The sequence below is a fragment of the Amia ocellicauda genome, chromosome 14, assembly GCF_036373705.1.
Source record: "Amia ocellicauda isolate fAmiCal2 chromosome 14, fAmiCal2.hap1, whole genome shotgun sequence".
In the NCBI taxonomy this organism is placed as follows: Eukaryota; Metazoa; Chordata; class Actinopteri; order Amiiformes; family Amiidae; genus Amia; species Amia ocellicauda.
Window position 1 is genome coordinate 11,669,638 of NC_089863.1, and position 54,316 is coordinate 11,723,953.

General features: G+C 41.7%; 1 protein-coding gene and 2 long non-coding RNA genes across 3 annotated transcripts; 1 reads left to right on the top strand and 2 right to left on the bottom strand.

Annotated features, from left to right (window-relative positions):
- Positions 1-14,942: 14,942 nt before the first annotated feature.
- On the bottom strand, positions 14,943-18,019 carry LOC136768709 (butyrophilin subfamily 2 member A1-like). Its single transcript, XM_066723045.1, is given in 5 exon segments — positions 14,943-15,575; positions 15,664-15,945; positions 16,048-16,395; positions 16,716-16,781; positions 17,837-18,019. Coding segments are annotated over 4 exon segments (843 nt in total). The 5' UTR covers positions 16,780-16,781; positions 17,837-18,019; the 3' UTR covers positions 14,943-15,426.
- Positions 18,020-34,982: 16,963 nt separating this feature from the next.
- On the top strand, positions 34,983-44,053 carry LOC136768711 (uncharacterized). The gene is made up of 3 exons (XR_010822015.1): positions 34,983-35,060; positions 39,902-40,018; positions 41,635-44,053. It is a non-coding gene; the product is annotated as an uncharacterized LOC136768711 (long non-coding RNA).
- A 5,505-nt stretch (positions 44,054-49,558) lies between these two features.
- Positions 49,559-52,084, bottom strand: LOC136768713 (uncharacterized). Its single transcript, XR_010822017.1, has 4 exons — positions 51,845-52,084; positions 51,135-51,274; positions 50,807-50,827; positions 49,559-49,768 (listed from the first exon to the last, which is right to left on the bottom strand). It is a non-coding gene; the product is annotated as an uncharacterized LOC136768713 (long non-coding RNA).
- Positions 52,085-54,316: the final 2,232 nt, after the last annotated feature.

Genomic DNA, 54,316 nt, shown 5'->3' on the forward strand with positions numbered 1-54,316 from the left:
TCATTGTCGTTCAACAGAGGAGAGTCAACAAGTTCGATTCGATCACATGCGCTACAAATGCCATTGACCAGTGGAAAACAGAAGGAAGATGTGGATTGATGGAAAAGCTTATCTATCATCTGCTTGTCTAACCATGAAGAATGAAGTTTACAACAAAGCAAATAATTAGACAGAAAATATATGGCAAGCTATCGCAGAGGAGCCAGTACTGATATGGCTAGAATTCTCCTAGAAAGCGGGGAAGCACTGATAAACAACACAAATAAACAGTTAAATTCTGCTTTTGTTTCTTCATGGTGAGGTGTCATTTGTTAGTGATTCATTTTTTTTTAAATCATTGTACAAATTATGAAAAAGCTCATTTTGTCTTCAGCAGCCCCGTTGCAAACTCAAAACGATTGGTGACAGAGCCTCAGTAGCACTGCGCCACGGCTGTGGATAGCACTTGATACTAGTTTTAAGAAAGCTTTTAAGGATCTCTGTTAGTTCTTAAATCCTTTTGTTGTTTTTTTAATTGCTTTTTATCTTGCTTATTTCATTTTGTCTGTATGTTTAAATTGTGCTGTTGTATTTCTCATTGTGGTGTGAATGTTTGAGTTGCTACTGCATATTGCCTGTTTTATCTTTATGCTGTGTCTGTTTTGACTCTTGCTTGACTCGTAGCGCTCTGTGTATGATAAGAGCGTGTTATAAATAAAATGTATTATTATTATTATTGTTGTAGTTGAGGAGGTAAAGAAACAGTGGCGTAGATTGTGAAGCACACACTGGTGTAAGAAACAGGAAAGGCTGTGTGCTTGGCGCTGTTTAAATGTATCCAATGCAATGTTCTTGACGGACAACTTTTCAGGTGGCGGACTACAAATGGTGTCGGATGCAGTGAACAATGGCTAATGGCTAATCATATTTTGTTCACACAGCAGACACGCAAAATCCCAGGTACTATCCCATCAAATCTACATTGCCATTATACCACCCTGATTAGCCATGATTGGCTAAAAATGCATACCATAATAAAATATCTGCCAATTAATTGACAGCAATATTGCAAATCTGAATGTCAATTTGCACATTGCGTACAGTCTGAATTCCATAAGAGGAGGAGGTGATCACTGGCACTAGCAGAGCTAATGTTAAAATGCGTCTTAAATGTGCCTTTAAATCTGTGCATGCATTGTAGCAACATAAATTACGTACATTTTAGCAAATGTGTAGGAACAATTAACAGGTGAATGTATTTCAATTTAGCAACAATTTTAAAATCCCGTGTGAAAACCACTGGCCTAGGGAGTATAACGGTACGCGATTCAAGTCCCGAGGAGCTCCGTTCACATTCATTCATTCATTCATTCATTTATTTATTTATTAAGGCACTGGTGGTCCACAGGCGCCCCCTGTCTCACTTCTTCGCAAGTCGCAATTTAACACAATTTATTGTCTGCACATATTAGTCGTTCTCAACAAAGTGACCGCTTTGCCTCTCCCTCAAAACAACAACAACACTGCGCAAGTGCGTATCTTAGGAAACCGAACATACCGTAATTACACGTATAAATGGAGTATTAGAATACTGAACTTAGAACAAACCCTAATTACTTGTGTAAAATGAGTATTAAAATGCTGATCTTAACAGCACCAACTGCAGAATGAAGCTCTGGTATTGGCTCAAATTAGCGCCATAAGTATTGAATTCAAAATAAAAAATATTGTAAAAAAGAAAAGTGAAGTTGACATTTTTGAATATAAAAAAATGGATGTTGAGATCAAAAATATAACAATCAAAAGCAAAATGTATAGAATTGTAAACAAAAACAATGATTTCAAAATAAAAATAAATAAAAAATAAAGCAAATAATTTAAAAGCGAGAACAAAACTATAATTGGTTGAGTCCATTTCACTCATGCGCTCGGCTGGAGTTCCTACCTTTGGTGAATTTGTGATTTTATCATTTTGTGATTATAAAGGGATATGTATCTAACTTTCATTAAAACATGCTTTTTTATAATTCAATTCCGAAACCATGTAGCTGCACCCCACTCGTATGGCTACAGTCATTGGTAAAGTGAAAGATCTGGCACATAGTGGTGACGTGTAGGACCAGTTCGCCCTGCTCACTGATTGGGTTTGGAAGAACCATAGATATATATAGAACATCAATTAGCGCCACCATAGCCTTGTAGTTTTTATTAAAAACATTCTTATTAGAGCTGTGCACTTTTTGTAGTGCATGCACAGATAATCCTGCCGGATACAGAATTGTAATCATTTTAAACGTAATCAAAATATAAATAACAGACCACAATAATACATTATATATAACGTTATTAGTATTATTACTTAGAGGAGAAAACCCCTCATATTGTTTGTCTGTACATGCATCACAAAAACTCCTCTGCTCGGATAAGTGTGTTTTTAATTAAAAGTATGTTCTGTCAAGTTATGGTAATATGGTCGCTTTAATCAAAAAGTGTATAATAAACACAGTGATTGTTGTTTTACTATAGTTATGTTGTAAAAACTATTGAAATACGTTATTTAAACAAACTGTGTCGTATAAAGCCCAGGTATTAAATAATTAATTTTAGCTACTTCCTTGTTGGCTTTACAGTCAAAGCTGCCTGTCAATGAAGCTTATACGTGTCGTAAACACACTCGTACATAATGTGGGATTCACTGACCACAAAGGGGTGGCAGACATGTGGAGACAAAGAATAATTTATAGTAAAATATTTAGTTTCTGAAAAGTTTATGCTATTTTATTTTAGGATAGCCTATTATTTGTGACTTCTAGATCATGGTAAGCCTATACTTTGCCAGACCTAAATTGCCCATAATATGTGTGAAAACCTGGTAGCAGCTATAGCCTATAATTTAGAAATAAGTTTTGCCCTAACAATTAGAAGAGGTAGACTGGAGCACACTGGATACAGATTCAGTTGAAAATGGATGGTTATGTTTTAAGAATACACTACTTGAGGCTCACGAGAAATTTGTACCAAAACTTAGCAAATTGAGGACCAAAAAACAGATTGGTTTAGTAGAAGTATGCAAAAAAATATCAAGAGAAAGAAAATGTTATATAGCACAAACAAAGGGATGGAGACGAAACAAAATGCAAATAATATATTGAGCTGTAAGAAATCTTAAAGCGATCAAGAAAGCAAAGAGGGGAATAGAAAGAAACATAGCTCTTGGAGCTAAAACTAATGCTATGAGCTAGCAAGAGGTCAATAAAGGAGGAAGTGAAACAGATAAAGGGCAAAAATTTAAGTATCTTGGAAAACGAACAAGATGTGGCAAATGTTCTAAATGAGTATTTCACAGAGGTTTTTACAAAAGAAAAGACAGATGACATGCCACAGGTTAACAATCAGTCCAGTCAAACCCTAAGAGATATCAGGATAAATGAGGAGGAGGTACTAAAGGGATTAGCAGAATTAAAAACAAACAAATCACCTGGGCCAGATGGGATATTTCCAACAGTATTTAAAGAAATTAGGGAAATTATTTTTAGGCCGCTAACTCAAATATTCCAAATGACACTTAGAACAGGGGATGTGCCAACTGACTGGAAGACAGCAAATGTCAGACCAATCCACAAGAAAGGGGACAAAACTGAGCCAGGAAATTACAGACCAATCAGTCTCACCTGCATCACTTGTAAAATGTTGGAAAAAATTATTAGACAGAAAATAGAGGAGCATCTTAATGAAAACCATATTCTTGGAGATAGTCAACATGGGTTTAGACGAGGCAGATCATGTCTTACTAATTTATTAGAATGTTTTGAACATGCAACTGCAGCTGTAGATCAGGTGAAAGCATATGATATGATATACTTAGATTTCCAAAAAGCTTTTGATAAGGTTCCACACCAAAGACTGATCCTCAGATTGGAAGCTGTAGACATTCAGGGTAATATAAGTAGATGGATTATGAACTGGTTGATGTATAGGAAGCAGAGGGTGTCGATTAGAGGAGTCACTTCTAACTGGAGTGAGGTTGTTAGTGGAGTTCCACAGGGATCAGTACTAGGGCCTTTGCTTTTTCTAATCTACATTAATGATCTGGACTCTGGGATAGTTAGCAAACTTGTCAAATTTGCAGATGATACTAAAATAGGTGGCTCAGCAGATACAATCTCGGCAGCACAGGCTATTCAAAGGGACTTAGATAATATTCAGTTGTTGGCCGACACCTGGCAGATGAAATTCAATGTGGACAAGTGCAAGGTATTACATGCAGGTAACAAAAATGTCCACTATAATTACACTATGGGAGGTACAGATCTAGATGAAGTAACGCATGAAAAAGACCTAGGAGTCTATGTGGACTCTTCACTTTCTCCATCCAAACAATGTGGGGAAGCAATAAAAATGGCAAACAGGATGCTAGGGTATATTGTCAAAAGTGTAGAATTGAGAACAAAGGCAGTGATGTTCAGACTGTACAATGCACTAGTTAGAGCTCATCTGGATACTGTGTGCAGTTCTGGGCTCCACACTTCAAGAAAGATATCGCTGCTCTAGAGGCAGTTCAGAGGAGAGCAACCAGACTTATTCCTGTCTCCCCATCTCCCCCCACTCACAGGGCAGGCCGCCAGCTAGACCTCATCTTCTCTAGAGGCTGCTCCCCTTCAACACTCTCCGTGACAGCTATGGATATCTCGGACCACCACTTCATTTCCTTCTCCCTTTCTCTCCCCTCCCTCCCCCTCCACCCTGGCCTCCACTGCCCTCACTCTCTTACCTTCCATTGACTGTTTTTCCCATCTATCTGTGAAACTGTGCTATCTCCTCTTTGTTCTCCTCCCTCACCTCCTGCCTTGACTCTCTCTGTCCTTTCACATCTCGTCCTGCCTGTCCCTCCCCTCCTTAGCTTTGGCTCTCTGCTGTTCTCCGCTCAATCCAAACTGCGTGCCGCCGAACAGAAGTGGAAAAGGACCAAACTCCCAGCTGCCCTCGAACTCTACCGCTCTCTACTGTCTACATTCTCGTCCTCTCTCACCTCAGCCAAGAAGTCTTACTTCCAATCACTCTTTGAATCCACTGTCAACAACCCCTGCAAACTCTTCTCCACCTTCTCCTCCCTCCTTGCCCCCCCTCCCCCTCCTCCTCCCTCATCTCACTGCTGATGATTTCGCCTCCTTCTTCTCCTCCAAGATTGCAGACATCCGCAGACTCTTCAATACAAATAATCCTTTTCTTCATTCTCGCAGAAGTTTCTGCTCTCCTCCTACGTCACAAACCTACAATGTGTGCCCTGGAACCTCTCCCTTCTTGCCTCCTCCAAGCGACCGCTCCTGATCTTTTCCCCTTCATCTCCTCCCTCCTCAACTCCTCACTCCTCTCTGATTCCCCTCTGCATTTAAACAAGCTGCTATCATCCCACTGCTCAAGAAACCAACCCTTGATACAACCCTTGTAGTCCTCAGAACTACCGCCCTGTCTCCCTACTCCCCTTCCTCTCAATGACTCTCGAGCGGGCGGTCCACCGTCAGCTCTCTGTCTTTCTGTTCCAACACTCACTCCTTGATCCTCCGTAATCCGGCTTCCGCACAGCTCACTCCACTGAGATGGCTCTCCTGGCAGTCACTGACTCCCTCAGCTGTGCTCGGGCGCCTCCCTCTCCTCAGTCCTCATCCTCCTTGACCTCTCCGCAGCATTTGACACCGTTGTTCACTCCATCCTCCTCTCCTGCCTCGCTGACCTTGGAATCTCTGGGATTGCTCTCACCTGGTTCTCCTCCTACCTCAGTGACCGGTCCTACCAAGTGACATGGCGAGGTTCCCCTTCAACCCCTCAACCTCTCCTCACAGGCGTTCCCCAAGGCTCCCTGGGCCCCCTCCTGTTCTCTCTCTACACTCGCTCCCTGGGCCCCCTCATCGCATCCCATGGTTTCTCCTACCACTTCTACGCTGATGATGCCCAGATCTTCCTGTCTTTTCCCTCTTCCGACCCTCTCATCCCCTCACGCATCTCTTCCTGCTTGTCTGCTATTTCCGCCTGGATGCACTCCCACCACCTCAAGCTTAACCTTTCCAAATCGGATCTCCTGTTTTTCCGCCACTCTTCCTCACCTTCTGCTGACCTCCCCATCTCGATCCCCTTGGAATCCACCACACTCTCTCCTTCTTCTTCTGCTAAAAATCTCGGAGTCACCCTCGAACCTGCGCTCTCCTACACCCAGCACATCACCACGCTGACACGCACCTGCGCTGGAGCTGCTGTGGAGCGGAGCTCGGAGGGGCGTCGGTGGTGCGTGGCTCGAATCCCGGGCGGGGAGCTCCGACCCACATCGGCTACAAATGTTTCATATAGGCTGTGTTTTATTATTGTGAGTATGAATGTGAAATGTATCTAGCATTATTTTGTGTCAGCTAATAAACAAAAGACTGAGTTATCTTAGCATATTCGTATAGTTGTATTTTCGTTTCTGCTTTTCTACATGTGATCTCGCATTTTTGTTTTGTTTTTTACAGTGTATCTGTGCTGTGTGTACATGCTGAATGAGTTTGATTGTGATGTTAAATAGGGTTTAAAGACGCAGTCGCCTCGGTGCTGATTATTATTCCATGTGTTTCTCCACTTCTACTCCGTGCTTGGGAACGCCCACATCTAGTGACGTCAGCACCGGCACCATGTCGGTGGAAAAGCACTAAAAATGACCTCCAGCAGGCTACTGGTGTGCATGTTTCTGACCAGACTCCATGAGGGTGGCATGAGGGCCCGACGTCCTCTAGTGTGACCTGTGTTCACAGTCCAGCACCGTGCAGCTCGATTGGCATTTGCCAGAGAACACCAAAATTGGCAGGTCCGCCATTGGCGCCCCGTTCTCTTCACAGATGAGAGCAGGTTCACACTGAGCACATGTGACAGAAGTGAAAGAGTCTGGAGACGCTGTGGTGAACGCTATGCTGCCTGCAACATCATCCAGCATGACCGGTTTGGCGGTGGGTCAGTGATGGTCTGGGGAGGCATATCCTTGGAGGGTCGCACAGACCTCCACGTGCTAGCCAACGGTACCCTGACTGCTGTTAGGTACCGGGATGAAATCCTCAGACCCATCGTCAGACCTTACGCTGGTGCAGTGGGCCCTGGGTTCCTCCTGGTGCAGGACAATGCCCGGCCTCATGTGGCCAGAGTGTGTAGGCAGTTCCTGGATGACGAAGGCATTGATGCCATTGACTGGCCCTCACATTCCCCAGACCTGAATCCAATTGAGAACCTTTGGGACGTTATGTATTGGTGCATCCGACGCCGCCAAGTAGCACCACAGACTGTCCAGGAGCTCACTAATGCCCTGATCCAGGTCTGGGAGGAGATCCCCCAGGACACCATCCGCCGTCTCATCAGGAGCATGCCCAGACGGTATTGCATACAGGCACATAGGGACCATACACAGTACTGAGTCACATTATGAGTTGCCGTGATGAAATTCACGCAAGTTGGAACAGTCTGTGATTTCAATTGTTTACTTTGATTTTCGGTGAGTTTGAATCCAGCCCTCAATCGTTTGGTGATTTTGGTTTCCATTGACCGTTGTTACGTCATTTTGTTCTCAACTAATTACACAATGTACATTAAAGATTTTGATCTTTAATATATTTCGTTCATTGAGATCAGATGTGTGATTTAAGTGTTCCCTTAATATTTTTGAGCAGTGTATTAACCGTAAGAATAACATTTCATTGAATGTTTGAGGAGGAGTTATTTATTACATAAAGAGTAAAAAAAATGTTCTTAATATCATGGTTTAGATCAAAATGAATATGAAAATAACTGTCTACTAATAAGAATATTAAAACTAAAAACCTAAAACATTTAAGTATAGTAAGTAGGATTCAAAACTATTTGAAAATCATACCATAGAATACTTAAACTGTAATAATCCTTACACTTATATAGTGCTTTTCTATCTATGTTAGATACCCAAAGCACTTCACTTATTAGGGGGTCCCACCTCCACCATCACTAATGTATAGCACCCACATGGATGATACAACAGCACACACCAGCTACTCAGTGGGGAGGTGACAATACCAATTATATTGGAGAATAGATTACAGCCCTAGTTGGAAATTTGTCCAGGACACCAGCGTGATACCCCTACATGCCCTTGGATGTTTAGTTAATACAGAGAGGCAGGACTTTGGTTTATATCTCACCCGAAGGACAACATTTATTCACAGCACAGTGATCCACTCAGATCACAGGGTGAGCACCCCATACTGATCTCACAACACCTCTTCCAGCAGCAACCTTAGTTTTCAAAGGAGGTCTCCCATCCAATTACTGGCAAGGCTTAGACCTGCTTAGTTTTAGTGCAGTGCCAGTGTTGACCTGCAGGATGGTATGGCTACTGACAAAAGTAGGAAGATCTACAACAGTCAACTCCTTGAGTCATCACCTCCCAGGGAATTGCTACTTTAAATCATCAATCCATCAGAAAAACTTGTATTTATTTCATTACTCTGGAAATATTATAATTATATTAGTTGCTCTCAATTTTGTCTTAGAGAGAGGGAGTAGGAACAATACACACTGTGTATGTCATATGTTATACATGTTACCTTCTGATTCAATCACAGAACAGCAATACAAATGTTGGATAAGGGAGTATTGTGCTTAATAATACTTCAATGAAACATGAAGTATTCAATGAAATAAAGATACAAATAGTAATTATACCTGGGAGGTGCTCAAATGGCAATCATTGGAAATGGCATGGAATTTAAACAAAACTGGATTCCCAGGAAGTGTGCAGGGGAAACCAATTCCTGTTGCACAAAGCTACACCCCACTGGTGAAAGTGCACTCAGCTATAGCATCACTGATAGCATTGACAGTGAGTGAGCACTGAGGATCATCTAAACACAGAAAGTATGATCTAAACTGCAAGTTGAAGCACAACAAGTGTGTGAAAGGAAAACAATGAGACACTGAGAGCAGGACTTGTGCTGCTCTGATGCTGTTAAACACACAGTGCACATTTCTGTGTAATGGTGCAGACTAGCAATAACACCATGAATATGGAAGACAGATATACACTGCATACTTACTCGGATCTTCTAGTAGTTTCTCTGCAGAAAAATAAACAAATACATATAAATTATAGTAACATTTGTAATCAATCAATGAAAATAAAAATAAAAGGAAAAACAAAATGTTTTTGAATACTTACCCTACTCTTCATCTGTAAATTAAAAACAAGTACAATTTATCAATATAGATTCAAATCAAATAAATTAAAATAATTACAATTAAAGGAAACAGACATTTTTTTAATACCTACCCTTCTGTGTACCTATAAATGAAAACATTCAGTGAAGACTGAATCATCAATAACACACCAACAGCCACTCTCCTGCACTCAAATCCCCTCATCTGTTACAGGAATCTCAATCAGCCATGACTAGTGTGCAATAATATCCATAATACAGTGCAGGACAACACAGGACACTGACATTCAAGGCCATGGAGGCAACCTGAACAACAATTATGCAAGAATTTATAAAATAAACTGCTGTGTAACTCTTACTTTATGTATGTATTTCTAAATGAAACCAGTGTCTTTGGGCAAGACTGTGTCTTAGAAGACATCTGATACAATATTAAAATACTTTATTTATTATTAACAATTGCAATTAAAGTAACAGGATTATGTGGTGGAATGACCTTCCCAACTGATGTAAAGTTTCCTGATGTGTGAAGAACAGGGACAGAATCACCCAGGTAATTACAGAGCAATCATTCGTATTCATTATTTATTTACAATCAACAGTGACACAGGGCAACAGGACACAAGTGGGCATGAAGGAAATGTTTCGAGTTTGAAAACAGGAGGTGCTTCCTTACACGGGGCTGTGGGAACAAGTTACACCACTGGATCCTTCATGTAACAGCTGGATGAAATCCTGGGATCAATTAGTTATTAATGTTTTAGTTACACTACATGTCAGGACATCAATTAAAGCTCCAAAGGTGCTTTATAGGAAAATAATGAGATGCTGAAAGCAGGACTGCAGTACAGTACACAGAGCACAGCACAGTCCCGCAGAGGTCGGCATCCAGCGGTGTGTGCAGCCGCTCACACACACCAGCCCACACAGCAGCACAACACACCCGACTACTAATACAGCTGCTGAGAACAATCAGCCAGTGAACACACTTTTTAAATAAACATAATAATACTTACTTATCTCCTCAGCTGTCAATGAAAACAAAGAAGAAAAACAAATCAATCAGATATACAGTTTCCCTTCCCACACACACACACCCCTATATCCATATGATATTGAATAAGGCCACACATCTTGATCTGGATTGTGCCTTGAGTTCGACAAGACACATTTTATGCTGAAAATTCTGAACACAGACGGAATTAAAGAACAATCAAGTAAACCCTGAATACGTACTTGTCTTTTTTGCAATATTATCTGTCAGGAAAGGAAAAAAAGACAATCAGTCATTTTGGGAATGTATTTAACATTGACATTATACTAATACAATAATATCTGATAAAACCCAACTCTCATCCCTCCTTATTATTATTATTATTATTATTATTATTATTATTATTATTATTATTATTATTATTTACAACATAAGTGCAAAACAAAGTGCAACTGAACTGTATAGTAAAGGCATCAATCATTACAATTTAAATTTACATAAAACATAGCAATTCAAAATATAATACATTTGACAAATTCCAATTTACATTTACACAAGTACAGTAAGTGAGGTCCTACATCCTGGACGGTGAAAGCTAAGTGCTGTCAAGATGTAGGGTCACAGACAAGGGCTACGGGAAAGGGAGCAAGGAGGAAAACAATCAAAAGCACAAGAAGCATAATAAAACTGTGAAGAGGTCATTCTACCATTTAGGGTTCAGGGATGAGAAGGAGCGGCTCTGGAGGAAGGAGAGTGGAGAGGAGGCAGAGTTAGCCTTCTGGCACTGGAGGAGCGCAGTGGTCTGGTGGGGATGTATGGAGAGACGAGTGTCTGAAGGTATCTTGGTGCAGTGTGGTCGAGACAGCGGTAGGTGAGGGTCAAAGTCTTGAACTGAATGCATGCCGGTATCGGGAGCCAGTGGAGGGAGCGGAGCAGTGGAGTAGTGTGTGTGAATTGGGGCAGAGAGACACCAGACAAGCCGCAGAGTTCTGGATGAGCTGGAGCGGCGGGTAGTGGATGCAGCCAGGCCGGCCAGGAGGGAGTTGCAGTAGTCCAGGCGGGAGAGGACCAGGGACTGGACGAGCAGCTGAGTCGAGTAGTCGGTGAGGAAGGGTCGGATCTGGCGTATGTTGCTCAGGAAGAATCTGCAGGTGTGTGTCAGTGTGGTGATGTGCTGGGTGTAGGAGAGCGCAGGATCGAGGGTGACTCCGAGATTTTTAGCGGAAGAAGGACAGAGTGTGGTGGATTCCAAGGGGATCGAGATGGAGAGATCAGCAGAAGGTGAGGAAGAGTGGGGGAAAAACACGAGATCCGATTTGGAGAGGTTGAGCTGGAGGTGGTGGGATTGCATCCAGGCGGAAATAGCAGACAAGCAGGAAGAGATGCGAAAGGGGATGAGAGGGTCGGAAGAGGGAAAAGACAGGAAGATCTGGGCATCATCAGCGTAGAAGTGGTAGGAGAAACCATGGGATGTGATGAGGGGGCCCAGGGAGTGAGAGCAGAGAGAGAACAGGAGCGGGCCCAGGACAGAGCCTTGGGGAACACGTGTGAGGAGAGGTTGGGGGGTGGATGAGGAGCCTCGCCATGTCACTTGGTAGGACCGGTCACTGAGGTAGGAGGAGAACCAGGTGAGAGCAGTCCCAGAGATTCCAAGGTCAGCGAGGCAGGAGAGGAGGATGGAGTGATCAACGGTGTCAAATGCTGTGGAGAGGTCAAGGAGGACGAGGACTGAGGAGAGGGAGGTGCCCGAGCACAGCTGAGGGAGTCAGTGACTGCCAGGAGAGCCGTCTCAGTGGAGTGAGCTGTGAGGAAGCCGGATTGCAGAGGATCAAGGAGTGAGTGTTGGGACAGAAAGTCTGAGAGTTGACGATGGACCGCCCGCTCGAGAGTCTTGGAGAGGAAGGGAAGTAGGGAGACAGGGTGGTAATTCTGAGGAGAGGTGGCATCAAGGGTTGGTTTCTTGAGCAGTGGGATGACAGCAGCTTGTTTGAATGCCGAGGGGAAACAGCCAGAGAGGAGTGAGGAGTTGAGGAGGGAGGAGATGAAGGGGAGAAGATCAGGAGCGGTCTCTTGGAGGAGGCGAGAAAGGAGAGGGTCCAGGGCACATGTTGTAGGTTTGTGACATAGGAGGAGAGCGGAAACTTCAGCATCTGAGAGAGGTGAAAATGCTGAGTACGTTATACACAGTGACATAATGCCACTGGGGCACAGGGGGGCACGTCCCCCCCCAAATTATTTCCATTGTTAATTTTTTTGTCAAACCTATGTAGAAACATTTAAGTAAATATCTTAGATGATCCCTGGCCACTTTTAGTGACAGCCCATTATTCAGCGCATGCGTGTCATCGAGTCTGTCCCTGTCAATGTGTTTTTGCACGTTGTGCGCTCGGCAGCCAGTACAGCACATCACACAGTGATCAGCACTTCATTGCAACAAATTCATTACAATTCCCTTTGTTTACGCATTTTAATTTTTCTTGCTTATTCGGTGGCAGTTTGATGCATATCTATTGTGCCATCTTTGATCTGTTAAAATTATTATTTCTTTTTTTACCCAAAATTTCATATTCTTTTGGTAAGGTTCTGTTTTTAATCAGGATACAATCTGCTTAACACAATATTTAAGGAAATAAAAAAATATAGGCGTTGTTTTGTCTTTCATATATATAAACGTTTATAAACGTTTTTAATTGCTAAATTGATTGTGTAACTGAGGTATACAGCATATATTTCTGTGAATCATTGAGTAGTTTTTTTTTTATTAAGTGTTCAGGTGCTTTCCTGCGTTTTAATTCCTAAACTTAAGTCAACAGAGAAGAAACAAAGTTAGATCTATAGTAATACTACTAACTACACATACAGTTGTCTCCAGAAATATTCACATGTATTTGTTGCATAAATTAATGACAACTACTATTTAAAAACTTCAGTATTGGATTAGCAAAAATATATTTGTCCAACATTTGCATATTTGTTCAAAAACGAGGTTCAAAATTATTCATACCTTAGAAATTAAAATCCAATAAACTTTGGACTGAAATGTTTTTGTGATATCTAACACATCAGAGGTTCCCAAACTGTGGGCGCAGGGAAAGAGCTGACCGGGTAAAAAGTCAAGACGAGACACAAGAAATATGACAGCTGTTGATTGCCGCCCCGCTGGAATCGCACTGGATAAACTGATCTCTTTGCATCGACCTCTCTCTGTAAAACGACTTTTTCTCCACTTACACACATTAAAGACAAACTGTACTGTCGACTCACAGGAGTGGAAACTGGTCCCGTTATTGGATTCTTCCATCTCCAGTCCTGGCCAATCAGAACAGAGGACTGTCATGCGCAGTGTCTGTGAGCCGCTGATTGGCAGTTTCAGATCAAGATACACAGCAGTTTATATGAGGAGATAATTAGGGTAAAATAAATACATAAGAATAACTAGCAGCTGCAAAATGTCATCGAGTGGGAAACGAGCTGCCAGGACTCTCTGCTGCAATATTTTGGAAACGCATTAACACAAAATACATAAAATGCGAAATAATGCAATGTGACATTTTTTGAAATTGCAAGAAGTTCTGAACCTTATTTTAAAATACTTATCTAACACAACAACTTTATTAAATAAGTTCGGAAACAAACCTGTGTGTTCAAGTTCCAGTGAAAACAAAATATATAGCAATAGCTGGCTGTGTGTGTTTTAATAATAATAGTTTGTTTGTTGCTCCTCTTTCCTTTTCTGTCATTGCTAGTTTCACAGAAGGGTGTTTGGCTTTTAGGTGGGTTAACATACCAGCTGTAGATTTGTGGTATATTAATTGCACTGCACATATCATACACTTCATAGTGTTTTCTGTAACTGTGTTGATTCAGGCTCATCCGTACTAGATGGAGTAAGAATAGGTTCATGCATAGAGAGATTCCAATGGAAATGGCCAAATAAAATTGTGAAAAGTGAAATGCAAACAAGTTTTAAAGTATATTCATCCTTGGTAAACGTTAGGGCTTTTTTTTTTAAAAAAAAGCTAGTAAAAATACGAGCTGTGACCCAAATGTTTTGGGGCGCCTACCAGAAAGTTTGGGAACCATTGTAACACATCATCTTAGTGTTTTAAATTTGCATGTATTTATAAAATAATAAGAAGAAGAAGAAGAAGAAGAAGAAGAAGAAGAAGAAGAAGAAGAAAAAGAAACTCACTGTACAGTTTTCTTTGCTAAAACCAACTTTTTGATACTTGATAGAATCAGGTATCAATAAATCTGGAGGGCTCTGTACATTTACAATTAGTACAATGTGCTACTGAATAACATGTAGATGTGACTTAATAATGTTGTATATTTTAGACCCTTTTCTCTTCAAAAAATAAAATAAAAAATAGTATGTTGAGCAATGATGCAGAGCACCATATTCAAGTTTCTTTTTAAGCCCCTGTGACTGAAGTCTCCCTGAAGCTGCAGTATCAGTAGTAGCAGCACCAGTGAGGTTCAGACAGGCAGGACTATTGTTTAGGGCAGGGATGGGCAATTCTGGTCCTGGAGGGCCTGTGTCCCTCCTGGCTTTTGTTCTAACTTTGCCCTAAATTACTTAATTGGACCAATTATTACCAATTATTTAGGGTAAAGTTGGAACAAAAGCCAGGAGGGACACAGGCCCTCCAGGACTGGAATTGCCCACCTCTAGTTTAGGGTGACACAGTTAAAACAGAAATAGTACAATACCAAATAAATGCTTTAGTAATAAAGTAAAGTGTAACCTTGTAAAAAGCTTCAGTTAAAATTACATTGTTTTTATAGTTTGTACAGTACAGTATGTACACCATTTTAAAGGACTTAAAAAAAAAATCAGAGAGACAGGTTTAAGAGATCAACTGGCAAGAGATGAATATACAAGAATGGGTTCCACTCCACCAGTGTTAGATGCCAACCCTTACACTTTGTTTGGGACCAAGCAAAGATGTTTTAACAGAAACTGGTATCAGAAATACCAGTGGCTAGAATACAACAAAAACAGCAATACTATTGAATATGTATGTAGAATACATGTATGCAGTACATTAAAGTACACTTACATTTAAAATATATATGCAGTTAAAATAATTAAATACCAACCATTTGTAACAAATGTAATTTAGCTGTGTGACACCCCTGGTTATACAAAGTCTTCATTGGCCTGTTCATGACAACAGCAATTAAGTAAATGACTCTCAGTTGTTACATTCTCCATGTTAGGTGCAGCTCAGGTATCAATTAACAGTTTTAGTAATACAATAAGGTAAATAATGAAATACCTTTTTCTCTGCGCAGTTTAATGTAGAAAAATACGCCAACAATCAAAGCAATAAGAAAAAATGTGGAAGTAACAAAGAAGGCCGTCATCCAGGGAGAGACACGGGGGAACATTTTACCTGAAAAACACAAGGTCAGTTAATAACTGTGGATATTATTTGAGTGTGACAGTGTTTAATAAAATACATATGAACTAGTGTTACTTACTGGAAATGTACATTTCTGTGTCCTTCCCTTCATTGAGCTGCTGCTGTGTGACACTGCAGGTGTACCTGTTGATGTCTCTCTCCTGTATGATCACCTGTCCTCTCACAGTGAAGAGGTCCCGACTGTCTCTGACCGTCTCTGTACGTCCAGCAGTGAGACTCTGTCCTTCACTGTCCATCCAGACCAGCGCAGGCTCAGGGTACCAGCCTTTAGATTCACACACCAGGCCGATCCCCCCTTCCTGGTGTCCCTCTATAGAGATCACTGGCTGGGTGCCAGAGGCTACAGTGGACAGAAGAGGCAGATTCTTAATATTCAACTTGGAGTTTTGGTTACATATGCTGATTTTCCTAAAAGAGTATTATGTTTAAACACAAAACAAACCTCTGACAGTTAGTTGAATGACAGTGTCTTCATACCAAAACTTAGACTGAAGAAAACATGTATACTGTCCTTCATCAGACCCTCACACATCATTCAGTCTTAAGGAGATGTTTCCTTTTCTGAGCTCCTCTGTGAGAAATGTAGCCCTTCCTTTGTAGGACGATATCTGATTTTCAAGGTGAAGTCTGTGGTTCTTGTATAAATACATAAGTGCAGTAAAATCCTCTCTGTACCACCTGATCTCAAAGTCCTCCACACTGATGGAGGGTGAGATGTGACAGGGCAGGACCACGGCCTCACCAGCTGCAGCAACCACAGGCTCAACTGGACCAACGACATGAAACTTCTCTGGAAAGAGAAATAATGCACAGATTGATTCTTCTCATCATTAAGGTTACACACCATTCTACAGCACCACCTTTTTTCATGTTTGATTTGAAGAAAGCATAAATATGTCTTTGACTTTCTGCAAAAAGAAACCTGAAAGATCTGACGCTTAGATTTTAGATGACATCATGTTTAAACAATGGTTTCAGGTGCTAAAAATTTACTTACATTTATTTGTCATGTAAAACATTTTGACAACTGTAAATTTGACAACTGTGTTGTATGCTCTGCTTATATGTCAATTCACATTGTAAATCAGAGTGAATGTCTTAGTGCTGTACCTGTGGTAGAGACGGAGATCAGCTGGAGAAGCAGCAGCACCAAACTCATCCACACCTTCACCATGACTGTAAGACACAAGCATCCACACTGCTGAAGATAACAGACAGCTGTGACACAACAATTAAAATCTGTCTTTTCAAATAGTGTTTGAGCGCAAGTACTTTTTTCCTTATAATGAAAGTACAAAATCTATTGATGTTTTTTCCCTCTCTCTCATTATTATGATTATTCTTACATATCATTAAACATTTAAAAACATTAACAGTGGTCCCCCGATAACATTCCACTATCTTGCCGTCAAACAAGTTTCTGTCAGTTGTGATCTCAATGCTTCATTTGTTTGATTCTATTTCAAAGTTATCTTTGAAGATAATTTAACTACAAAACTTTAAACCAATCACTTCCCATGGCAATCTGGGGCTGAGGGTTGTATTGCATTGCTAATGTTCAACCCAGTCAGTTCCCTATTTCGTTTAAGAGCTCTAACCATATTTACAAGTGTGCTTCAGAAACATGAGTTCTGATTGCTGATGGGCTGAAATGACACTAAATTTACGGCTTTGCACTTTACATATGCCTTAATTTTAGTCAATAGTTAATCTGGGAGTATACGAGTATAGAGTTCTGGTTAACCAGGTTAGTCTTAAAAAGGGACTAAACATGAAACTCATGTATCCTCTTTTTATTTCTCTTGTTCTTCACTGGCTTATCAGAACAGTCTAAGACATTGTTTGCTTACCTCCTTTCACTTCAATAAAAAAGGAAACAAAATGTTGCTTATTAGTGTCATGTTTTTAATCCATATTTTAAAATCTAGTTATTGAGGAAGAAAGCACTAAAGCACATCAGGCTACAGTTTCCCCTCTGCAGGGCAATGGATGAAAGAGAAATGGACACGTCTTTTATTAATCAGTGTTGTAATACAGCTTTACCTCTTTAAATGAATCTCTTAAAGCACAACTATTGGTGTGACAGAGACTGTCATGGAATCTTGGAAGCTGCCATGCGTTAATTTAAATCACTTCCTTTTTTAATATCAATTTATCTAAAAAAATATAAAATACCTGTTTTGTAGTTTTCTGTACTGTTTTGCTACTATCTGTTCCTTAGGTCAGCTTACCCCCTTGCACATCCACATTAAGCTCTGTGCCATTTCTGCAGTCTCTTCTCTCACACAGATGGGCAATGACTTGTGATCAGTGCACTGGAGTCCAGACGCAACAGCCCCTCTGAATGGACAGCTCAGACCCACAAGATGAAGATTATTCCTCCATTTAAACCTCCAACTACACAATCATAGTCATAGTCAGTGCAATGTGCAGCAAGAGGCCGTTCTTGGTTTTATTTTTACCAGAATGAAACCCTGGACCCCATGCTCACATGAGTCTGGTTAAAGATTAAACCTGAATAACTGTAATCAATCAGCAGATGTTTAATTAATAGCTAATAAGCCTCAGCTTAGCAAAAGTAAAGACTTCAAACTAGAAAGCAAATATTTTGCAGCACAGGAGAAAAAAAAACGTACGTACAGTAGTCAAAGTATTTTAACTTACACAAAATTTATATTTTTTTAATAAACATTTCGAACACCAATGCTATACAAAAATATATACGTAAATATATTTGAAAAATAAGGACTGTAGTTGATGTTTGCTGGGAAACAGAACCCCTCAATTATTATATATAGTGCAATGAAAAAGTATTTGCCCCTTTCTGATTTCCTCAATTTTTGCATATTTGTCACACTGAATGGTTTCAGATCTCCATACAAAATGTAAGATAAGACTAAGAGAAACCAAGTAAACACAAAATTCAGTTTTTAAATGATAATTTTATTTATTTATGAAAAAAGTTATCCAACACCAACTGGCCCTGTGTGAAAAAGCAATTGCCCCCATGAACTTAATAAACCCATTAACCAAATTTAAATTATTATTGGATTAAATTAGAGCAGACACACCCAGACTTGATTACTGCCCACCCTGTTGAATCTAAACATGACTTATATAGGACCTTACCATCAATGTGAAGTCAGCTACAAGGTCTCAACAAGCAGCACACTATGCCACAATCAAAAGAAATGCAAAGGTGCAGCAACGACTCATCCATGAAGTAAAAAAACACCCAGGACAACATCTAAAGAACTGCAGGATTCTCTAGTCTCAGCTAAGGTCAGCATTAATGGTTTGACAATAAGAAAGAGACTGGGCAAAAATGAAATTCATGGGAGAATTGCAAGGCGCAAACCACTGCTGACTAAGAGAAACATTAGTGTCCGTCTCAGATTTGCAAAAAATCACATTGATGATCCCCAAGCCTTTTGGGATAATGTTCTGTGGACAGACGAGTCAAAAGTGGATCTTTTTGTAAGATACAGGTCCCGTTATGTCTGGCGTAATGTAAACGCAGCATTTCACAAGAAGAACATCATACCAACAGTCAAACATGGCGGTGGTAGTGTGATGGCGTGGGGATGCTTTGCTGCCTCAGGGCCTGGAAAACTTGCCATCATAGAAGGAACCATGAATTCTGCTCTCTACCAGAATATTCTGAAGGAGAATGTACGGTCATCAGTCAAGGATCTGAAGCTGAAGCATAATTAGGTTATGCAACAGGACAATGATCCAAAACACAAGAGTAAGTCCACCTCAGAATTAGGGTTTTGGAGTGGCCTAGTCAAAGTCCTGACTTGAACCCCATCGAGATGTTGTGGCAGGACCTTAAATGAGCAAAACCCTCCAATGTCACTGAATTACAGCAATTCAGCAAAGAGTGGGCCAAAATTCCTCCACAGCGATGTGAAAGACTGATCTCCAATTATAGGAAGTGTTTGGTTGCAATTGTTGGCGCAAGCATTTATTAAGTTCAGGGGGGCAATTATTTTTTCACACAGGGTCAGTTGGTGTTGGATAACTTTTTCCTTAAACAAATCAAATTATCATTTAAAAACAAGTTACTACTGGATTCTCCATCTTCCCCTCCAGTATCCCAGGTCTCTGTGCTACATCTTCCTCTCTGTCCACAGTGCTGATGCAGACAGACACTCAGTAGCTCTACAGGTCAGGGCTGCTCCTCACTCCACACACCAGAGAGCAGCCCTGGACCTGCACTTCCATTATACACGACTCACTGAGAGAGGGGCAGGGCAAGAGTGGGAGACACCAGGAGAGAAGAAGGACTGATTGAAGCACTAGCAAGAGGGTGTGCTGGAAGAAACAGACAACAGAGAGAGAGGCAGAGAATGTGAAGCTTCTATTGATGTTTGTTTGATAATAAACAGGTACATGTGTCATATACACTACTGGTAAAAAGTAAATGTGGGGGAGGTACAACAAAAAAAAATTCACATCAGAGAATGCTTCACATCGTTACAAAGCTGAGAGTCTCAGGGATACCAAACACTTGGCGCACAACACAACAGTGAAGAGTATACGTGGGATTAAAGAGAAGCACATGGATTTGGTGCCCTTTCAAGGGTACCAGAGGGGTTTGTCAACTTAAGGGGTTACATTTTAAAACAAAATGATTCCATGATTTCTTTTTTTATCTCCAATAGTTTTTGAATTCTATGCTTTAATTTCAGAGTACATTGAGACATTAAACTTCGTACATTTCAAGACAAACTTGAAAAATGGAGGTGTTCTAAAACTTTTGACTGGTAGTGTATATATAGCCACCATGAAGGGCACTGCACCCCTCCGAATCATTGGGGGGGGGAGCACCTGATCCACAGGATTTCCCTGATTGGCTGGCTCTAGCATGAAGGCAGGAGGGCTATTTAGCTCATGGAGCACTATATAATAAAATCATCTCCTTTCACCATACCCCTGCCTCTGTGTGCCTGTTCTAGACCCTGCCTATATATTGAGTCCCGGAATCATGTTCATTCCCACACAGTGCCACAAAAAAGAAATGAATACATAAATCAATAATATATATTGTTGTCTTTGTATTTTACAAACTGATTTGGAAATAACAAAGGTAAATATGATACATTTTCTTTAAGCATTTTAAATCCCTGAAGAGGCTAAATAATCAAGAGAGAGATGCACAGTCAATTAAAAGGAATTGAATACCAGCTGTTGCTAGACAGAGGTGTCCGAGAGGCGATCTCAAGAACAGTCTTACAGAAGTTACAAACTACAGGCACTTTTATGCAGACCAGACAGGAGAGAAAGATAACAGGCCCACATGTCTGTCCCGTGATGAGTGGAAGTTCGGTTTCTGCCTGACAGCTGCTCAGGATGACCCATATATAGCTAAACCAGGGAGAAATTAAGGCATACGTAATGTTTAATATTAGGGGGTGTACGATGTATCAAGCCCAAATCCCTGGTTCTTATTAGACTCTAGGTATCTATAGCACAGTACCATGAAACTAAGATTGTGAGACAGTAACCTTGTTGACAAAGACACACATTCCCTGAGGTCAGTACAGTGAAAGAAAACCGAATATTCCCCCCAGGGTTATGTATTGTCTATCTCTATCCCTTTAGTCATAGGGTGTATATCAGTGAGGCTATGTTTGCAGTTACCTGATATGTTCAGCAAAGTGTAAGCAGGTGCTTGATTGGTGCTGATTAAAGACTATAATATATAATAGAAATCAGTGGCTCTCAAAAGTATTCCATATTTCCACATTTCATTGTGTTACAACATGACATCAGAATGGATGTAATCAGGGTTTCTTGCCACTGATCACCACAGAAAATGTCTGCAATCTGTTCTATAATCTGCAAATTGTTCTAAATTAATTACAAATCCAAATATATATAAATATAAATATAATTGAATGCATAAGTAATCACCTCCTTCAGTCAATATTTGGTAGAGGCACCTTTGGCAGCATTTACAGCCATGAGTCTATGTGGATAAGTCTCTACCAGCTTTGCACATCTGGACACAGCAATTTTCAACTCTTTCTGGAGTGGCTTTGACTGGGCCACTCCAGGACATTGACCTTTATGTTTGTAAACCACTCCAGTGTGGCTCTGACTGTATATTTGTGGTCATTGTCCTGCTGGTCATGTCCCAGGTCTCTTACAGACTTCAGCAGGTTTTCTTCCAGGATTTCTCTGTACTTTGCTGCATTCATTTTGCCCTACATCTTTACAAGGTTTCCAGGCCCTGACACAGAGAAGCATCCCCATAGCATGATGCTGCCACCACCATGCTTCATGGTAGGGATGGTGTTCTCAGGATGATGTTTGGTGTTAGTCTTGTGCCAAACATAGCGGTTAGTGTTGAGGCCACAAAGCTCTATTTTGGTCTCATCAGACCATAGCATCTTCCTTCACTTGGTCTCAGAGTCTCCCACGTGCCTTCTGGCAAACTCTAGCCAAGATTTGGACAGTTTTTTTCTCTCCCATAAAGGCCACTTTTGCGAAGAACCCGGGCTATTGTTGCAGTCTGCACAGTGTCTCCCAGCTCAGCCATGGAAGACTAACTCCTTTAGAGTTGCCATAGGCCTCTTGGTAGCCTCCCTGACTAGTGACCTTCTCGCCGACACTCAGTTTATGAGGACGGTCTGATCTAGGCAGATTCACAGTTGTGCCATATTCTCTCCATTTCTTAATAATGGACTTTACTGTGCTCCGGGGATATTCAATGCCTTGGAAATGTTCTTATATCCTACCCCTGATTGGTGCTTTTGCAGAACCTTATTCTGGATTTGTATTGAATTATCCTTCGTCTTCATTATGTAATTTTTATTAGGAATTGTACTAACCAACTGAATTATTGGTGCAGAGAATATAAGACATTGGAAATATTAACATAGACATAGAGTGAAATCCACGTACAGAAACAATGACTGATACAGTTCATATCAGTGCATTAAACACTGTGATTCACAGACTAGTGACAATAAACTGAAGGATAATAATGTATTAAACTGTATGACAGCTGGCCGGTGTTCAGGCTGTGTGTGTGAATGTGTGCAGGACAATCCAGACACAGTCAGTGTGAAGGAACACGAGTCATTAACGTGTCCATTTACAATTAAATTAATGAATAAATACATACAGCAGATCTGGGTTTCCCTCTAAAACATTAAGGACTGGTTTAATAAATGCGTCCATAAACGCCATGACTGAGACGCGCACTTTAGTTCAATTAAAGCTGCTCTATTGTATCCGGATGATTAATGTGAAACGTGTGTATTGTGTTTCAAGTGTAACTTGCCCTGGTTAAGGATCTGATAAGTACATTATAAATAATACGGCAAATAGTATCGTTTGCAGTTACAGATCTGTAGTAAGAGTAATAAGTGAAGGGAGTCACTGTGCGTTTAAAATACATATATACCAGCACAAATGATGACGATAATAATATCAATACATATTCGCTATGTAGTATTATTGTTGCACATGAAACGTATTCTTATGGGAACATGCTTGTGTGAATATAATGTTGTCTCTACACGTCCAGCTCTTCTAGTATCTCTAACAGAAACGTGTATTTATTCGCTGTTTCCAGTCCTGTAAAGCACAAATAATAAAACAGACACACAGTCCTCTCTGGTCAGGTGAGTCGCTCGCAGTGTTTCTGTCTCAAACCCGCAGTCGCTGCTGCTCATCAGGACGGATCTCAGCGGCTGCTTTACAAACAGCTCTGGACTGCGGCGCTCAAACCAGCGGAGCCGAGACACTAGAAGAACAGAATCTGATATGAACCAGTTTTCACCAGGGATTTGGGCTTGATTTGAGCTCGGACATGTCACATCTACGGCCCACACTTGCTCAGTCTGCTACCAGAGATCAACATCCCCTGAGTTATAATTGCTTCAGCCTTCCTCAGCTCCATGTCCTATTATTCAATTATCATTGCACAACACCATGTGCACTTGTTTGTTCCCCATTTGTTCAGCATCTCCACCACTGGTATCCTGCTTCCCCCTCCTCTGCATATAAACCCCTCAGTGACTTCCATTCAATGCTCTGTCTTGTTTACTTCCCAGTTCTCTATCACTGTGCTCCTTGTTGCCTTTTGATTAGTGTTTCCCTACTGACCCTAGCTATCCTCTTATTGCCCTCTCAGAGTTGTTTCTCATACAACACCAACAACAAAGAAACACAAAATCATGAACACATTTATTTTATTTAAAGTACTTTAAATTTTAAACACTTGCATAAAAATGTAGCAGCACAACACAAAATACATAGGAAAAACGCAATCTGGAAGAATTCACTGTATTAAAATGTAAAGCTTTGTACAAAATAAATCCCATATTTAAACGTGAAGGTAATAGATAAACTCAATTTAGCTCATATAAATAAAGATTCTACAACTACTTTTTTCCTTCTAGTTTCTCTTTCATGGCAATTCAGAGGAAGGCAGCAGAAGAGGGAAATCAGTGGTTTTGGACGAGCAAACCTGAATAGAAAATCAGCCACCAGCTTGTGACGTTTAACACAGTTTACTGCATAGGAGCGCTCACATTAGTGTGCAATTATTGCAATGAAAATGGTTTATGTACTATAACTGAATATAACAAAATGGAATTTAACTAATGAATTAATACACACAATAAGGCAAAACATTGTTTAACCAGAGGGTTTAGATGTTTCATACAAATCTCTTATGTCTCCCATAATCGTTCACTGACTAGCTGTACTACTAATGATTTATTTATACCTCATGTGGTCTAGTGTCAGGTATGATTTAGAGTGAGGCTGCATTTCTAACATTTTGTATTCTCACTGGCACTAAAGCATGGACTGATTGTCTAGTGAAGGTGTAGTTGAATGAGTAGATCTGATGCCCCTCCTCCACATTGTAATAGGAAACCTGCCCCGCCTCATAATCCACATACACACCCACCTTCTGGGGATCCTGATTCCTGAAACATGCTGTAAAGCCATTTTTATTCTTTCTATCCCTTTTAACTGCAGCAAATATTGTTTCAGCAAATCCTAATCTCCATTCAGTCTTGTTTCCCTAAATCCACCTCCCAGTAATGTTCCCCAGTCTTAAAGCGATCTTTAATCCATAGAATCAGATGTCTGTGGAGGGTTAGACAGGTCCTCTGGTTTCCTTTCCAGGACAACAGGTTTCCCATCTGCAGATACACTACTGGTCAAAAGTTCTAGAACACCCCCATTTTTCCAGTTTTTATTGAAATGTAAGCAGTTCAAATCCAGTGAATAACCTGAAATGGTACAAAGGTAAGCGGTAAACTGCCAGAGGTTAAAAAAAGTTTAGATTATCAAAAACTGAAAAAGAATGTACATTTCAGAGTTATATACTGTGTTACTACACCCTCTTTGGCAGTGTTACGCGCAGCTCCTGTACATACACTGTATTGCTACAATGCACACATTCTCTTTTTACGAACTTCATTTTAGAGCACAATTTACCAATTGCTGTTGCAGATCACATAGGTCCACTTGTGAAAGTGGCTTTTCCTGATAGTAAAATTGCTTCCAAGTATGGCTGTGCGAGGAGCAAAACAACAGCAATCGTTGAAACTTAAGCATATCTTTCAGCTACTGAACAGGCCTCGGTTTTGAAAAGTATTTTTTTTGCCATTGCAACCAACGGCAGTAGTGACATCGAGACTCAGTTTTACCCAGTTGTAATACGTTAGAAATGTTATGAAGCTGTGTACAATAAGTCTGTACTGATGACGTGCAAGAGTGCCACTTATACTAAGTTACATATGTGAATAAGCCATAACATTGAGCAGCCATCACTGACACTGAATTGTGTACCTTAGTTTACATTTTTATATCCATAACATAATAATCTGTAGTGGTAAAAAGCTTTTTTTTTTTTGGCTGAAATGTAATGCCTTTTTTGCTTAGTTTCTAAGATATAGTATTAGGTACAGTTTTGTGATTATATATATATATATATATATATATATATATATATATATATATATATATATTCAGTAGTAAGAAATTAATTTATTGGTTCAGAGATGCTAATGCATATACTTCCTTGTACATAAACAATAAATACTTTGTACTGTGAAAAATGTATGCTGAATCTCCGTGTTTCCTGTTTTTTGAAAAGCTGTAATTCATGGTCAAGAAAGAGGTCTTACTGGGGCACAGAAATAAAACTATGATTAATAAAACCTGTATTTGTATGACATGAAGCAGGCGTGGTTAGGGTATGCTAGGGTTTGCTAGGGTTTTCTTGGTGCTTCGCTCACCAGGTGCTAGGATTTCCATTTTCAAATGTTGGCATCTCTGAGTAATATACAAAGCTGGGCAAGAAGAGCCAAGCTCTTGTGCCCTCGCTTAACACAGGAACAGTCATCTCATGCTCGACTAGCACAGCTAGGAGAGAGGTGATGGCAAGCTCTACTATGTGAAAAGAAGGAGCCAATACACAAGGTGGGGCAGCAAGAGACAGGATCTTGTGCCATCACCCACCACAGGAGCAGTCACCTCTTGCTAGCACAGCTAGAAGAGGAGTGACGGCAAGCTCTACTGTGACTGCAAGGCTAAATAAAGAAGCTCCTCGCTTACCACAGGAGCAGCTCCCTCCGGCCTGACCAGTGCAGCAAGGAGTGGGCAACAGCAAGCTCTACTGTGTTGTGGCCAAGAAACATACACAAGGGGAGATCAGCTCCATGCCCTCCGCTTAATACAGGGCTCAGTGAACTGTATACAACGGGGTAGTAGAGTAACACACACGCACACCCATGACAATATATGCAGTGGGCTACACAGGGCCAGCCTGGGTGGCCTCCGCTGAACAGCACTGACTATACAAAAGGACGGCCTAACAAAGCAAGCCCTGTATAGTCATGTAAATGTGCACTGTGCTGCGGAGGCGGGCCACTTGTGCTCCAGCCTTGTTAGGGTGCAGGCCGAGGAAGGAAGAGGAGGGGGCCCGGAGGCGCCGCTCCAATAGTGTCCTTCTTCGTTCTACTACCTGCACGGGAGTGCGCACAGCAAGAATGGCAGGCGCAGCTGGAGCAGCAGGCGCATCACGCGTGACTTCTTCCAAGGCTGCTGGCCTGGAGGAGGAGACAGGGGGACTCAGGGAGGGGTGGAACTCTGATCCACTGAGCCCCCACTGTCACTCGCCAACGTGGAGGGTCTTAAGACGCGGCGGTGATGGCGGTGGCGTTCTGTACGTGACTGGGACCCAAGGCGTGCCATAACAAGGACGGGGTCCAAATTTTAACTGCGTCCATGGTCGGCAAACAGACAGGGCAGACGACCTCTCCACTCCAGTGGGGGGGTGAAGTTTGACGGAGGCAAACAGCACAACGGTGGGGGCGAGTGGAGCGAGTCTCTCCATGCTCTGATGTGAGTGCCACACAGCGCGTTGGCAGGAGCGTGCTGTGGTGGTGCTGATCAGTGCAGGCACCAGAAGCCCACAGAAACTGGGAAGCTCTTGCTACAAGGTGGAGCGCCTAGTGGGACTGGTCGCTGTAAGTGTGTCTCCACCTGGCAATGCTACACTGGCCAACAACAGGGGCAACTGCACAACCACACCGAAACCGAACCTTGCTGTCGGACAGAACACTGTGAATCCAGACACCGGAGCATGGGATACAAGCGCCGAGTAGGCCTGTAGGCTTAACCACACTGTGTGTTGGTGGGGTTTCTGGGGACACCGGATGACAGGGGTCCGAGGTCCAAGGGGGCAAGAGTAGTAGGCCACCAGCCGAAGAACCGAGGCCTGCACACATGGACGGAGCACAGCAGAGCTCGATCCCAGCAAGCTGAGAGTGCAAGATCTCCTACAGCCACAGCCATGGACTGTAGTGCGGGCACAAGCCGGCGGAGGAGCCCCTTACACGGGTGAGATCTCTGACAACAGACCAAGACCAGACCAGGTTTCCTGCCGCTGCTGACGTTCTTGCTGTGGAGGAAAAGTCCTGTGGACAAAAAACAACACAGCGATTAGTCTGTAAATAATATATCACAATAATTATATTAAACCGACTAGATAAGCCCAGCGTAATGTATTTTAAAACCGATAAAATGGTTTAAGTTAATAACTAACTAAAAATACACACAGAGACAGACAAATGTGGCGAATCGATGGGTGAACAGCACTATTTGTGCAGCCAGCCGACCAAAAGCACAAGTTTGTAAACAGACACACAGAGAGCTCTCACGACTGGATGTTCCAAAGGCGAAATGGCAAAAGAGGAAGTTCCTGTGCAGACGTCACCTCTTATACAAACAAGAAGTAGGAAGGGACCTGTTTTGAGTGACATGCACAGGGGCCAGTGGCAGCTTTGATATAGAGATGTTTCAATTGGGTTCCAACGGAAGTACGATGAAACCCCTCCCCCTTGGGCAGTGCTATCAACTTGAAAGATAACTTTTATACATATTGATATGTTTTTTTTTTACAACTAATCAGAAAAGTAAATATTTTAATCCTGATTTTCGCTTTGAATATTATATTTATTTCACTGAATTATATTCTAGGCAGGGATGTCATGCTGCTAAATGGTTTGGGGGGCACAATCAGAAAACAACTTACGACTGTTACAAATGGCTGGTATGTAGTGCTTTTAAGTACATCTATAGGGTATCCTTAATCCTTTAAATGTAAGTATTTTAATGTACTCTTGCCACTGGTAACGCCTCGCGTTGAGTGGGACACCAGGTGTTCAGGCACCGGGGTCCGGGTGGACTCCTTGGCCATGGCAATGGTGCCCACAATCCAATGCGAGAGGCACTGCTTTGAAAGTGCATGGCCCTGTGTCCACCCTCCATAAGACACAAATAATTGGTATAAGCGCTGAATGTCCTTAGTGCGTTCCAAATAGCACCTGAGGGCCCTCACAGGGCAGAGCAGGTGAAGCTGACTCTCTTGCTCTGAAGTGAAGGGAGGAGCATGAAAAGCCATCAACTCAATAGGCCTGTTGACATGAAATGGAGACAGCACTTTCGGGAGGAACGCAGGGTTAGCCATAGTGTGACCCTGGAACCATCTCCTGCAAAACAGACACACGATGGGTGTACGGACAGGGCGTGTAATTCACTCATGTGTTTTGCAGAGATGATTACCAGGAAAAACAAGTCTTAAGTGACAGCAGCTTCAGCTCAGCTGAGTTCAGTGGCTCAAATGGGGCTTGGGAAAGTGCATCCAGCACTACATCAAGGTGCCATGCGGGCAGTGAAGGGGTGTGAGGCCGCAGCCTTCGAGCTCCTTTTAAAAACTGCACAGCCAGGAAATGAGACCCAGGGGCTTGCCATCAATCCGGACATGACATGTGGAGATGGCTGCCAGATACACTTTCAGCGTGGACGGGGACTTGTTGTCCATCCGAATCAGCACGTCTGTCCTGCAGGACTGGCAGGAAATGAGACAGTCCAATGAGTACTGCTTGTAACTCCAGGACGTTGATATGGAGAGCCCGTGCTGGGTCCGTCCACCTGCCTCGGACTCCACGTCCGTCGCAGACTGCTCCCCAACCCTGCTTGGAGGCGTCTGTCTTCTTAACTGCTCGTTGGTAGACTGGTCCCAGGGGCACACCGAGGGTCAAATTGTGATGGCTCCGCCACCAATGGAGTGCCTTCCAGCTTCGTCCTCTTAGGCGAAACGGAGGAACTTCCTGTGCACCTGCGCAATAAGGATGTGAAAGTAAGCAACTTTTAGATCCACTGAAATGAACCAGTCGCTGGGCCTGATGGCCTGGGACATGGTTTGAAGGTTGAGCATGCTGAAGCGCAACACCCTGAGGTGGCGGTTCAGACATCTCCAATGGAAACCGCCATTTTCCGTGGGAACTAGGAAGTGTGGGGATGAGAATCCCCCATCCTGCCCCAGTGGTGGCGTTTCGCGTTTCTTGACGCGAAGTGCCACACACTCTATGGGTCCCTCACTCACGGCCACACCACGCCTCAGAACGGGGATGGACGGGCCTGCAAACAAGCTGTAATAGTTTGGAGTAGCATCTCCTCCATGGAGGGGCCAAATATGGGTGCCTCTAGGAGGCGGGTCCTATTCTTGCGTGTGATAGATGCAAAGCGTCCAGTTGCCTTTGCGCCATGACGCATCACATTGACCAGCAGGTCGTCTGCCACCGCTATCTCTCTGATAGGGGGCGGGGCCTGTGAGGCAGTGACTGGGTCCGGGGCCTCAGCCAGCTGGGCCAGGTAAAGGGCCAGCAGGCTTTCGGTGTTACGCTGGCGAGCTGCTTGGGCTCCAGCCTTGTAGGCCCTCCGGAGCAGGGTCTCCGTCACGCGACATTCAAGTCAAGTGACTCTGCGGACAGCAGGATTAAGGAGACCAGCACAGCAAAGGTGGAGTTCATTCAGGGGAAGTCCACCAGGCCCGCTTCAGCAGCACCAGTGGTTCTGACATAGGCCTCCCCTGCCCCAGCCTGGGCCATTGCCGGACGGTCCCAGGTGGCTCTCAGGTCATCCAGGAGGTCTGGCAGCAGCGGGAGGGCACGTGTGGGCTTCTGCGGCCGGTGTTCCCTGTCGAACCTGGAGCGTGGGGGGGCGGGGTCAGAAGGCCAGGGGATCTGCAAGCAGTCCACGGCCCTCTGGATCACCGCCCAAAACTCCCGGTCCTGACTTACAGGAACAGGGGAAGTGTTGTTGCTCAATGGAGTGGGGGTGGACGAGGCCTTCATGAGCTCCGCCTCTGACTTCAAACCCGCGTGCGGTCCTCCTCCCAGATTACCTGTCTGCTGTCCTTGTCCATAGACAGGGCAGAGAGGCTCCCCTCAGAGTCCCGTGGTACATGGGCCGGTAGTGGAGACTGGAGATGTGGGGGGTCAGGGTCTGGGCTACTGTTTGTGCTGCCTGTGCAGACAGTAGGGCGCAGATGTGTTCCATCCTGCTATTCAGGCCAAGGATGGCCTCATCTCTGCCTCTGTCTGTGAAACCGGTTCTCCATTGCCGATGGCGTGGTGGAGAGGAGGCTAACGGTGACTCAGAAGAGGGGGAGGGAGCCCGCTCTTCCCTGTCGTTCACGGGCCGGGGCACACAACAACTGAAACGCCTCTGCAACAAGTGGAGAACCTAGCGGGCCCGCCGCTGTAAGTGCGTCTCCACCAGGCAATGTTTATATACACGGGGGCGCTGCGACACCAACCACACGCAACCTTGCTGTTACTGGACTGAACACTGTGTATACCAAGCACCAGGTGCTGGATACAAGCGTCGCGTAGGCCCATAGGCTTAACCACAGTGTGTGTACCGGGGACACCGGGTGACGCGGAGTCCGGGGTCCGCGGGGGCCAAGGGTAGTAGACCACCAGCCGTAGCGGGATCTAAAACCGAGGCACGCACGCACGGACCGGGAGGGCTAGCAGTACTCGTTCTCAGTGAACTGAGAGAGCGAGATCTCCTACAGCAGCAGCCACAAGCTGTAGTGCGGGTGCAAGCCGGTGGAGGAGCACCTCAAGCGGGCAAGATCTCTTACGACACAACGAGGCTCAGGCCGTGCAGCCAGGCCTTGGATTTTACCGCTGCATGCACTCCTGCTGTGGAGGAAAAGGTCCTGTGGACAAAAAACCAACACAGCAAGCTGTCGGAATATATAAGGCACTATATAAACACAACTATTATTTTTAAAAGGCTCTTCTTGTGAACGAAACTGAAACTGAAAGCGAAGCCAGACCTCCGGTGCACAAACGGGACAGAATCAGGATTATCTATCAATAATAACTAAACACACACAAGACAGAGATGACGTGTAGCGAAAACAGTGGTGAGCAACACTATGAAGTGAGCCAGCCAGCCGAAATACGCAGTTTGAATGTTTATTACAAACACAGACACAGAGCTTATGTTCTCAAGTCCAGCGAAACGGCAAAAGAGGACAAACCTGCGCTGACGTCATGTTTTATAGAGCAGGAAGTGGAAGGGACCTGTTCTGAGAGATGAGCGCAGGTGCCAATGGCAGCATTGATAGAGTGATGTTTCAATCGGGTTCCTATGGAAGTGCGCAGAAACCCCTCCCCCTTGGGCAGTGCTTCCGACTTGAAAGATAACTGCTTATAGCTATATTTTACTGTCTTGCAAGAAGTGAATCCTGTGATATTAACAATTACTCAGTATATTGTTTATCAATTTTAGATCTCTTTTTTTCATGCATTTCTTTTAAACATTTTATTTTATTAACAGTAGTCACAGTCTGAGTGTTGCTTGCCAGCAATATTAATATTTGAAATGTTGTATTAACTGTAATAAACTCTGTAATCTGTACTAAAATGACTGTGAGGGGTCTATAGGTCACAGGAATTATTATCCATACATTATCCAGTTTGTGGGTAGAATGCATTATATAATGATAACTATATAAATTATTATGGTAATTTATTGCAATAGACATACTAATTTATTGCATTACTCATATTAAATGAAAGTGTTGATTGCTACTGTTGTGGATTATGTGCCTGAACTACATTCAAACTATTAATTATAGCCTGCAATGTGGGTTCTGTACATGAAAGTCTCTCATAATTTTTACATATAGAGACTAATTAAATTAGTATTTTGTGAAGTACTTTGTTTAGTATTGAACAAATGAGAAATGTACCACTTATGCTAGGGTCACATTACACAATTTCTACTATCCAACCCGATTTTGAAAACAGTGGTAACACTTAACAACCGTCTTTCACCGAATTGATGTATTTTGCGTCGTGAAGGAGTGCACACAACACGATCACTTCAGTACAGGTGGATACTAGGACACCAAAGCCAACAGGATGTGGGTGAAGACGTGGCGGGGGAGGCGAGGTGCAATAGTCTGTATTCTCTGCTGTGAGAGCTGGAGGTGAGCAACACTGACAGGCTATATCCACACCACAGTATGATCATCGCATTGCAGGTGTCTGCTATGTTTAGAGTTTCACATGTTCTGTGAATGCTGAGGTTACGACAGTGGTGACTGTCAGAAAGTGTGTCAGCTGAGTTGTTCCGGGTTATGTGTGTGTGGAGACAATGTGTAACCTGCGTTTGTTTATGCTATAAATACTGAGCATGTATGCAACATACAGTAATCTTGCGTCCTTACAACTAAGATACTAATTGGTATTTGCAAATAGTAAGAGTATTAGAGTATTAGAGTATTTTTAAATAACCTGCCCTAAAACAACCATTGTTATTTGAAGTATTTGAATATTGTTTTTTGAAAATCCAAGTCTACTCTGTCATGTTTATTCTTCCTGTTTTCTGTTGTTTGTATTTTCCTACTGTCACTGGCTGCTACCTGTCTCAGTGTGACCTTGATCACGTCACCCTACACGATCGGTGCCAATCGAGTTGTAAATATTAAACAAGTTTAACACAATTGTAGGGGCTTCACGATTGCATAGGAGGGCAAGCAATTGCACTACACATTCATCTGTAGTGCCCCGCTTTCATCATGATCAGTGCAGATTTATCAAGAAGGCCAAATCGGGCACAAATCGGGGTAAAAATTGTGTAGTGTGACCTTAGCTTAATAAACTTGAATGAAATAGTTTAAGACAAGAAGTGTGCTTTATTTAATATAAGCATACACTTCCCTTTCCCCAAACAGGAACTCCAGGGCCATTTCTAGCCTTTTGGGGGCCCTAAGCAGGATCTGAAATGGGGGCCCCTTATCACCGGTTTTCCTGATCCCGTTACAATGACGTATGTTTAGTGGTTTACAATGTTTTGCCCCAGACTCAGTCATAGTCAGCAGCACCCTATGATGTGTAGTTTGAAGTCTGTCAAGCAAAGGTCCTGACTGAAATGTATTACACATGTTGCAGTTTTATATAACTCTGTGTAGACCAGGGGATCTCAAACTTTTTCAAAATGAGCCTCCCTCCATTCCAGGAGAACCTGCAGGAAGCTTCTGTGACCTACATGAGAGAGAAAAAGAGTATTTTAGTATTTAGGATTTTATGACCATTCAACCGTTTTTATTAAAGACATAAAGGCATACATTAGGTTTTATTATAATAACTCTTTTTACTCTAGTCTTTATTTGTATTTGTTTGTTTTGGAAGCTACAGACTTCATGCCCTGCTTTGCCTTTTGCCTGTATTGTCTTTTCCTGTATTGTGTGGATAATAACACTGTTTTGCAAACGTACCTGCTGTTCTATTGGTGTGCTCAGATCCAAACGTCCCTTTTAGTAAACAATTAGTAATATATATTGTCTGAGTTTTTGTCTGTTGTTTGTTTTTTAATTTGGTAGCCTACATCGTTGTCATGTTTTGCCACCAATCAGTCTCTCATATTTGCATGTTTAACTGCAGTTCGCTTTCAGTTGGAGGGGGGGTGAATTTTACTGCTGCCAGCTTGTACTCATGTTAGAAGCAAAGCAGTGTGCAGTGTTTCTCTATACAACATTGTAATCTTCTTACTATTTGCTATTTATCTTTATACTTTGCAAAGGAATAATAGCTTATGCTAAATTAAGTGGTAATTATAAAGACCAGTCATGGAAAATGTCTGAATCCAAGTCTTTTGTCTTTGTGACTCGAGTCATTCATTCATAATTACCAAACGGACCCCATGTGTGGCTCATGGGAGACCAAAAGATACCATTCCAGCAGCCTGATTTTTCTTGATTTTGGTCCCATTCAATACACTGATGACAGTCAGCTCAGGTGCACCGTTGCAAGTGGCGGGCGCAGCTTTTCACAACTAAAGTTGATTAAGAACTCCCTTCACTCAACGATGACTGGTCTGGTGAATGTTTTGGGGGAGTTAGAGTTGTACGAATTAAAATTATGTCTATATTTTGTCTATGCAGATATAGATAGAATTCAGTAAAATTTTCACAGCCAAAGATGGTCAATGGCTGTACTGCTATGTTTTTTGTATGTTTGTGCTTTCAAAGGAAATGTGACCAGGGCCAGGCCCCCGCTCCTCAAACTGTCAGCACCCCAAAGTAAAGATTACATTGTCTAAATCAGGGGTTCCCAAAGTGCGGCCCGGGTGCCAAATGCGGCCCTCAAGGATGTTTGGTGTGGCCCCACAAAGCCAACCTTCAACCCCCCTTTTCTGAATCTTTATTATATTGTTACACTTTCTGATAATGTTCTGTTGGAAATTGGCCATCCATCACCAGACATTGGGAACCCCTGGTCTAAATGGACCTTCCCTAAATAATGTTGGGAACCATTGCCCTAAGCTGTCAGCTGAGCTTCAGTGTATTGTAGTGACAGTTTCTCTTTGCGCTTTCACTTTAATTTGAAGTCGCTATTCAGTAAATGTCTCCATTTACGGGAAAGACTGTTTGTTAACCGATCTTTATCGCCTCAAGCAGCATAATGCAAGTCTGTGCTATCTGTTTACATCTCAGGATGTGGGGTAGGAACAGGGGATGGTATATAAAGCAGATCTCTTCACCAGAGCAGCACAGAGCGGTTGCAAAGAAACTCAGCATCCTGATCAACCTACCACAAACAAGTTTTCATTCAGGTATCTATTTTTTTTTCTTCTGTAATTTTGAAATCGCAAAATATGAAATACTGCAATATTACCCCAGCAGGCAAAATACATTAGAAAATACATATTTCAACGTTGAATATACATTGAAAATGTATTGGATTTGCAAATGGAATCAATGTCGAATTGTCAACATTCCTTAAACATCAATTTAATCAGCAAATACAAACAACCACAGAAAGAGAGAGAGTGAGTGGTGACAGAGTCAATCTGAGGGAGAAGAAAGAAAACAACTAAAATATACTTTCTTGGTGTTAACTATACAAAATCAGGAAAAAACACTGTGCAGCTTCAGGATGAACCTAGAATGAAAACATCAAACTGGAATGGAATTATTTGGCTGGAATTACTTTATTTTCATGTGTTCAAGAAACATGAAAGAAAAGACAATACTTTCAAGAAAGACAGTACCCTGCACATATTGTGTAGAAAATAACACAAAATGTGTCACAGTACTATTAACACATTTTTTGTGTAGAATTTCTACACATTACTTCTAAGAGTGTATATTAAACCACCTGAAAAACAGATTTTAAAAATGCTATCAATCTTTTTAAAACTAGTTCCATGCAAGTTATGGTTAGAGAGCACTTTTATACACACCCACAGTTTTTACAATATGTTTTATACAGGTCTCCAGTTCAATTAAAGATAAATAAAAAAAACCTGATGCATTCTGACATTTTTCAAATTTCAAAAATCGTCAACGGTCACTGATAAAATATTTTAATTGTAGTTACTATTTTGATAATACAATTGATTAATGCACACATAATACAATTGTGTTATTCTGCACTAAAATATTTTGCTAGTAAAATATTTGAGTTAAACTAGCCATGAATTACTCATTTAAATGAATGAACTCTCACAAATATTTTTCCTTTAGAGGAATGTGCTTATATTCTAATTATATACCGTCGTCAATTTCTACAGTATATAGCAGTTAAACATTCAAGCAGCAAAGACGCTTTCAATAGCCTACACTATATATATATATATATATATATATATATATATATATATATATATATATATATATATATATCTTACTTGAGAAATCCTTGCTCCATGTTCAAGTTGTGTTCAAGTTTAGAGGCTTTCCCGCTTTCATCTAATTGGCTGATTACTGGATAAACCTTTCGTTTAACGCTTATGTGTTTCAAATGTTACCAGCACTTTCTCTTCTCTGGTTGCTGCAACGTCCTGTTAACGAGTTTGTTTTGCTTTTGCACTCCTCGGCTTCCGTAGAAATCGGGTAACCGCAGAAAACATCCCAGCAGACACGCGACATGATTTCTGTGAATGAGGACTCGGAAGTAAACAAGACAGAGCATTGAATGGAAGTCACTGAGGGGTTTATATGCAGAGGAGGGGGAAGCAGGATACCAGTGGTGGAGATGCTGAACAAATGGGGAACAAACAAGTGCACATGGTGTTGTGCAATGATAATTGAATAATAGGACATGGAGCTGAGGAAGGCTGAAGCAATTATAACTCAGGGGATGTTGATCTCTGGTAGCAGACTGAGCAAGTGTGGGCCGTAGATGTGACATGTCCGAGCTCAAATCAAGCCCAAATCCCTGGTGAAAACTGGTTCATATCAGATTCTGTTCTTCTAGTGTCTCGGCTCCGCTGGTTTGAGCGCCGCAGTCCAGAGCTGTTTGTAAAGCAGCCGCTGAGATCCGTCCTGATGAGCAGCAGCGACTGCGGGTTTGAGACAGAAACACTGCGAGCGACTCACCTGACCAGAGAGGACTGTGTGTCTGTTTTATTATTTGTGCTTTACAGGACTGGAAACAGCGAATAAATACACGTTTCTGTTAGAGATACTAGAAGAGCTGGACGTGTAGAGACAACATTATATTCACACAAGCATGTTCCCATAAGAATACGTTTCATGTGCAACAATAATACTACATAGCGAATATGTATTGATATTATTATCGTCATCATTTGTGCTGGTATATATGTATTTTAAACGCACAGTGACTCCCTTCACTTATTACTCTTACTACAGATCTGTAACTGCAAACGATACTATTTGCCGTATTATTTATAATGTACTTATCAGATCCTTAACCAGGGCAAGTTACACTTGAAACACAATACACACGTTTCACATTAATCATCCGGATACAATAGAGCAGCTTTAATTGAACTAAAGTGCGCGTCTCAGTCATGGCGTTTATGGACGCATTTATTAAACCAGTCCTTATGTTTTAGAGGAAACCCAGATCTGCTGTATTCATTTATTCATTAATTTAATTGTAAATGGACACGTTAATGACTCGTGTTCTTCACACTGACTGTGTCTGGATTGTCCTGCACACATTCACACACACAGCCTGAACACCGGCCAGCTGTCATACAGTTTAATACATTATTATCCTTCAGTTTATTGTCACTAGTCTGTGAATCACAGTGTTTAATGCACTGATATGAACTGTATCAGTCATTGTCTCTGTACTGGATTTCACTCCATGCTGCTAATACAACTGTAATTTCTTCGTGATCGCTCGGCTCTTGAGATTATATTTCCGACACACTGTGTCTGCTGTCCTCCTGTGTCTCAGTCAGACTCACTCCTCTGATAGAGACTCGTGTCCTCAGTGGACGGACGTCACGGCGCGTCCAGCAGCGGCCAGTTAACCGGCTCTGAACCGGCGCGTCCGGACGCTCAGCCAGTGGAAACGGGGCAAAAGTTTCAGGGTGGAAATCTACTTGCGAGGTGGATCAACAAGAATGCAACTACTATTCAATGTGTTTCTGGCAACGATTTATTTACAGTGAAATGTGCATTGCTTTCAGGTAGAACAGACATCGACAAAATTGTAGATAACCAACAATATCATCTCAAACAATGTCATTTATTTCCCTAATCCATAATCCATAATTATGCGTGTATTTTCAGTGACATGTTCAGGAAATGAACTTACCCTTAGTTAAATCAAGGTGTGTATATATATACACTCACCTAAAGGATTATTAGGAACACCATACTAATACTGTGTTTGATCCCCTTTCGCCTTCAGAACTGCCTTAATTCTACGTGGCATTGATTCAACAAGGTGCTGAAAGCATTCTTTAGAAATGTTGGCCCATATTGATAGGATAGGATTTTGCAGTTGATGGAGATTTGTGGGATGCACATCCAGGGCACGAAGCTCCCGTTCCACCACATCCCAAAGATGCTCTATTGGGTTGAGATCTGGTGACTCTGGGGGCCAGTTTAGTACAGTGAACTCATTGTCATGTTCAAGAAACCAATTTGAAATGATTTGACCTTTGTGACATGGTGCATTATCCTGCTGGAAGTAGCCATCAGAGGATGGGTACATGGTGGTCATAAAGGGATGGACATGGTCAGAAACAATGCTCAGGTAGGCCGTGGCATTTCAACGATGCCCAATTGGCACTAAGGGGCCTAAAGTGTGCCAAGAAAACATCCCCCACACCATTACACCACCACCACCAGCCTGCACAGTGGTAACAAGGCATGATGGATCCATGTTCTCATTCTGTTTACGCCAAATTCTGACTCTACCATCTGAATGTCTCAACAGAAATCGAGACTCATCAGACCAGGCAACATTTTTCCAGTCTTCAACTGTCCAATTTTGGTGAGCTTGTGCAAATTGTAGCCTCTTTTTCCTATTTGTAGTGGAGATGAGTGGTACCCGGTGGGGTCTTCTGCTGTTGTAGCCCATCCGCCTCAAGGTTGTACGTGTTGTGGCTTCACAAATGCTTTGCTGCATACCTCGGTTGTAACGAGTGGTTATTTCAGTCAAAGTTGCTCTTCTATCAGCTTGAATCAGTCGGCCCATTCTCCTCTGACCTCTAGCATCAACAAGGCATTTTCGCCCACAGGACTGCCGCATACTGGATGTTTTTCCCTTTTCACACCATTCTTTGTAAACCCTAGAAATGGTTGTGCGTGAAAATCCCAGTAACTGAGCAGATTGTGAAATACTCAGACCGGCCCGTCTGGCACCAACAACCATGCCACACTCAAAATTGCTTAAATCACCTTTCTTTCCCATTCAGACATTCAGTTTGGAGTTCAGGAGATTGTCTTGACCAGGACCACACCCCTAAATGCATTGAAGCAACTGCCATGTGATTGGTTGGTTAGATAATTGCATTAATGAGAAATTGAACAGGTGTTCCTAATAATCCTTTAGGTGAGTGTATATATATATATATATATATATATATATATATATATATATACACACACTATACTATATATACACACACACACACACACAAACAGTATTAAATTAAATGTATATATTTACAAATATTTTAAACCCAAGACAATTGTGTACGAAAATGTATGTATGACAACAAATAAATAGCTATGGCTAAATTGCATTTCACATTGTACTTTTTCCCCAAACGAGACCCAAACCTTTTATCTAAACTAAACATTTCATACGACGTGGGTTTGAATGATTTTACAGAGCATAATGAATGTAATGCACAGGCGGAAGTTTGGACCCCGCACCTCCCACACCGCAGCCCAGCACCGCCTCACTGTCCAAGAGCTGCGGTCCCGTTCACAGCGTATTATATTATATTGCATTACAATTCTATTTCCATTTCCATTTCCTTGTAATTGACCCAGAATGATTAATGAAATTTAATGAAATATATTGCACTAATGTAATGGGTTGATGGTTAAAGATGTCTCAATAAACAGTTACTGAGAAGGCTATTGGCCTCTCACAGCATGACAACTGAAATACAGTTTAGAAAATCAATAAATGCAAAATCTAGGGCTCTATATATGACGTGCGTATTCTGATCAACAGGTGCTGGTGTTTACAGATAGTGTGAATTGAGTGGAGAAGTCTACAGCTTGGTGTTGTTATGGCGAGTCATACCTCAATTAATACCTCCAAACAAAAGGGATCTAAGTGTGATACAAGGTAAGATTCCTGTTACAACCTGCATTTATACCTGCATGTTTATTTGCTATGTATTTGCTTAAAATCATTTGTTAAAACATTGGTTGCATGAACTTAATTATAAACGCCACACAGTTACCCTTTTCAGCTTATACAAACATTTTACCATGAAACCATTTTCATAAACCACCTTAATAAAATGTTTCTTTACAATAGAACATTAAGATGTAATGCATGATAATTAGAAATGTGCCTGACAAATGCTGAACTATTTTTTGTTCAATGAACGAAGCTTTACATTCTAGGGTTTCATTTATGATTAAAAAAAAAAAAAAAAAAAAAAAAAAAATCCTGCTGCTGTGATGAGGACAATGAGCATGTTCCCTTTTAATTGACTTCCCCTACTTAATGTGTAAATATTATTGTAGCAGATACAGATGGGTGACAAATTAAAGGAAAAACCAGCATAAAGTGTCTCAGTATGGTGTTGTGCACCAGGAGCCCCAGAACACCTTTAGTACACCTTGGTACAGATTCTACAAGTTTCTGAACTCTACTGGAGGGATGAACACCATTCTTCTAAAAGATATTCCCTCATTTGGGGTTTTGATGATGTGGCGGAGAGCGCTGTCTAACACATCGGTCCAGAATCTACCCTAGGTGTTCAATTGGGTTGAGATCTGGTGACTGCGAAGGCCATAGAATATGATTCACATCATTCTCATACTCATCAAACCATTCAGTGAGCCCTTGTGCCCTGTGGATGGGGGCATTATCATCCTGGAAGAGACCACTCCCATCAGGACAGAAATGTTTCACTATAGGATAAAGGTGATTACTCAGAATAACTGTGTAATGGTTTGCAGTGACCCTTCCCTCTAAGGGGACAAGTGGACCCAAACCATGCCAGGAAAATGCCCCCCACAGCATAACAGAACCTTCGGACCCCCTCACTGTAGGGGTCAAGCAGTCAGGCCTGTACCGCTCTCTTGCTGTCCCACACATGCACTCGCTCACTTGTTGAGAATATGGTGAAGAATGATTCATCCGACCATGTTACTTTTTTCCACATCTCTGTAGACCTGTGCCTATGGGAACTCTCCTCTTGCCATCTTGATCCAAAATCAAGGTCATCTGGGCCTGCTCAGCATATTTATACATGCCACAGAGCATGATAGGATGTTAGTTGCTTAATTGTATTATGCTGTACACCTCTTTGGAGACATCTGCATTCGTTATGTTCCTCCACTCATTTATTCAGGTTTTTCCTTTAATTTGTCACCCGTCTGTATATGTATATGTATATGTGTGTGTGTGTATAATTTATATATATGACTTAAAACCATCCATGTACAGCATCGTCTTCATTCCCATGAGGTGCTGGCCCACGTAAGGCAAAAATATATAACGAAAAATGTATCTCTCACTAACACTAATTACATTTGGATTGGTATCGTGGGAACTTCACAGTTATAACTTTTCTAACCTGCAACTGTATGACTTCATCGCAATTTACACGGACTGCATAAAATCACTAAATCAACATGGCAGTGAGTCTTGGAGATTGTACTTATTATTTAAAGTAACTTTAAAATTAATTATTGTAAATAATTAAACAAACTGTGCTTATTTTACAGGATGACCGAGAGTTCCACTGATCCTAGAAAATCAGGAATTACAAAAATAATTAAAGATAGTAGACGGATTCGAGAGGGGTGTCCTGAGGTTTACATTCTGAACACAGTCAATACGAATCTGAACCCGAATGGTCTGATCAGAAGGTGTAGCTTTGGAACAAAGAATCCAAGTATCAGAAACAGGACAATAATGATGCTGGGAGCAACTGGTTCAGGGAAATCGACCCTTATCAACGCAATGATTACATACATCTTGGGGGTAGAGTGGAATGATGAGTACAGGTTTGAAATTATAAATGAAGACATCAAAAAAATATCTCAGACATCAAGTCAAACCACTGCAATCACGGCTTATGAAATCTACCATGAGCAATGGTTTAAAGTCCCATACTCCATTACTATTATTGACACTCCAGGGTATGGAGACACTAGAGGAATAGAGCAAGATAGACTCATTTGTGAAAATATTTGTGAGTTGTTTAAGTCACCACAGGGTATTCACTACATCGATGCAGTCTGCTTTGTAGTCCAGGCGCCACTTGTTCGACTCACTCCAACTCAGCGATATATTTTTGACTCCATCCTGTCCATCTTTGGGAAAGACATAGAAAAGAACATACTGACTCTCGTTACATTTGCAGATGGAAAGCCACCGGCTGTCCTGAAAGCCATTAGTGAGTCAGGGGTTCCCCATACAAAAGATAAGAAAGATAATCCAGTTCACTTCAAGTTCAACAACTCAGCTCTGTATGCAACACCTTCTTCTGATCCCCAAGCTTCTGATGACAGTGATAGTGATGACTTTGACCAGATGTACTGGAACATGGGACAGAAAGGCATGTGCAGGTTTTTTCAGTCACTTGACAAGTTGGAAACCAAGAACTTGAAATTAACTCAGCAAGTCCTGGATGAGCGCAAGCAACTGCAGATTTGCGTAGAAGGACTGGAGCCCCAGATCACGGCTGCCCTAAACAAACAAGAGGAGCTCAGACAGACTCAAAAAGTGCTGGAAGAACACAAAGGAAAGATGGAAGAAAACAAGGACTTTGAGTATGAGGTTAATGTTGTTGTCAAGGAAAAAAAAGACACAGAAAAATATGCAAACAATTGTAAAATCTGTGAAATGACTTGTCACTACCCATGTGAGAGTGCCCCTGAATGGATTCTATACTGGTGTGATTCCATTACAAAATTCAATTGCACAGTCTGTCCAAAGAAATGCAGCTGGAGAAATCACTATAAACACAAATATAAATATGAAAATTGTACCAGAAAAGAGAAGAGGACATATTATGAGACAAAAGCAAAATATGAGATTGCATGCTCTGAGACAGGGACAGCCAAAAATGTGTTAACAAAGCTACAGGATGAGTTGGCTGAAACTGGAACTGTGTTACGTAATCTTATTGATGAGTCACACAGATGTGCTGCCAGACTGGAAGAGATTGCCTTAAAGCCCAATCCAATGTCTGTTATTGAGTACATTGACCTCTTAATTGACCGAGAGAAACAGGAACATAAGGAAGGATTCCTGGAAAGAGTTCAAAAACTTGAGAAGAGCAAGAGAGAAGCAGAGATGACAAAGAAAATTGCCAAAAAGGAAGAAATTGCACCAGAAGAAAAAGAAAAAGAACTGTTGTCCAAGTTTTTCAGTAAGTAGTTAGGTTTACTTGATATCTACAGTTAGTAAAGTATAATATCAAGCAAAGCAATCGTGATTTTCCACACAGGAAAATCTTAATGGATAACAAGGAACCAGAAGATTAAATGTACAACAAATTTGACCTTCTTAAATTGACCCCAAATTACATCCCCTGTTATAATTCTAATGATCAACAACTTTCTGATGACAGTGATGATGAAGACTCTTAAACTCACCCCAGGCAAAGTCCCCAGCCACTGTTTTTGAACTCATTTGATGTGTCCTCATTGAACTATACTAAGGAGGAAAATATTTAACATGTATTTGTTGCTTTACATAAAGACCATTTTACTTTCAAATACATTCAATATTACATTTAATATGTATATACTTAATACAGTATGCTAAAACTGCTTATAGCTATATTTTACTGTCTTGCAATTTGTCCTATATATATCCTATGTAATTTACAATTACAATTACAATTTATCAATTTTAGATCTATTTTTTTATGCATTTTTTAAACATTTTATTTTTTATTAACAGTAGTCACAGTCTGAGTGTTGCTTGCCAGCAATATTAATATTTGAAACGTTGTATTAACTGTAATAAACTCTGTAATCTGTACTAAAATTACTGTGAGGGGTCTATAGGTCACAGGAATTCTTATCCACACATTATCCAGTAAGTGGGTAGAATGCATTATATAATGATAACTATATAATTTATTACGGTAAATGAATGCAATAGACGTACTAATTTATTTTATTACTCATATTAAATGAAAATGTTGATTGCTACTGTTGTGTCCTGTGGATTATGTGCCTGCACTACATTCAAAATGTTAAGTATAGTCTGCAATGTGGGTTCTGTACATAATTTCTACATATAGAGACTAATTAAATTAGTATTTTGTGAAAGACATTGTTTAGTATTGAACAAATGAGAAATGTACCACTTATGCTAGGGTCACATTACACAATTTCTACTATCCAACCCGATTTTGAAAACAGTGGGCAGTTCACACTTAACAACCGTCTTTCACCGAATTGATGTATTTTGCATCGTGAAGGAGTGCACACAACACGATCACTTCAGTACAGGTGGATACTAGGACACCCAAGCCCCCCACCCCTCCTCCTGGACCGCCAGCAGTGAAGGTTTCACTATTTGTAACATGCTCATATACCCCATTACACACATACAAGATGCACCAATTTGTATGTGTGTGTGTGTGTAGTTTCTGTAACATGTCATTAACTGCAGGTGTTGTTTTACATCCATGCAACACAATACCCACACCATCTCGGGGATGTGGGTGAAGACATGGCGGGGGGGCGAGGTGCAAAAGTCTGTATTATCTGCTGTGAGAGCTGGAGGTGAGCAACACTGACAGGCTATATCCACACCACAGTATGATCATCGCATTGCAGGTGTCTGCTATGTTTAGAGTTTCACATGTTCTGTGAATGCTGAGCAGGGCCGGCCCTGACCAATTTGGTGCCCTAGGCAAGATTTTAACCGGTGCCCCGGACTGACTGAAACCTCCGCTGTGGACGCGGTGCTTTTACTCCACGATGCTCTGTAACAGACTGTACTTCTGGCTCCATGTTAAGACTAGGAGGCTGTCTTGTTTTCCGTTTGATTGGACTTTATTTTCATTTAACTTTTGGAAACTATTGGACATAAGAACGGCCATGTTCTGTGGTGGCGCTTTGATTTTTGAGGTAAGATAACCTGCGTGTTTTATTTGATGTGTTTAGATCGTACAGCCTCCCTCGTGTAATAACCCGAGATCCAAGATGCAGGAGTATAACTTTAATCACCGTGTCTTTATTAGAACTTGCACATTAGTGTTTTCTACCCAAGCAGGACTTCTCTTCCCACTTACACGGGAGAGGGGTAAGTATAAAGCGCTACTGACCTCTAGTGGCTGATCTTGAACTGCATTCTATACATAAGCATTCACATTACTACAGTAGACAAGTCCAGTGTTGATCTGAGAGGCTACATTGATCAAACGTTATCAACTCACTGTCGGCCTGCTGGTCCTGCGTCGCTTACGAGCATTAAGACACATCTCTCCAGACTCTGACCTCATGTCCCTCCTTTCTCCCCCTCCACTGTGTTTGAGGAGGCTGTCCCACAGCACCTGTTCCAAGAGCCGTACTTAAGTGTCAATCATCGTACCTGTCACACCACTGAGCCACTTTTTCTCCCCGAAGCTGTGTCTGAATAAAGGGATCTTTAAAACTTGTGGTCCGCCTCTCGCCTGCTCTTTCTTGGCCCTCGGCTCCCAGGGGTCCTGCCCTGACTGAGGCCTCAGCGCTGCGGAGAGACTGGCTGTATGGAACTATAGCAGAGAGAAGAAAAGAGTAGAGAGAGGAGAGGGAGGAGGAGGGAGGCACTGTTTGGTCGGTGAGATGGTACAGTACTGCACAGGAGACTGACTAATGTTTCGCATTGCAGAGAGACTGACTATTGAACTATCAAGCACAGAAAGGATGACTGTACTGTACCGCAGATGGGGAGAGAGAGAGGGGCTGACCTGTGTTGTAGGATAGACTGCGCTGCACTGCACTGCACACAACACTGACTAATGGAGCACATTGCTGGGAGACTGACTGTATTGAACTGTAGCAGAGAAAAAGACTTGGCTGCACCTGTATCAGAGAGAGAGAGAGATACTGTAGCACAGACTGTGCCATAGTGTAGCGTATGGCAGATTGACAGAGAGAGAGGGAGGCAGTGATACAATACAGGAAGAGGCCGCACAACCACATTGCTGCGGTGAAGTGAGCCAGGGGGGCAGTCTCCGTGGGAGTGGAGGAGAGCGTCTCAGTGGGGTCCACGTTTTCGCCGGAAAGCCTGTGCACTCCGGTGCGGGGGCTGGGGCCGCCGAGTCGCTATTAAACACTAGAGCGGCAGCGTTTACACAGCGCTGCGAAACAAACTAACACAATTGCATACGAGAGAGAGATGGGGAGAGGGGGAGAGTTGGAGAGTGGGGGGGAGGAGAGAGAGAGACGGGGAGAGAGAGAGAGACAGGGGGAGAGGGGTGAGAGAGATGGGGAGAGAGAGGGTGGTGATACTGGTCTGTACAGGAACACTTTGCACACATCACCCCTGCAGAGAGAAATGATTGAAGAGAAGGGACCAGGAGTGAGGGAGAGAGAGAGGGAGAGGAGATGTAGGAGGGGAGCGATGAAATAGAGAAAAATAGAGAAAGGGGAAAGCAGAAAAGAGGGAGAGTGTGTTTGTGTGTGTGAGAGAGAGTGGGGTTTAGAAAGGGAGAGAGAAATAGATTTAGAGAAGACAGAGAGCATGAGGGCTCCAGTGACAGGAATCACTCCTTCCCGTTTCATTTTCACCGCCGTGCGCAGGGTCCCCTTTGTTACATCAGAGGTCTGTGTGAGAGGAGATCGCACTCCACATGTGTTTAATTACATCTGACTCCACACCAGGTGTGAGAACTGCCCCCCCAGGCCCGATCCTAAGACAGAAAACAACACAGAATGGAACAGAAAACAAGGACAGAAAAATGAATCTGGATGCATGTCAAGGAAAACAGTGAGTGAGTGAGTGAGTGAGTGAGTCTGTCTGTCTGTCTGTCTGTCTGTCTGTCTGTCTGTCTGTCTGTCTGTCTCTCTCTTATCTCTATGCACTGTTGATGTCAAGGGGCTCTGTGTGGATCTAAAGAAATGTTTACGATACAGTGATTGTGCTCTACACATAATGCCTGCCATATACAGCACATACACACACACACACACACACACACACACACACACACACACTCTCTCTCACACACACACACACACACACACACACACACACACACACACACACACACACACACACACACACTCTCTCTCTCTCTGTCACACACACACACACACACACACACACATTTCTCCTAACCCTGTCTGGCCAGGTGGGATAAAGGCGTGTGCTTTATAATATATGTTGATCTGACTGTATGTGCCTCTGACCCTCCGAGACGTCAGAGCTGACTGATGGTGCAGCAGTTACCCCCGCAGCCAGGAGGGAGCCGTGTGGCAGAGCGTCATAAAGTTGTCCCTGGGGGTGTTCAGTGTGTGTTTCAGTGTTCAGTGTGTCTCAGTGCTCAGTGTCGTGTGTCTCAGTGTTCAGTGTCCAGGGCTCCTGGCTCCTCTGGCTGATGGCTTCTGTTGTGCCAGCGCTGCCAGTGTGTGAGGAGCCTCTTGGGCAGCAGCGCAGTTGCGGGGGGGCTGTTGTGCAGAACTGCACCTGTGTTTCTCACGCTTGGCAGAGCACTGCCACACAGGACTGTCATACCCCCCCCACCTCCCAGGACCCCTGGAGTGATGCACAGAGGTGTGTGGGGTTTGGCAGAGGAGTAAGATTATTATATGTACCCCCCCTTGCCCTCAAATAACCCCCATCTGGAGGCCTCTCTCTCTCTCTCTCTCTCTCTCTCAGCGCTGTGGGAGACAAGCACAGAACAGCTGCTCTGCTGTTGTTGTTGTTTTAATAATCGTTGATTCAGGCACTTGTACCGTCCTCATTGTCACCAGTACTAAAGTATGCATAGAGTTTGTTGTTACTGGTGTCGGTAGGGCAAGTGCAGATGTGAGACCTGCCCCCCCCAAAATCCAAATACACTCCCACCATCCGGGGCTCCAGACTCAGGGTGAGGTCGCTAGAGGGGGAGTTTACTGTGAGGCCATTTTTATTCTTCTTGATCCCATTACAGATTTTTTTGGCGACTCCTAAAGTCCATTCAGTCTTTCCCCCCACATCCCCCTCCCAGTAATGCCTCCCTTTGCTAAAGCTGTCTTCACTCAGGACAGAGTACACAGAATCAGATCTCAGTGGATGGTTAGAGATGTCCTTTGTTCTGTCTCTCAGGCTCACTTGTTTCTTATTTTTAGATACACACAGCCAAGGGTGCGCTGTCTGAGGATTCAGAGTCAAATTAACTGAGGAGGAGACAGGACATTAGTTTGATGAATAAAGTCATATCAGTGGTAAAGAACACAGGAAAGATCGGTGAAAATGTATACGTTAGAATTAATAATTCCTGGCAGAATATAAACCAAAATCCCATAAATGTAACTGCATGTAATTTGTATTTTGCTCCATTCCAGTTTAAAAGAAAACAGTGAAACCAGTATTGTTGTGTTGTCTGATTGAGTAATGTAGCCCTGAGCCAGGTATGGAGCTAATTAGTGACTGGCAGTAGACTTGTTGATAAATATTGGGGGTTGAATCCAAATTGTGTTTAATACGGACACATTTTAGTTGCAGAAGCCATTAAATCACTCAGTGAATATTAACAGAAATTGCTGGTTAATACCGGTTTTTCCAATTACATATTTCACATACAAACAATTTTTTGCTTTTTGATTTTGCATGAATGTATTTACACAGTTAATTAAAATTCACAAATGTATTGAAATGATGAAGGACACTGTCCTGTTCAGTGATTCCAGATCAATCAGTCTCTGCTCTGTGTGCTGTTCATCAATGGAAAAATCACAGTTACCCATTTTGTGTTAGGAACACCTTAACTGAAAATAAATAAATTCACTCAGTTATGCAGTTGAGACAGAAGTAAGAGTGTCATATAAACACCACTGACCAGATTCATTCACCCATGTATAATCTGACTCACACACAGCTAGTGTGTACAGCAACCACTGTTTATACATATTGATAAAAAAACTATTAACCCATGCATTACAGCTAATTAGAAAACACAATATTTGTCTTTATTTTCTCTTTGAATATTATATTTCACTGAATGATATTTAATTCATCCAACTGCACTACCAGTATTCAATTTAAAATGTCCAGGTGTCCGTAATCACCATCAGTGGACAGTGAAGGGCAAATAATCTGCAGGATAGTTATTTTATTATTTTTGACTGTGTCAGTTTAATTAAAATAATATGTGGGGTTTCGGGAAATGGTCAACACCTTTAACTATAACAAATCATTTTGCAGCAAATGATCTAATCAAATGTGAAATAGATACATGTGGTACAGCACATCATCAAGTACACCATGCCATGCACAGGTTTGTCCTGTAGAGGGCAGCACATCCAGTCTGGTCACACTATCAGACAGTAGTACAGCAGTAGTTAGAGCAGAAGACACTGTATACAGAGGACTTACTCACTTCACTGTAATAGTGATCTGCAGGGGAAAGAAAATAGAGTTTCCGAAAAATAATGAAAACATAATATCTCACTTTCTTGCAAACAGTATTAAACAATTTATTGAAAACAGCTCCAGAAACATTTTTTTTCCGCCATTAAAATTCCAATAACAATATTAACTAAAGTTACAAAAGAAAAGTAATGTCAGAAGACAGATTTGAACACCTCTGTCCTGTAGAGGGCAGCACCCAGCTGTGTGAGAGGACTGTCAGACACATCACTGCACACAGCAGCAGTTTTGGATCAGATAAACACACTGGAAACTTACCCAGGCATACAGAGAGCTGAGCTGCAGGAGAAAGAGAAGAGAAGGCAGCTGTAATTCCCATTCTCTCAGTGATATATATAACAGCACATGGTGTATGAGGTCATTACAGTGATGTCATCCCTGTGAACCTTGTTGTGCTCAAACCCCCTGTGTCAGAGGACTGGTCTCTTGATGCAGCGGGTTTGTCACTCTGCTTGTGATGCTGATCAGGTGATTGAGCCTGGTCTGACATACATTTTATTAAAATTACAATTACATTTCAATGTTAAATCAGATTAGTAAAAATAATAATAATACAAAAATGCCTGGAGCTCAGATTTCTAAATCTCTTACATGAGATAAATTATTAATAAAACAACTTTGAAATGTCACCACACACAGCAGCACTGTAGGAGCAAACAAACACAAATTGGTTATTTACAAAGCTGTACAGAAAGCTGACCAGCAGGTCAAAGAGAAGAGAAGACAGTTTTCACATTAGCTCAGTAGCAATTCAGGGAATTGCAATAGCATGTACACATGTTTATATGTAAAGGTTTAATGGTTTATATGTAATTAGCAATAAATGGATGACCGCAAAACATTACATCACCTCTTCATAATGCAAATTCCGGGGATAACAGAACTATTATTATAACGTTAGTGTATTGTGAATGAATTCAAAGCAAAATAATCTAAACGTCAAATGTTTAAATATAAAAAAGTTATTCAAACAATGACAACCTGAGGAAAACAAGAACTGTAGCACACTTACTTTTCTCCTCACTAAGTGTTTTTGTCATAGGAGAAGAGAAATCAGTCACACCAGTGATGCAAACACTACAGCAGCAATAGCAGAGATCTACACTGAGAAACCAGACCCCATCATCCACCTCCTAACATTAGAAATGACTCCCTGTGATGGGGAATCTGACCCCCATGACCACTACACTGGGGCTGACAATCATGAAAAAAAAAGATAATCTTGACATCAAAGTTAAAGCACAAGATGTGATTTAGAGGAAAACAAGTTGATGACTATAAGAAACACAAGAAGCACAAACACTGGCTGCTACTCACCCACTAGCTTACAAAGCTCAGCTGTAGAGGAAAAGAGAGAAGTCAGACAGTGTTTTGAGTGCAGCTTCTTATGAATAAGGATGAGCATAATTAATTTACATTGCATAGGAAGTACATAACAAACATTTTTAAGATTAAGCCATTCTGGTAAACAAATAAAAAGTTCACAATGCAAACATAAATAAAGTATGAAATGTTTTATGTACATTTTAAGGAACAAAACTAAATTTAAACAGAGATAAACCTAAACTAAATAACACCTAACATACAGAAATGCAGAGACAAAGACAAAAACACTAGGGAAACTATAAGAATATTTAAAACTTACGGTTGTCTTTAGAGAGGTTTTCTGTTAAAGGGAAAACAACACAAATCAGTGCCACCAGTGACGTCCAGAGCCCGCACTGCAATAACCAGCCTCCCTCAGAAATGCCGCCCTCTAGTGGGGAATCTGCTGCTCTCTCATCACTAGGGCCAGTGATTTCCGGCAAAGAAAATAAAGACTTTTTGGATTCCCAAATCTTTCAATTTCGGAAATACATTTCATTTTAATAATAGTTATAGTGTTATGATGCAATTGTATAGGTGAACTCGAAAGCACGTTTATTTTCAAATGAACATGGTCTCTGACTGATGTAATGTATAGACAAATATTAAAGCACTGTTTCTCAGCAAACACAAAATCAACAAGATGGATTATACTCTCACGTTTCAATAACGAATACACGGTAGCCTACATAACAATGTTTAGAAACACTTTTTAAACAGCGTTTTCGAAAATAAATATGTCACGCAATATGACAAAAACCTATAGCTGTTCAATCTTGGATTATCAACTTAAACAATGTCAAACATAAAAATAAACTGACCAAAAATTCCATCATTACCAAAAATGCAGGACAAATACAGGTCTGACCACTTAACATTGATTTCTGAACCTGGAGTGGTCGCTTAATTTTTTTTCCATAACTGTATGTATATCAATATTTGAATATCAATGGCAATGCTCACGACACATTAAAAGTAATTTGGGCGTACATCTTCATGCTTTCCATTGACAGTGGGATTAGGACCGCATGGACTGAATTGCACGGTATCACCAAAACAACTCCAGCAATCTGGCTTAATTTTGGCAAACGCTTCTCCGTGGTGGTCCCAAAAGTGCATACGGACATGTCATTGGGAAGTTGCTTTACAATGTCCAAGTAAACGGCCCGCTCATCCTCTGTCGCAATGCGGTCTTTGTGTTGAAGTGTTGCCAGTAGATCAGATGGGCTTTCTAATGTGGGCTTTAACACCATGGTCAATCAGCGAGTCTCTGAGCGGGGCTTGCAGAACAACGTTTTAATTAGCTCACACAGACGGTTCACTTCTCTATTCAATCTGCGTCAGCACTCCCCTAGCACTCCTATCTAATTATACTAATAATGCAATTTCTCTCCCAATCAGGATCATTGCTCAGCTCTTCGGAGGGGGGATGTTGAGCTGATCATGTCAGTCAGCAACCGGATTCATTTTAGCAAAGGTGTCGGGATAATTAACACATTTATTAATTTCAATTTAGCAGCCAATTTTAAATCCCGTTCTGCCTCACAATGTCCCGGGACAGTGGCTCAGGCGGCAGCCCTACAGAGGCGCGCATCACGGGTCCTTGATCATGTCTGCTCACCTCCTGGGTTAATCATGTTAATCATGAACTAATCATGGGGTTAGTTCCCCCTGCTGGAGCCCGAGTCCAAGATCTTTTAAAGATTTTACGGATGACTGTTTTAAAAAGATTTAAAAAAAAAAAAAAAAACGAATCTTAATTGTTTTTAAAGATTTAGTTGTTTTTAAATCACATTGTTTTGGGCTTTTTGGTATAGTTTTGTTATATTTTGTTGTCAAATACATTGACCGTTTTGGGTTTAATTTAAAATGCATTAGACCTTTTTTGTTTGTTTTTTATTTTTTCCTTTTTAATTGTTTCTTTATTTTGTCTAATGCATTTTCAGTTATTTTCAATGTATTTGACTCTTTTGTTGGTGTGCAGTTTTTGCTTTTATCACGTTTTGTTTTGTTGATTTGAGCACGTTTATTTTAAAGTTAATTGTTTTAGTTTTGTTAAAAATCACAAAGATTTTAAAAATTTTAAGTGATTTTAAGAATTGATATTTTAAATGATTTTAATCATAAGTATTAAATATTGAATTGTTTTTATTTTCGAAATGTAAAATACTTTAACCAAATAAACAGTATTAATCATGTTTTGCTGTCGCCAACTGGACTTAAATAAAAAGAAAGTTTTTGTCTTTGATCTCGGGCGTCACCGGGCAGGTTTTAGGGGGACCTCTCCCCTAGTGATGCTGTAATATGCGCCCAGCAGCTCACATCCCACTTAAACGGTCTTTGAACGACTTTCGCATGTACTTTGCATTGTCCGTCACATATGCCACTACGTTTGACAAGTCGATGTCATGCTGTACGAGAGTCTTCATCACAGCCTGTGAGACGGTACAGTTAACGCCTCTGACAACTGCATGAGCTGCGACACAATACTGGCCACGTAGCGCTTCAGATGGTCTTTTCTCTGTGTTTCTGATTTTCATTTTGACGTGCAAGCACTCCTGTGATTGTGCACTGTCACTTTGCTGCCGCAACATCCCCTCTCTCTGTCCTTTGCTTTCTTCAAGGTCTTCGTCAAAGACCTCTAATGTGATGTAGTCTAAAACTTTGCTACAAATTGAACAGAATAACGTCCCTCCGTCAACATGGAGCTCATCTTTTCCGAAGTCTTTTACTCGGTCTCCGGGCGTAACCATTTTTAAATAGGTGCCGGTGTAAAGTCATCAGATCAGGGCTTTGAAGTGCTGTTAGGGCAATTAGAAGTAATCCGATGATTTCGGAAATGAGACGTCATTTCGGAAAAAAAAGTCGGCAATTTCGGCAATTTCCGGAAATCACTGGCCCTGCTCATGACTATTACCTCAGGAACTGTGCTCAGCTGAAAGGTCGTTTCTCTCATTTATACTTTTGATTTCCTAGTTGATCAACTAAGACAAATTATATATTTATAATAGTAATGTGGATGAAAGTCACATACTGTGAGAGATGCTTAACAATGTGGGAAACACTCAGATCAGTGGAGAACACCTAGGACAATTATTAATTCCTACAATTCTCATCTCCATGACTATCAGTGTGAGGATGTGAATGAGAATCATTTAGAAGATTATTAATGACAACGAGCTGAAACACAACAGGTGATTGAAGTGAGAGCAATGAGACACTGAGAGCAGGACCTGCGCTGCTCCGACACAGTGCACTGCACTGCTCTGTCCTGTAGAGGGCAGCACCCAGCTGTGAGAGAGACACGTCACTGCACACAGCAGCACAGGGACACACTGGACACTTACCATACTGTTTATTAAGCTCATCTGCAGGTGAAAGGAGGACACATATTTAATTCACAGTAGTTCAGTAATACTGCTGTAATATAAATTGTGCCTTTTTGGAACAGCAATACAAATC